Here is a 70731-nt window from a genome sequence, read left to right on the forward strand (position 1 = left end):
AAACTTTGTGATTATGCTCCTCCGTGCTATGTTGAGCGTGTCTTCCTACTCGAACGACCATGGCCCCTTATTTATAGGGTTGGGCATAGCTTAGCGTGCAAGCTACCGCTATGTGAGAAATATCCAGGATAAGGCCGAGTTACATGGTGATGGGAATCGAGGATGTCCTAAGAGGGTGGGTGAATTAGGACACTTAAAATTATTGGCTCCAAAACTTTCACAATATAAGCCTATATCAATTTCTATCTAAATGTGCTCTAGGATGGCTTGGATGTCTTCTTAGGTGTACAAGGGTTTCTCTGGACTCCAGCAACTCCAAATGAATGAGTGGAGGGGTATTTATAACCTCAACCCCACGGACTAGCCGTTATCCTAACGGCTCAAATATTTTATGAACACCAGATGATCCGGCGTTAACAGAGGTACAAGCACCGAACCATCCAGTATGTACATTCTCAGAAACTAGTCGTTGGAACTCCACTCAGAGTTCTTCTAAACACCATATTATCCGGTGTATACATCCTCTTCATCACCGGACTATCCGGTGAGTTATCCTGAGCCAGACCGCGCCAAACTTCTTATCTGCACACAATACTCCGGTGTGCACTGTCTTCATCACTGGACCTTTCGGTGTGTAGAACTTCTTCTTTTCTGGATTTTTCACAAACTCTGTTAATGCTCTAGTGAAGCCTCCGGTGTGCATCACTTCATCACCAGACTATCCGTTGAGTTATAGTCTTCTGCACCATGACACAAGTCACAAAATGCTCCGGTGTGATATCCATCTCATCACCGAATCATCCAGTGCCTTATAATCCATTTCCTCCAAAAATACCAAGCTTATGTTAAATAGTCCAGTGTATATTTCTTCTGATTGCCAGACCTTTCGGTGAGTGCAATCCACTCTGACTTCTTCTGACAGAATTGCTCCAACGTGTACATTCTTTATCACCGGTTCATCCGGTGAGGCAAATAGCCTCTGGACAGTGCAATTCTTCCCACGTTGAACCTTCCGGGGAGAACAATTTCTATGGGACTTTTTCCAATTCAATCAAACTTTATCCCGGTTGTGGTGGCTTCTTGATGTATTACATCCATGAGACATACTAACATATATTCTTGACAAACATGTTAGTCCCTTGACTATTTTGTCATTAATCACCAAAATCACAATCATGGCCTAATAGGACCATTTTCGCTACACATGGCCTTCTCCTGAATAGCTACTTTTTACCCTACATAAGAGATAGATATCTACCATGGTAATTGTTGGGGTGCCTGTACCCAGAGGGGTGAGCCGGTCGCCAATTATGGCCCGACGCGGTGATGTCAGGGGTGTCAGGATAACCTCCATTGTACTGAGGTGTCGGGACAGCACCCACTAGCCTAGTTAATTAATACCGGTCATTTCCTTGTAGGCAAAGGATGGCCGGCATTCCTCTCCTGGTAGAACTTTCTTGGGACCTGATGACCTACCCTGTAGCCTTCGAGAAACCTGCCTGAGCCCCGGAGACGAGGGCTCCGGGTGGAGGCGTGGCTACGAGAGATGGAGGCTTCGGGAGGCATGGCTCCGGGAGATGGAGGCTTCGGGAGGCATGGCTCTGGGAGGTAGTTACTCCAAATCCTGGAAGTCAGAAAGCGGCCTTTGGGAGGCGTGGGTCCATGGGTATGGGCCAGCAAAGCCATGGGGCCATCAGGGGTCCTTAACAATGACCCCCAATAGTAGCCTCTCGTGAGGGCGGCCAACGGAGCGGTCGGGCCCGTAATCCTTTAGAGCAGGGCCTCCTATGGTCCCTGGCTTGCTGTCGATAACTCTTGATCCCTAATATAGCTTGGCTTGCCTGGGAAGAGTTGACCCACTTGATCTGAATGGTCTGTCCGATGACACTGGTGACAAGGGGCATTGAATGTGCCCTGTGAGAAGGGCATGACTGTGCCTTGTCAGGTGGATGTGGGACGCGTGGCGTCCTGTGGTTAGGGTGCCACGGGGGGCGGTTCTGCTTCCCTATAATCGTGGCCTGTCAGGCCAAGGGATAGGGTATACGGTCGCTTTTCTAGGCAAGGGGGTGTAATCTCTCCCTTACCTTTATAAGGGGAGAGATCTCCCTGAGCGGCCTTTTCGCCTGCGTCGTGTTCTCGTCTGCCCTTGGCCTCCATCTGTCCTTGTTTTGCGCGTGTGTCTGTCGATTGCTGCTCTTCTTTCTTCTTTACCATCTAGCACCTTTCACCATCTTCCTGTGCTCCATATGGCTGGCTCGAGTGCCCCGAGTGTAGTAGGAACTCAGGCGGCGAGCGAATCCACCGATGCAGTCGCGACGGGGGGCCGTCAGGTGGCACCGGGTCACGTGTTGTTGATGGGGCCATCGCCTGGGGTGGAGCTCCACCGCACCAGTAGGAGTCATCCCTAGTAGACCACCGTGCTAGGGGTGTCTGCCATCGATGATGAGTAGCTTGACCAAATGGTCAGGGAGGGGAAGGTTCCCTTTAGAGCCGTCGTTTGACCTCCGCTGGACGAGGAGGTCCCGGAGTCTCTAGCCCATGAAGTCGTGTTGTTCGAGGCTTTCTTCGAAGTGGGCCTGAGCTTTTCGTCAGTGCCGCTGCTCGAGGAGGTGCTCCGCCACTACTATGTGGAGCTTCCGTAGCTCTATGCCAACACCATCGTCCACATGTCCACCTTCGAGTGGACCATGTGGGCAGAGGGGTGCGAAGGGAGGGCGGATTTCTTCATGGCCCTCCACTTCGCCAGCTGTCAGCTGAAGATGGTCAAGGGTGAGGGGACAAAGAGGCCCCTTAGCTTTGGCATTGTTAATTTTCAGATATGGCCATAATACCATGATGCCTTCCTGGCGAAGGCTATTAATGGTCGGTGGTATACCGGCTGGTTGCAATGGTGGTTCTACTACAATGTTGGCCTTGCATCCTCCTTCGCTCCTCCAACCGAGATATCGCATATGTCCCGGAGCCCGCGATGGGGATCACGGACGACCAGTTCGCTTTGCGGTTGGCCCTTCTCCGGAGGGTGGCTGAAATGATGAGCATGCATGATCTTATGGAGGAGTTCACCATGTTGCATATTCAGCCCCTTCAGATGGGTTGGGACTACGCCTTTGAGAAAGGTGCGGAAGAGTGGCCGAGGGTGTACTCTGGCCCCCCATCAGCTCTGGTGATCTTCTTTGTTGTTTAGTTTTTTGATTCACAGATGTTAGCTGCCTTTTCTTTAAGAGAGTTGTCTTCCATTGGAGCACGCAGCGGAGAGTGATGAGGTGATCCTGGGCCCACCTACTCATGTGGAGCGGGAGCGGTGGGTGGCTCTGGCGCAGAGCTGGGAGTGGTACAACCACGTCTGCTTTTATGTCGGGGTGGAGGCTCCAGCGTGGCGGGATCCGCTGGAGCCTAAGGCTACCAGGAAACGAGCGCGTGCCACTCTTGCAATCTGTGCAAAGCTGCTCCGAGCCCGACGGCCTTCTGTCTCTGGAGGTTCGCAGACTGGCTTGATGGCCAAGTCATCTGAGGTGTTGCTGCTCCATAGGAAGCGTCAGAGGCGGGCCGGGAGCAGCCGACCTATCTAGAGGTGAGGGTCAGCTTGGTGGTCGTGAGCAGGGAGGGGAAAGGCTTGGCCTCTCCGGACATTGCCGGCCATGGCTAGAGCTAGAGAGGAGGTGTGGCCTCTGTGGAATATGATTTTGGCTTTACTGGTTCGGACGCCGATGACGTCACGGACCCTTCTATGAGAGGGCTTGGGAGACTTGGTGAGACGTTGTTGCTTCGTTAGCTATATTGCTATTTGGGTCATGTACCGAGATCTTGACCTTGTGTCTCATGGTATTTCACAGTGGTCATCAAGGTGAATGTGTCTTTGACTCCCCTCTCGGAGGTTGGGGAGCTCCGGCAGGGTTCGAGGACTTCTCCGGGGGTGTCCCCGAAGGTTACCTTGGGGAACATGGCCTCGTCTCTGCGGAGCCCCGAGCCGGTTGGTGACTTGGCCCTGGCGGTCGGTGCTGGAGGCACCTTGCCCTCCGCCGGGGCTCCCTGCGCGATGGTCGAGGGGGGCCCCCAGCCTTGGGGTATTCACATTGGATGACTTCGCACTGCGCCTGGAGGCGTCAAGGGCCTTCGTGGTGGCCTCCTCTCTTCTCCGGAGTGGAGAGGTCGAGTGATCCTTGGCTCAGTGCCTATTGGAGGAAGTGGAGTCGCGTCTGGTAGCAGCGACTCTACAGGTTTAGTGGTTTAGTCACGATTTACCGAGTCTGATGCCTGATTTTGAGTAATTTATTTGGTTCTTTTCCTCCTTTTGTCGTGCCTTGTAGCAAGTAATTTTGACAAGGGCACTGGAAGATGGGGAGCGCTAGGCCCTTGCAGTGGCCTGTGACGAGGTCAACAGCCTTCGTCAAGCCTTGGAGGGGGCCTGGAAGCGGGCGGAGTCTTTGGTGGGTCGTCTTCGAGAGGAGGCTTTGAAGTGGAGCACGCGGAGGCTGAGGTGCGGAAGGCTGCTGAAGACCTTGAGGAGGCCAGGAAGTTTGTTGATGCGGCCAACACGGCCCGAGTGTTGGCCGAAGCTGATGCTGAGAACCTTCGAGCTGCGGTGGGTGAGGTGTGGCGAGAGCTGGAGGAGGCTCAGGCATCGAAGGGAGCACTGCGCTCAGAGTGCCATCGGTTAACTGCACTTGCGTTGAAGGTTGCTCGGATCACCTCCGATGCCCTGAGCAACCTTGGGGCCAGGTGTCCGCCACTTCCTTCTGATTCAGAGGTGTCAGTGATGCCGCTGTTCTGGCTTTGGTCTGCCGTGAAAGTAATGGTTAGGGTGCGGAGGCCTACGCAATGTCTAACGCGCGCGTGGCCGTGGCGCTCCAGCTAACCCTGCTGCACCAAGCGAGGGTTGGTCCTCTCAAAGTACTGGAGCAGCTGGTGCCAAACTCCGTGATCAAGGGTTTTCGACCCGAGGCACCTCTGGTGGAGATCTGCGCGGCTCTGGAGAACTTTCGACATAACTTGTGGGCAAGGCACGGCAGGGACGTGACCCTGCGCTACATGGCAGGTCAGGTGACTCCAGGTGCCCCAGGATGTCTTCGTCCGGGTTCTTTGTCGGGGGTTTCGGCCCCTCATCCAGAGCCGGTAGGCGCACCACAGCCCTCTGGAGGCCCTTCGCTTCGCATCGTTGCCCCGCAGGAGCAGTCTTCGTGTGTGGATGCCCCGGAGGTGTAGCTCTGTTGTAGGCTGTTCGTTTTTTGCTTTCTTTCTTTCCGAAGGGGGTCAAGGTCTTAGTATGTTGACTACCCCCTTCTGCATTATGTATTTGGGCTTTTCCTTATATAGAGAGTCATGTATGCCTTCTTGTGGTTTTTGCTTGTGTCGTTCTGGAGTGTTCATGGCTTCGAGGATAACTGGATTCTGATCTGTGTGTATAGGTGCGGCGACCCGAAGCTGGAGGGGGCTTCGCTAGGATCCAAGATGGCGCCTCCGGGGAGGGATCAAGTGTGTCTGGAGCGTCTGGGGCCACTTCGTTTGTCCAATGGCGGAGTCACTTTGTTATGCCCTGTGATTCCGAGGGGCGTGTGGATCCTATGGTGGCCGTTGATGTCTTGGTTAAGGTCGAGCCGAAGGACCCCCTTGTATCTAGCCCGAATGTATGTTTTGTTGTAAAGGGCGACTGGTGTACAGCTTGAACAGCCTGGGAGTTTGCCGGTTCACGCTTCTTCCACGCCTTGTCCTCCCTCAGAATGCTGATGGAAGGGTGTCTTTGGAACTTCTTGAGCCTATCCTGGTCGAGGTGAAGGTGGAGGAGGTGCAGGCTACGGAGTCCCCACCAGAAGAGTAGGAGGAGGATGAGCTGGATTTCTCAGCCTTCGACTCGTATCCCTTCCTAGTGGGCCATTCATCTTCCGAGGTCGAGGGGGATCTGCTTTAGGTAGTGGTTCCACCCTCCATGGAGGAGATTCGCATTGGCCCCCTGTGCACAGTTACCGTGCTCCATCCTCCAAGTCCCATGGCGTTTCTAGGAGGCATGGAGGTCGAGTGCCCTCGTCCTTCCGTAGTGTTCCGAGGAGGTCTAATAGGTTAGCGAGTTTGCTAGGCATAGATTCGATGTACAGTGGTCACCTGAGTGCAGGCTCTTTGTATGCCGTGTATGAATGAATTTGCATTGTGTTAGTTTTGTTTTTATAATTTTATCGTATCCAATGCTTTGCGTATCGATGTTTCGCTTATGCCCTCTATCCCAGCCCCTTCGTACTTTGTGGTTGTTAGCGGCCGCAGGGTGCGATATCTGAGGGTACAGTGTAGCGTTAGATGTGAGCAGGGAAGATATCGTAGGGGTGAGATGATTTTGGCACGGAGACTTTTAGTCTTCAAGGTGCCGGAGGATCAATACTTTGTACGAATCCTTTTTGGCACGGAGGTTAGGCCTTCAAGATGCCGGGGAGGTTATCCATTCGTCACGTAGGTCAGCCAGGCCTTAAAGATGACGGAGGGTCTTATGCCTGTCCGGCACGGAGGCAATGCATTCAAGATGCTAGAGTAGACTTTGCCTCTCTGCCACATAGGTTAGCTAGACCTTCAAGATGGCGGAGGGTTAAATGCCTATCTAGCATGAAGGCTTAAGCCTTCAAGATGCTGGAGCGGTCTTTGCCTCTTCGCCACGTAGGTCAGCTAGGTCTTAAAGATGGTGGAGGGATATACTTCTCTGACACGGAGGCACAACCTTCAATATGCCGGAGGGATTTAGTTTTCTTGGCACGGAGGCAGTGCCTTCAAGATGCTGGAGGGTCTTACCCCTTCAGCACGAAGGTAGTGCCTTCAAGATGCCGGAGGGTGTTAGCAGGCTCTGTGTGGGTTTATTTTTGTGAGGTAGGTATTTTCTGGGAGCTAATACCTCTAGGTAAGGTGGTTATTTGTGGGTGGGTAATCTATGGTTTTATTTGTTTTTTTTTTTTTGACCTTTGGAGAGGCGGAGCCTGGGGGCCCTTAACATAGTATTTGCAGAGCGTCTCTGCGTTCCAACTATGTGGTAGGGGGTTCCTTCTGTGTCAGCCAGGTGATTGGATCTGGGTCTGTTATACCTGAGGACCAGGTATTGGGTCTTGAGGACCACAAATGCCACTTGGCACTCCGAAGTCCACCTAAATGGTTTGGAGCCCCGTCGCAGATTTGGCGAGGAAGCGGCTAAGGGTTGTGAGGTGGCCGGCCAAGCGTTGTATTTCTTTTGGATTGGTGGGAGGTGACATTTCTGAGATGGCCCAGATCTTGATGGGGTTGGCCTCGATGCCTCTCTGGGAGACGAGATATTCCAATATTTTTCCTGCCTTAGTGTCGAAGACACATTTCTCTAGGTTCAGTCGTACGCCTGCAGTCCAGAGGCTATCAAACATTTCTTGCAGGTCGACGCCGTGGTTGGTTTTGGTCAGCTTTCACCATGATATCGTCTAAGTAGGCTTCGACATTACGGCCCAGTTGCTGTTGCAGTACCTTGTGTATTAGGCGAGAGAAGGTGGCCCCAGCATTTTGAAGGCCGAAAGGCATCTGGACGTAGCAGTATACCCCGAAGGGGGTAATGAAGCTGGTCTTGCTCTCATCCTTTATCACCATCCACACCTGGTGGTACCCGGAGGAGGCATCCAGGAAACTCGGCAGTTCACAGCCGGGGGTGGAATCTACTAGCTGGTCGATGCAGGGAATGGGGTATGGGTCCCGAGGGCACACCTTGTATAGTGATGTGAAATTGATACACATACGCCACTTCCCGCTAAGTTTTTTTTTACCAGGATGGCGTTGGAGAGCCAGTAGGAGTGGATTACCTCTTGGATAACGCTGGCATTCATGAGCTTCTGGACCTCCTCCTTTGCAACCTCTGCCAGCTCTGGGGAGAGTTTGTGAAGCCCTTGGCGTACGGGATGGGACTTCGGGTCGACCTAGAGAGAGTGTTTGATAATGCGGCGGTCGACTCCGGGGAGATCCTGTGGTGACCGTGCGAATGTGTCGAGGTTACCCTGTAGGACGGCCAAGAGCTGGGCTTCCTGCTCGGGGGTGAGGTCTGCCCCTATTTGGAAGGCCTGGTCGGGCTGTTCTGGGTGCATGGGGACACGCTTTATGTCTCCCTCTGGTTGTGGCCTCGGAGGGCCGTGGTTCCTGGGATATGCCGATGGAGGGTCCTTGGAGCCCTCCTGTGTTACTGCATGGATGTGGCGATCGGGGAGTGGAGCAGGGTGCCCATACTCGATGCGCCTAGCTAGGTCTTGACCGCCGTGGACAGCTATTAGTCCCTGGGGTCCAGGCATTTTCAAGAAGAGGTAATTGTGATGGGGCATGGCTCTGAATTTATTCACGGTTCCTCGTCCCAGGATGGCGGTGTAGGCGTAGGGTACGTCCACAGCGTCGAAGGTGACTATTTCTGTCCGTGCTAAGGGGCCTTCGTCGAAGATGATTGGGAGTTCTATCTGGCCTAGGGCGTCAAGGGGGGCCCATGGAACCCCTGGAGGGGTCTGTGGCCTGGCAAGAGCCGGCTTTGCGGGACTCGGAGCTGGTCGAAGGCATGTATGAATAGGAGGCCCCGAGGGGGAGTATCATAGGAAAACTTTATGATTATGCTCCTCCATGCTGTGTTGAGCGTGTCTTCCTGCTCGGACGGCCATGTCCCCTTATTTATAGGGTTGTCGTAGCTTAGCGTGCAAGTTACAGCTATGTGCGAAATATCCAGAATAAGGCTGAGTTACATGGCCTTATCCTGAATAGCTACTTTTTACCCTTAGATATCTACCATGGTAATTGTTGGGGTACTTGTACCCAGAGGGGTGAGCTGGTCTCCAATTGCGACCCGGCGTTGTGATGTCAGGGGTGTCAGGATAACCTCCATTGTACTGGGGTGCCGGGACGGTGCCCACTAGTTTAGTTAATTAATGCCGACCACTTCCTTGCAGGCAAAGGATGACCAGTGTTCCTCTCCTGGGAGATCTTTCTTGGGGCCTGATGGTCTACCCCATAGCCTTCGGGAAGCCTGCCTGAGCCCAGGAGACGGGTGCTCCGGGGGAGGCGTGGCTTCGGGAGATGGAGGCTTCAGGAGGCATGGCTCTGGGAGATAGAGGCTTCAGGAGGCATGACTCTGGGAGGTAGTTACTCCGAAGCCTGGAAGTCAAAAGCAGCCTTCGGGAGGCGTGGACCCATGGGCATGGGCCAACGAAGCCATGGGGCCGTCGGGGGTCCTTAACAACGACCCCCAACATCGTCAATCTCTACACATGTAACAACGAAGATAACATGTTATCACCAATAAAGTGTTACTTATGTAACAATTGATTATGCATGAAGGCAGTATCGTACCCGAGCTGAGTATGCAAGAAGTTGAAGGACCTGAGTCCATGCCGGAAAGCTACGTGGACCCACTGCCGACATAGAAGTGGTCATTGGCACTAGTGAAGATTGGCCTGGATGCTCTAACGTTGTAGCAGGGGTCACCGGTGCTAGAGAAAGAATGCCTAGCCCAGACACCACTGTAGTGCGGGTCAGTGGCCCTGAAGAAGGGCTACCTCCTTGAGGGGTCACTATAGTAGTGCTGATAAGTTGGGGTGGAAGATGGCCTTGACGGCTCAGCGGTGAAGGTCAGATATACTAATAGGTGCAGTGACTCGGCGAACATCATAGACGGGCGTGCCGAGAGAGGAGTGGATGCTTGTGCTCCCACCTCAACGTCTGAGGACGACCTACAGCTGAGTGCCCTAAACACCTTGTTCACATGCCAGATAATTCAACCTAACGTCACGCTCACCTCGTTCCTGGGGAGGCCACTGTTGATCCAGAGCTTGGTCATCCGTGCCATGATGTCAATCTGGTGCAGAGTGTCCCTCTGGAAATATAAGTTTCATTTCATTACTCATTTTTTTTAGCAACAAGGTGTAGTAAATGAGGAGTCACGTAGTGTTGTACGTACCTCAAGTAAACACGTCTAGTCCCTATGCGTCGGATACATGTTGTGAACGTTGAGGACATGCTGCGAAAGCTTAGTTGATGTGTACGTGACTTAGGTGCGTGTCCTAGCCACGAACTAGGACAAGTACTCGCGTACACCTCATCAGTGTGTGGTCGATCCTCGTCGAAATATTCTCGACAGCATGGTCCCATTGGTCAACCCACATCTACACACCATTCGCAAGCATGCTTGTGCTATGAGCCCCCTATGCGTCAACCTTAAAAAACATAAACAAATGAGTTAACGTGTTGCATTGTGTACAATGAAAAGATAAGTATATTGTGACGCACTTGTGTATGTTGGTAGGTACCGTCCTAGTCATTGGGAGTGGGAACGACTAGAACTTCCTAAACTACCACATCATGCGATGCAATGAGTACTCCTCGGCGTAGATTTTGTAGATAAGGGTGCATCATGTGAGCCAGTACTCCCGGTCCCGTAAACGCATCACCGAAAGTCCAAGCAGAGCACGTCGATGTACGTCCTCCTCCATGTACAACCTCTAGTGGACGATGTTCATCATCAACTCATCGAACTAGAGAATGAAGTTCAGGTACGCCCGATGTGTCTGCACACTAGACCAAGATGGTTGTACAACCAAACTAAGTTAGACAAACAAAGGAAGAAAGTAATTAACAAATACATGCAAAGTTCAGAGCTCTTACCCTCCGTCTGCATCACAACGATCCCATCGTTGGGTCGTTGACACTATCCATAGGGAACTGGTAGGCGCTATGGTCCATAACATGCCTGCTGATGGTGATGCGCTTGTAGGACCACATTTTAAGCAGTAGGGGACACCTAGTGAGAATGGCGTTATCGTCCGTCTTCGTGCATGCGTAGCATAGGCCGCAGTACGTCATAGCCAGCACCCGCCACGAGCAACCCTCCTTCGCATACTTGACATCATATACCTTTTTGCTTGACTTGATAACATAAAACTACCATCGAAGTGATGTTGTCCATTGAGTCATAACATCCTTCATAGCCTAACTGGTAGGATACCTAACACCCTAAGTCGCCTCATTCTGTGTATACTCTCAAGGCACCTGATTCCCCTCATTCACCACAAGGATGTTAAAGTTGAGATTGTTCTAATCCATGGGAACATGAGCATCGTCCTCATCATCCGAGATGTCATACTCAGAAGATTTGTCAGCCTCAAGATCATCCCGCTCCATCTATTCAATTGGAGAAGGGATTCATTCCCCCTCGTTTGCCTCACCGTCGGTTCAGTCGGATAATTCGATGAATTGCACCATCTGGATCAATATCTTCATTATACTCTTACTCATCACCCTCCTCTACATACCCCTCACCTTGCATCTTCCCAACTTCCTCCTTACTCTTTCATTGCACAAGCAGCATAGGAGGTCAACCTTTGCGCACAAGATCCTGAGCGGGTACACCTCCCAATACACACCATATCTCATACGGTTGCCCACAATGCTAATGGTCATCTTTTAAACCTCGGGTCTATTTTAAAACCCCGCATCAACTGAACGTACAAGTGTCCGACACTTTTGTGCATAGGTCTGAAGATACCCTTGTCCATTGACTGAAATACGAACAGTACTACCCTTTCCGAACCATATAACATTTCATTGTCCCCATAAAAAATCTAAAACTGCCACTAGTCAAACATATCTGATAATCATCGATAAAAATCCTAACATTATTACGATAGAACATAAAAAATTATGTAAAACAACATCTATAATAATGCAAAATTCATTACAGCCAACATATAATCTATACTGCAATAAAATATTCTCGGATCGCTACATCAAACACCTCTAAATCGTACATCTACTACCTCAATTTTACCTACACTATGTCTAAATCATACATCTAATACCTAAGCTATGTCTAAATACTACATATAATTGCTAAAGTATGCATACAAATATGATCTAATTGCTAAACTATGTCTAACCCTATTCTAAACCTAAATCTACATTATAACCTATGTCTAGTGACTATCTTATCAAGTTTGAAAAAAATAGAGAAAACAAACATACTTCTTTACTTCAGCAGGGCTTCGCTGCAAATTCTCCTCCCCTCCCCTCCCTCTCCTCCTCTCCTCCCTCTCTCGGCTGAGTTCGAAGCAAATGGGATGCTGATGTCGGCAGGACCGCGCTGACTAAATTATATAAAAAAGATCTCACTCGATAAACAGAGAACAATAGTCTATTCCTGCTATTTCTTGAAGCAGACGTGTAGTCTTACAAATATTAATATATATATATATATATTAATATATATAAGCGCAATTCCTATATGTCGCCCATGCGAAAGCAGCCGCAAATCACATGCTTTGTTATGCGTGTGGCCCAAAGTGTGTATGGCAGGTTGGGGTGGAATGAATGGATTAATTAAATGTCAAGCTTTTAAACTCATTAGTATAGTGCTCGGTTTATTGCAACGGTTAAAAGATCAAATGGTGCAAGAGGAAGGTGAATAGGAACTTAATTCAAACTATTTCAGTTAAACTCTAGAACAAGTAAACAACCTTATCCTAGATAAATAGTAAAGCAACTACAACGACCAAAAAATAGAATTCTAAACAAGAAAATATGCAAGCTATAACACAAAGTGAATTGCAGAATATTAAAAAAGCTTGCAAGAAAATATGCAAGCTACAACACAGAGCTTGAAAGAATGTAAATGTTCAAAGTAAATACATAAAAGTAAAGAAATGGGTAAGAAGACAACGGATTTTTTTTCTGAGTATCAAAAGTTGGTATTCCCCCTGATCCTCGTTGGAGCATCAACTAAGAATATCGCTCCCCTTGAGTCACTAAATCTCAAGTTCTCTCTAATGATAGCCACTTCTCCATCTCTAGATTCACAGACTTCAAACGAAGTACAAAGCTTTTTCTCGGGGCTCCTACAAGACCTCACCAAGACACCTCCAATTAACAAGACCGGCTAGATGTTGTCAACCACCAAGAGTAACAAGCCAATAGCTTTATTTGACTCAAATCAAACCTAGACTACAGCTAGATGCACACTTGCTACTCTTCTTTCACTAATGATATCCTTAATCCTCAATTAAGAACTTTACAAATCACTCTAGTGCACACTCTCTTTCCTCTTGGTCACACACTAAATATTTTAGCTCTTCTGACTCGCAAGAGATCTACTTAGACGAAATAAGGGGTATTTATAGGCTAAAGGTCTAAAACTAGCCATTCCTTAACCACCGATATTTTTCATAAACGCCAGATGATTCAGCGTGCATAGGCTCCAGACACCGGATCATCCGACGCTCCAACTAATTCTTCGATACATACGCTAGACCATCTGACGTCAACTAATTCTTCGATACATACGCCAGACTATCCGACGTGTGTAAGATCATCTTCCGCTAAATCGAAGGAAATCCCTTTGGACTTTACTCCGGCTATGCCTTTGATATATATGCTGGACCATCCGACGTGTACAACTTGAAATCCTTCTAAAAAATACTCCAGCACAGCCAACTTAATCTCGTCCGATCATCCGACGTGTACAAGCATTAGAGCCCGCTTCTGAACAAATAATCTAGCGTGTACATACTTCTTAGCGCCGGACCATCCGGCATATAGAGTTTTTCTAGAACTTGTCTAATTCATTTTTTTTTTAAGTTTTGTCTTCTTTTCAACTTATTCATAGGCTTCTCTGAGGTAGCTAGTGCTAGAATTTCACGAGTGTGTATCTCACCAAATATAGACTCAACTAGATCAAGGTACTACTCTTAGTCCCTTTTTATTGTACAGTTAAAGAATAAAAGAGAGTCTGTGCTATTCTAAGTGTGCTTCATCTTCTTATGACACTTAGAACTAGAATGTCCTTAATCTTGACGTTTACATCCTTTGGTTGGTCAACATTCAATTAAGGAACCAAGATCACCCAACAACATTGTAAACTAATCTTTCAATTCCTCTTCAAAATAAACTTGTTAGTCACAATGATATGTTGTCTTTAATCACCGAAACACTTACAACTTATCTAGGAACTTAGATACTATAATCTTTCCTTTTTTAATGATTGATGACAACGCAAATGAGCAGAGAAGTTTAAATAAAATTCACCCTATCATACTAGGCATACAACAACATAGAACAATAATTAAGAAAAGCCTAGCACTAAAATAACTTATCATGCTAGTTTGAAAGAAAATTAAACCAAGTATGAATTAAACCACAATAATATGACAAACAAAATACAATAAAAAAGATAAAAAAACTTGTCATTACATAAAAACGATAAGATCCAACATACTCCTAAGCCTTCCTGTCTCTGCTCTCACTACTCAAACAAATAAGACCTTAGTAATAAGATTTAGATGAAAAAATAAAGAAGAAAAGAAAAAAATTAATTGTGCTAGTGGGTCTTCCACTTCTCACACTGGCTCGCGAAATCGATTTCTAATCAAGAAATCTTACGGTTCGGGAGAACTCAATCTCTATATATAAAACACGAGTTGATTCTCGTGCCGTCTCTTTCGTTTGGTTCTCGTACCGTCTCTCTCTGCTCTACTCCTATCTAATAAAACTCCAAAATTTAAATAATTTATCTATTTTTATCATCTGTTCTCATTCTTCAGACTACTCACCTCATTACTAGCTACGAATATAGTACCGTTTTACTAATTAAAATAAATAAATTAATTAAGAGAAAATTTAACCGATAATCTTTTTTTAATCTATCTGAAATCAAACTAAATATTCTTCAACAACGCTCACATCCGCGTAAGATTATATTTTATATTAACATGTTTAATATTTATATATTTTTACAATAAAAGTACTTAACTAGTTCCTGTTTACTGCATAGTATCATTCTCAGTGCTTAGCCACGTTACGACGAACGGTGAGGGCACCACCTGTGACCAGGGTTAAAAAACCGTCGGTAACCGCCCAAAAAACGCGGTTACCGACCTTCCCGGTTCGATCCGGTTTTAAATACCAAACGGTAACTGAAATTTGAATTCAAAAAATTCGAAAAAATAAAAAAAATTCAAAAACAATTCAACAAAATCTTTAAAAAAAACTAGACACAATTCTAAGACCTTCTGTGAAATTTTTTTTCAAAAATAATGTCGTTTGCATCATATTCTATAGGGAGAAAGTTTGAAAAAAATGAAAAAAAGTTGAAGTGTGCGGCTCAATTATTAACTCATGTTAAGGAAAAGTGTAACATGCAAACACATATTTTTCTTGTATAAAAAGTATTTTAAGAGAATCTTTAAAATTGATTTCACTTTATTTAGAGTTTTATTAAATTCTCTATGATTTTTACAAAGTTCACAAGCATAAAGTGAATATGTTAAGAAACAGCACTGTAATTAACTTTTTCATGTCTACTATTATTTTTTTTATGTAAATCATAATATAAATAAGCTAATGAAAGTGGTTTCACTAATGTTTGAGGTGTGATGGGTTAGTTATGAATTAATCTAGTCGCAACATATTTACACAATCATGCATGTTACAATAACTAATTCATGAGTTCATATATTTTTAAAAGATATAGAATCATGTAAGAAGACTAACAAAATTAGTTTCATGATTTTTGGATTAGCAAAGAGTAAACTATGCATTTACCTTGGTTTAACAAATAAAATTTCTCACAGAAAATTTTGAACTTTTTTATGAGTATAAATACTTTTATCATGTAGATCATATTACAAGGAAGCCAACAAAATTTGTTTCACTTGATTTGAAGCTCAGATGAATTAGTTATTGATTTTACAAGATTGAACCCTTTTTTAGGTTTTTTGTTGAACTGCGCTGAAATTCGATAAAACCGCTCGATAAATCGAGAAAACCGAGCGGTTACCGACCCAAACCGCTCGGTAACCGACCAAATCAAAAATGCGAGAAAATCGCTCGGTAACCGACCCAAACCGCTCGGTAACCGACCAAAACCGAGCGGTTACCGAGAGGGCAAAAACACGATTTTCTCGCAAAAATTCAAAATTTACCGAATAAATTTTCTTCGAATTTTTTAAATTTTTAACCGATAATTGTAATTACCGTGGTTTTTCGATTACCGCCGGAAGTCGGTACCATGAACCATGCCTGTGACGGTTTGACCCTTAGGTCATTGACGGCGTCCCATCCCTCACCAGTAACTGCCGTTACCCCTCCATCGATGCCGTGCCGTCCCGTTCCGTTCGCGGTTGGCACCCCACCCCCCGGCTTTTACTACTACCTCCCTGCTACGGTCAATGTCAGTCAAAGCTACCCGTCCTCTTCCCCCACCCGCCTCTCCGACCCTCCGGCCCAGCAAACCCTAGCTTTCCCCACCTCCCTTCCGGAGCCTTCCATGGCCGACGGCGATCCGGAGCCGGCGCCGGCTGAGGAGAAGCGCCCAGACCCGGCGATTGCCGAGGTGGAGGAGACGCGCCTGCCGCCGGCGGAGGCCCCCGGGGTTCCGGCCGAGGAGAAGCGCCCGACACCAGAGGCGGCGGCGGCCGAGGCGGAGATGTGCCCGCCGCCGGAGCCACCCGGGGTGGCACCGTCCGTGGTGGACCCGGAGAAGGAGGCGCGTAAGAAGACGGAGTCGGAGGCGAAGAACGGGGAGAAGGTGGAGGCGAAGGAGAAGGGGAAGAAATATGATGAGGGGAAGATAGAGGGGAAGGCTGAGGCGGAAGCGGAGGGGAAGGGGAAGGTGCCTGTGGAGGGTAAGGAGAAGGAAGTCAGGGCGACCAGGCGGCCGGCTGGGGCCAGTGCGGAAACATCCATCCTCGCGGTGCCGGTGGTGGCCGTGCCATGCTTCATCGTGCCTCCGGGGTTCCCGGTGCGTCTGCCGTTCCTCTCTCTGTCTATCCTTCGCTCTCTTTCGATGGGCCCTGGATGAGGTTTTGATGGTTTAGGAGCATGCAGTTCATTTCGTGAAGGATTTTTTCCCTGATGCTCCATGCATATTATTTGAAAGCTCGCAGTTGTGAGTTGACTCATAAGTGGACAAAGTGATAGTTGATTTCACATCCTAGTTAGCCAATCAGAACTGATGCTAAATCATAGTATTAAGTTTCTTGTGATGGCCAGTGCTAGAAATGGTGCCAATTAGCACATCAGTATGTTAGGTCACATTTATGCAGTTTCTTGATATTGTGCTGGATTGGAATTACAATTTCTAGGTATACAATCCAGGGGAGGCTTGGCACTGGGGTAATGCTATTGGTGACATGCCGTAGCTCGTGTGTTAAGTGTAGCTGCATATTGCAACAGTTTTTTTTGCAGTTGTATTGCTTTGCCATCTTCAGAAATTTAGTGCTCCTGTGATTAGTAAGTTTCATGCCAGGGCTTTGGGCCTCTTAGTAATAAGGACTTGGACTTCCTTGGGATTAATTAACATGTAACCAAACTGATAGTTCATTTGTGTTGTAGCCTGGTACGGAAGCAGAACTATAATAAATGGCAACATGATTACTTATATGCGATAAAATAGAGCAATTTGGAGTTACGTAATATTCTGAGGTTTGTTCTTGTGCAGTTATTCTGGTAGAACTACAATAAATGGCAACATGATTACTTATATGCGATAAAATAGAGCAATTTGGAGTTCCGTAATATTCTGAGGTTTGTTCTTGTGCAGTTATTCTGGTAGAGCTTGCAATTATATCGTAGATCCATAGTTAATAGTTTATTGCTGACAGTTGAGTGGTTTTCTTGCAACATTTTTAGTTGTTATTTTGTCATCTTTTGTAATTTTACTGCCCCAGGGTAGTCGGGTTGGGCTTTGAACAATGGATTTTTTTGTTTTGAATTTTAAATCCAGGTGACGCATAAGATTTTTTCTGCATTTAGAAGTGTTAGTAAGAAACCCCTTTGTGTGTGTGTGTGTGTTTTCTTTTTCTTTTTTTGGGGGGGGGGGGGGTATGCTGGATGCTGGCAACATGTCACTGTCTGTTTGAACGAAAGTAACAAAACAAACTTGGCTACCTTTTAGCACACCCTGTAATGTGATTTTTTTTTCCCTTTAGAAGTATGCCATGTTTAGGCTGAAGCAAAACATACATAAACTTGTTTAAAAAAGTAACACATGATGTTGACGAAAAAATGATACAAACTTACAATATTTTAGAAGTTTGTAATTCCTTCATGTGTAACATAAAACAATCCAGGCAGTGTTCTAAAAACAGGTATACTCAGCTGTATACAAGGAACGGGTGCCTCTACTAGAATCAGCGTTTAGGCCAGATTATGCTTCGGCTTATACCTTATAATCACCATTTGGTGTGTGGTCGGTTCCATTATTGGTTACAAAGTTTTAGAACCTTGAATCCAGGCACTAATTTTATGGATATGAGTGTGCAACTTAATATTATAGATACCATTCTAAGTTCTTACACAATATAGTAGTACAAATGTTATGATAGGATGATATCTATGTGTCTTGATCCTAGTGGTTCTTGTTAAACATGAAGATAGTAGTTCTTAAATCGAGTCCAATACATGTCAGGTCACAGTGTCATCTTCTGTTTCATGTGGTAAATGGCTGGATTAATCTTGACGATAGGTAGTATAAAACTACAGTATATCAGTATCTTATATGTATCGATCCCATAGGGTTTCCTGTATTCTCGGGGCATAAGTTCGTATCTGGGAAAGGAATCCTTAGACGTTTGGAAACTACCCGCAGATACCAGGGTATCTTGTAAACAGAGAAGTTTATCTCTAAGGATAACAGAATCCTGCTTGGAAAGGAGTCCAGAGGCCACACGATGATCCCCATATAGATACGGAGCCAGGGGTCCTTGCGGGGGACAAGTCATTAGAAGCCGATTCTAGCCCACAAAAGCCTCAAGCGCACCACGAGCCCCAAGCCTTCTGTACTCGCAATCTACATCCATATCTTGCCGAGACTACACACAAGGAGCCCTCGACAAGGTTTAGATCTATCTAGGCTGGCCAAGACCCCCTCCCCCTTGTAATCTATCTCGAACATCAATACAAGATGACATGACGTAAGGCTATTATCTTTTGGGATGTCTGAACCTGTATAAATCTCTGTGTTTTGGCGTAAGATTCGGCTACAGGGAGTATCCCCTACATCCTTCACATATTCGTAAGATCGACGGTTCACAAAGCATCGACAAATCTTGTTCAACTTATCACAAATATCCTAGGTTCTTGTATTTTTTGGGTAGTACTTCACCTAAATTTGAGGTTGGAAGATCTTTCATTGGTGGGTATAAGTTATTAAGCTTTCTTGCCTATGGCTTGTCGCATAGGATCTTACTAGAAATGCACTGCTGTGCTACTTGGTTTTCATGTCAACAATGTACAGGCTATCATTTTTTTACAGTTCTATATAATGCTATCTTTTGTTGGATTACTTTGATTTGTAAAAATCTCTTTTTTGAAAATTAGGGCCACTTTACGATGAGTCATCAAGCAGCTTTGGCGAGTGTTACAGCTCAGGCACAAATGCAGCTGCAATCACCAACCTCATCTGCGTGTTCGGAAGCGCCATCAAGTCCATTTTATATAACACCTAAAGCCCTAGTGCCACTGCAGCAAGCTCTGCCAGTAACTGAAGGAAGTGTTTGTAGTCCAATGGCAGACAAGTCATTATCATCTGAGTCAAAATCGCATCACCATGTTGTTGTAAATATGGTGGCTGATGGCTTCAACTGGAGGAAATATGGTCAGAAGCAAGTGAAAAGTAGTGATAATTCCAGGAGTTACTATAGATGCACTAACTCAGGTTGTTTGGCTAAAAAGAAGGTTGAGCATTGCCCTGATGGCCGCGTTGTGGAAATTATATATAGAGGAGCACATGACCATGAACCCCCACAAAAGACCAGATTTGCTAAAGAAAGAGTGGTTCCTATTGGTGTTCCCTCTGGAGACGAAACCTTGCGACTTGTGAGCACAGATATTGTAGAATCCCGTACACCTACATATAAGTTAGACCAGAGTGCTGCCTCTGAAACTTCTGAGCAGCATCTCTTTTGCTCAAGTGACTGTGAAGGGGATGCTGGTAACAAATCCGAGGATGAACATCCTAGTGCAGAGCCCCAGCTGAAGCGAAGGTCATTTTACTGTTGGGATATTTGCTTCAATCATGTTTTCGTGATTAGTTGTTTTTAGTTCTTACCTTTTGTTTCGTTTATTTTGTTCTTCGAGCAGGACAGTCAAAACCACAACACATAACTTAACCCCGGTTCTCAGAACTGTTAGAGAGCAAAAGATTATGGTGCAGGCTGGAAAGATGAGTGATGGATACAGATGGCGTAAGTATGGACAAAAAATTGTGAAGGGTAATCCAAACCCCAGGTGGGTGCTGCTATATCTCATCCATAGTTACAGCAGTTACATGATTGCTACTTTTATTCTAGGTCAATTTTACGATGATGTGCACTTAAACATCAATGGATCACAGCACTGCAGAGCAATGTTACACTCTGCAGTTTTATAGTTATTTTTCTCCACCCTGTGGTGATATTTAGTATTTTTACTTGTATTTTGCTGCTAGAGGCTTTTCATCTCCTCATGCCTCATTATGCCTTTTCTTTTCCTGAGCTGGAGGTTTGGATTATTCTGATCTCAACTTCTGGGTAATGGGTTGTTCCATTGAGCCTTTCGGTAGTAGTGTTGGTTTGATAATTTAAAAGAACTATTTGTCCCTGATGCACATATTACATCTGATGGTGCTTTGTAGCAGAATATCTGATGCACGCCATCCGAAGTCACATCTTGCAATAATTTTTCTTTGTATCATATGTGTATGGAAACAATAAGATATTCAAAAAATATGGCAGCATTTTTTGTTGTTGATCACAAAGGTCACATTTTTTTGTATTACAATACAGTAGTAACACTTTCAAAACTACCCAGAAAGTTCCTTTGAAGTTTAAAAGACAAATCTATTGGCACACTGTTTATGTGATTGAATCAATATAATGATTAGCAGTCCTTGGTGAAAATTTGCAATCTTGGACGTAGAAGTGCATATTAGGCCTTATGATGAGATACTGGTGATTACTTTGTACACCACCTGTATGTGTGATCTAGTGTGCTGTTGTTCCTCCTCGTGTTGGGTTTGGGGCCAATACGGTGATACAAGGGTAGTACTGAGTGGTAATTTAAAGGGGTGATACGGTGATGTTGTAGCAATAGGATTGCGCTATGGAAATTGTTGTACTAGATGCGTAGGTGGACAGTGGAGGCACAATCGAAGCCTGGTGAGAAACTTCCATCATGCAGTCAATGTTCCTTATGACAACTTAACCCATAGTATTGTTGTTTTGTTGATTGGTGTCCCATTCTTGATTTGTGCTTAAGATGAACTTGATTTATTGCTTGTTCCAGTCTGCAATTTCTTTTCGGTAAAATCATGCCAATGTCCAAGGATCACAAGTTCCGCACACCTTTGTTGTTTGAGCTGTCTTTTATTAAAAAGCTATCAGATATTCAGAATATGCTACAACTTACAAATTTTCATTGACTACTGTAGATATGCTATAATAAATTCTCGCTGGCACCAGATACAAGTAGTTGCACATTTGAAACAAAAAGTTACACAAAGATTGAAGATACAGATTCATTAACGGTACAGCATATGACATCCAAAATTCAATTACCAGCATTTTAAGGTGCATAAACCCAATTCATTAACCTTTGCAGTATGCGTTCTTTCTTTAAACTTTGTTTATCATGCTGTGCCCATATGTCATGTTTTACTAGGTAGTGTTTTAATGAAGTTGCATTCTGAGTCAACCTTTGCAGGAGTTATTACCGCTGCACACATGGTGGATGTCCTGTCCGTAAGCATGTTGAGAAAGCACCAGATGATGTTAACAATATCGTAGTGACTTATGAAGGTAAACACAACCATGATGAACCATTTAGAAGCAGCAGGGAGTTGATAGACATACCACTTTCTGTGGTCACTCCACCAGCAACAACGACTGAGCAACCCAACACATCAACCTCATCATCAGTGATAACTTCATCAGCGACGGCCACTGATCAACCCAACACATCAACCTCAACACCAGATGAGAAACCTCCAACCGGCACACAGAAGGATGCCGCCTGTGAGTCCGTTAAGGACACCGCTTTTGAACTTGGAGGCAAGAAGGTGCTTGAATCGGCACAGACACTGCTCAGCATCAGAACTAATTCTGATGACATGAAGAATTCTGTCATGAAAGAGACTTCTGCTGCAGTTCCTGTCCAAAACAGTTGATTCTGTTGGGATAGGGTGATTGATATTTATTGGTTTCGTGATCTGTTATTGTGTTAGCATGTGTATGAGATGAGGGTTGGCATTCGGCATTATGTGGAGCTCTGGTGAGCATTTGACGAAGCATTAGGTTCTGGAAGCCATGACCAGTTTCCTCGTATAGATTTTCAATCCCTAGTGTGTATAGGTACTGTATTTCTTACGGAGGCTAAGCAACAAGGACCCCAGATGACGTGTAGGGGTGCTCTTTAGAACAATCTTTGTTGTACTGTTCTAGTTTGATTTATTGCTAAGCAACAAGGAATGGACATGATGTATGCTGTTTGCAGTTTATAATATCTGCACCATTTGCTAACACTGAAACTCCATACCTACATCCCGCAGTAGGCTTTATGGGTAGAAACTTCAGCTTGTTAGAACCATCAGTGCTTGCTGTTAAATTTGGCTTTTGTTTTGTGGGTTTCCCAGACGATTATCGGTTATCGGTTTGGAGGCATAGCTCCTGACGATTTTTCAAAAAACTTTAGAGATGCTTTTATAATCGGTGCCCAACTTAAAAGGAGGTTCAGACGGAGTTTCAGTAGTTCGTGGAAACTCAAGGCTTAGCGTAATAACCTGATCTCTTAGTGTTCTGTTTTCAGTATGAGTAGCTCAAATGTTCTGCTGATTTAGATGGATTCGGGCCAGCTTAGCGTGTTCTAAACATAACATCACTTCGTGATGACAAAAGTATAAGAGATTTGATTTTTTTAATAATATTATTTTATTAAATAATTGTGAAAGTATTATCCAAAATTCAATATTTGTAGAAATAGGTGCGTGTGTCGGCACACCTCGAGTCGACAATCCACGTGGAATGACGTGGCAGTGGGGCCTGTGCCTATTGGCATGCACGATAGACCGAAAGGGTCTATCGGCACACTGTGTGTCAATAGGTCCCGGGTACTGTGAACAGGTATGCCGACAGTGGTGTTGTAGTCGACAGGCGTGTCAGCAACGGTATGCCAACAAGCCTATTGGCACACTGAGTGCCGATAGGCCTGTCTGCGAACCGAGGGTTGACATGTATTTTTTAATTTACTTATATTTTTGTATTGGACTGTTTTTATATCCACCAATAATAATAATAATAATTTAATGGAAAATTGTAGTGGAATACGACGCAATGGTGTAATATTGAAATGTAAATTATCCGATAAGTGCAATTGAATATGAAAATTTTAATCGTGCAAACCACAGACGGGCTACACATAGCGACAATGGCATGTGCTATATAATTTTCATACCAACATAGGCACGAACCGACTATGAACCTAACATATCTTAGGGAATTTAAATAAGTCAATTACTACTGACGCAAACCACAGACAGGCCACATACAAACTCTAATAGTGACAATGGCATGTACGGTACAGATTTCATACTAACCTAGACATGTACTGACTCTAAATCTGATATGCCTTAGAGAATTGAAACTAGCTGATTGCTACTGACACTCTACTGAGTGTAATGGGGGTACTTTCCCTTCCTCAACAGCTTAGGTCCAGCTTCACGCACCCGACATACCATCTCACGCTTCTTCTCCCTATCTGCCTCACATGCCTCCTCCTTCAGATGATTCTCCTCCTCTCTCAGCTTTCGATGTTCCTCCTGTATGCGTTTGCTGGTAGCCTCTGTCATCTCATCCGCTTCCATTTTATGGAATCATCTCCATACTGCTTGGTGCTACGCATGCAGGAGGAACAAATCTGCTTGACTCTGCTCAGTATCCAACCACTGTATGAAGTCACATAGTGGTGGCGAAGACGCAGCAAAGAAGAACAAAATCATTAGTGGTAAATGACAGATAGTTGTGATATAGTTTTATAAGATATGAGTACATAACTACGGTAGCCACCATGGTTGCTGCCCTCCGGTAGGTCGTACTCGTAGTTGGAGCACATGAAGAACCTCCTGTCGTTGGTGTCTGAGAAGTCATTGGACTTCTTAACCCTATAAAGATCTCCACACTAGAACATCAGAACTTTGAACCCAACAGGGGTAGTAGCCGACATTGACGTCTTTGGGCGAGGAACAGAGGCCATTTTGGTATGAGTAGAAGTGTTTGGTTTGTTTGGACAAGGTACCCCATGGACTACTATTTATACTGAAAATCAGTGATGGTTCATGTACTAAGTATATGAAAAAAGTTGGGGGCAAAGGTACATCAGAAAAGGCTACGTCTAAAAACCCTAAACCTGAAAAGGCAACGTCTAAAAAGGCTATGTCTAAAAGGTTATGTTTGAAAAGCCTATATCTGAAAAGGCTACCTCTGAAAAGCCTATGCCTCAAAAGCCTACAAATGAAAAGGCTACGTCTGAAAAGCTTAGATCTTAAAACGTTAGAATTAGGGTTTAATGTTACGTTTAGCATTGTACCTAGGGTTTAAGGTTAGGTTTAGCTTACCTCCAGTCGCGGGCATGTATCTATAAAAGGGTTCGTAGACTTCCAACCGAAGCCACAAGAAACAATGGCTACTAGAGGTGGGAGAGGGAGAGGGCGAGGGTCAAGTGGCACGGGGAGGGCACCAGTGATCTGGTCATGTTTCTTTGATCCTAGTGCGTATGACGACACATTCGATAACTTCCCTTTGCAGCGGAAGAGTGAGTTTTAGCCACCACTTCATCTTAGGACTTACGACCACCCGAAAGTGTAGTGGCCGAAGTGTTCCCATGGATATGACTACATCGTGCAGATGTATGATGGTAGCATTAATGGAAGGTGTTGATTCTTCTACTATCCTCTCGGGAGGGTGAGAGCGCTAACAATTTCAAAATCATAATATAAGATATGTTGCTAATAAAATTGTATGTATTTGCAAGATTCCAACGACAATGACAACTAACGCTACACGAGATGGGTCGATCCTCCTGTTAAACAAAATATCCAAGATTACATCCATCACCTCCAAGACCGTATCTTTGACTTGCAGCGTGAGGTTGATGCTATTCCAACTCCTCCTAAGGAGGACACACCGGTCATCTACATCGATGATCCTACAATATGTCTTGATCCCTAGTGCCCCTGCCCATGTCACCAAAAGTATGCTCCTCCCCCTCCTCCAGCACCACCGATGCACTATGGTGATGGCAGGTGCTGGGAGTTTAGAGAGTCATCACAATTTATTCTAAGTCAGTATGACTAGAAGCACTATATCCTGATATGTTGCCTTAGGGTTATGATCTATTTCCTTGTATCGTGTTATTCCAATTTGAATAAATGTTTACCCCATCATGTAATGTCGTATTCTGGGTGCACACGTATTAGTACTAGAGTTCGAAGTGCGAATGGTTTTTATTTGCAAAGTTGGAAGTCCATGGGTTACAATAGATCCTATTGCGTGGAGTGGGATTTCCCCCCTTCTTTCACGTGCTGCTTCGTGCTCCGCTTCTTACTGGTGACATAGGAGAGCTTGACGCCTCTGTAGTAATTCCTCACGCCTTTGAAGTTCTGCCTCCTGCCTCTCAAAAGTCCTCTCAGAGATGATGATGCTCTTCTTGCCTTTGAAGATCCTCATCTTGTCACTTGCATTTTTGTTCTTGTAGCTGATGTACCTGTTGGCGCTCTTGACGTGCCTCCTGGAATTGTCATGCTTTCCCCATTCTTATCTCATACTCATGCTTGGTTTCAACCTCCCTGATGTACCTCCCATTGTAAGATGGGCACACCATGTTTATCAATTCCTTGAAGTGGCAAGGCTATGAATGAAAAATGTGATGTTATGAGAGTTGTTTGTAGTACAGACTTGGGAGGTGAGAACGAAGTGAACAAGATGAACACACCATAAAATCATCGTCAAGGTTAGGACACATGAAGAACCACCTACCAAAAGTCTTGACAACAAAAGAGGTAGACATCCGAGCTCGGTTGCCACACCTGCATAATAGATGTTCGTGCCATTGGGGCACTCCCATGGGGTTGTTCCTCCAGAAATCCATGATGCACTCCTCCTCCTCTTATCAGCTCCTCTCTTCTATCGAGCTTGCGGTTGTGCTATGTGCACTAGAAAGAGAAACAATGTAATGGGGCGAGTCCCCCAAGTGGGTTGCAGTCGTATTAATAGGGGGTTCCAGTTGGCACTCCAAGTGCTAATATGTGTTCCAGGAGACAGGCAGGACTACACATCAATGTTTTTAAGGCTGAAATACCATGACACTGGTACACTTTGAAGACGGAAAGTACCCCACACTGCTACACTTTTGTAAGGAACAAAATGATAGGAAATAGAAGCAAAAGCATAAGAATAGTGCATCGGATAACATGGGCATCAAAGAAGCATCATACATAATATGACATGCACATAACATAAATAACATAAAACATATGCAACAACTACCTAGTGCAGGAGCCAAGGGGCGTCGGCATGGACATGGGCACGCTTGCTAGGCATGCCTAAGGCCGTTTGGTGGCCTGCTGCTCAGTGATGGATGTGGTTGATGGAATACGATAGGGGGTCACGAGAGAGGGTGGCAAGATCATCGAGTGTCTGCAGGGGTGGCATGATCATTCTGAGAGGGCTGCATTGGAAGAGGTGCCCCTGCTGTCGGAGATAGGCCCTGCACATTGGGTGCCACCTCCATCCAGACATCAAGTAAGCTAGCTGACAAGCCGGATGGTGCGGCAAACAAGTCTGGTAAGGCTGCTACATGTGACCCACTTGCCACGCCATTTTAAATATCATGCAACAAATTAGCATGCAATTGTAATGTACAATTACGAGGAATGTATTAGAAATGGCACCGAAGTCCCCGTGGCCTAACCTGGAGTGGGCATGAAGGGTGACAATGGCCTAACCATGTTGTAATTTGCATCGAACTGGTGACAAGGGCGCGATGTCAAAACATGACATCATAGTCTCAATGCATGCTGGAGACCTCCTTAGTGTGCTAGGCTCAACGCGTGGCAACCTCTGGCATGAAGCGTATCAAACCCCCTCCATGCAACAACATCTGAAGTGACGAAGCATGCCGATAAGCTCGGCCTGATCAACTTAATGTGGGACCACTTCAAAACGATCGGCAAACTCGAAGAGCTCAGTGCCAACCTCCCTGCAGATATCCATCTACAATGCACAAGACAACACATTTAATATGGGAATGAAAGTGAGTATAGGACAAGAAGTAAAACATGCCATGGCATGATACGCCACCGTAGGCTTCAGGGCAAACATGTCTGTGATCTCCAGCTCATGCTGTGGTGGATCGGCAGGTACTGGGAAGCACCTAACATGTGTCGCCGTGTGGAACCAACACAAGTAGGAATCCTCGGTGGATGGGTCATAAGGTCCACTGGGGATGTGGATGTATGCAGATGCATGCTCTCACTGCTCGATCCAAGACTGCATCTTCGCACTCCATGTTGCATCATATACGATGCCCTGACACTTCCTCAACATCCTGGAAAACAAAGTTATGATTATGGAACTGAAAACATCATGAGTAATAAACATATAACAAAAAATATTTACATGTGAGTACTATTCGTTGGGTGACGCTGTAGGGGGAAGTGCTGAAGCACGGTGTGGGTAGTAAGGCTCCACGGTGATGTCGAAGACCCACTACCGCCTCATCAGCCAAAGCACCTGGGCCTGGTGGCACAAGCTAGAGAGGCCACCAAGGGCATGACTCATGATCGCCTCATGGTCGCAGGGTGTTCACCACACCCTGTCCGTCTATAGCTAGTCAAATACGATAATGAACTAGGGGTACTAAGTGCATGTCGTCCCCGTCGCCCACCTTGGCTACAAAAAAGTAATGTATCAGATAGTTAATCATAACAAACAAATAGTAGATAAAATGCTAGTTGTATTACTTACATCATGATTGCAACAGAGTGAACACATCACAGGGCTGTCCACTAGGTCTTGAAGGCCGAATTGGTCTGGGAAGTAGAGCGAAGCATTGTACAACTCGTACAAACTTAGCTATGGACGTCCTATGTCAAAATGCTCATACGACCATAGGTTCAGCGGTAGAAAACAACCTGTGATCGAACCCTCCACACTTGTCCTGGGGTGCACACATCGAACAATGCTCGATAGGTCTATGTAAGAACTATGGAGCCCTAACTGTACTGAGGGATCTGGTCAAGGGGGGTGTCCTTAATCTGCTACGAGAAGGAGACCAACTATTTGTCGATGGTGTCATGGTGTGTGCTGGTGAAGAGGACCCAACCAAAGAGCCAGAGGAGATATGGCTTGAGGTGCTGCCTCACTCTCCAGTCCTCCGAGTCTGCTATCAAGCAGTGGGCATGGAACTACTCGAGCCAGCCCTTCACTAACCCATGCTAAGAGGTGAAGATCGCCTAGGCTGACCCCTGACCTGGAGGGATGACAACCTCAAACCAAAGGAGCATCTCCATCCTCCATCTGGCGTGCACGTCCAGGGGGTACACAGCTGCCTCGGCTATGGGCAAGCCTAAGAGCATGGAGACATCATGCAGTGTTGGTGTCATCTCACCTACAGGAAGGTGAAAGATGTGCATCTCCGGCCTCCGCCACAAGCATTGTCAGCAAGGACCAGTCCAGGAAAATCTGGGGTGCGGTCCCTAGTCGGGTCGAGGAGGTACGTAAAGGGTAGGAGACTCGAGGCCCTCAACCTATCACAAATATATAAGGAGAGTTAGATACTGGGGGATTTACAAGAACAAAAATACAATGGGCGGTCATATTACCTTGGGATCCATTGGTGGTCAAGCCTGCAGTAGTGGTTCGGAGTCCGTAGTCACAAGGGTGGGTGGAGGTCAGAGCCCTGCAAGTGTGATCGATGTGTAGCATCGCTCACCAGGTTGATGAGATCCATACCTGCAAAAAAAGGATGTAGCAAATGAAACCATTGTGTCACAAATATAACATAATGAATATTACAACCATATAGAAATAAAATGTAAGAATTGGACAATAATAATCGAACTCACAGTAAATACAACAGAATGAATAGTACATAGTTTGAAAACAGATTACAAAATCAAAATGTTCCAACACATTGCATATTACAACATAGTCTGAATATTACAATAGTACGATACATATTAAAAAAGCTTGATACATATTGCAACATAGTGCAAATATTACAATAGTTCGATACAAATTACAACATGGTCTGAATATTTCACCAATTCGATACATCTCATAATATAGTATGAATATTACAACAGTTCAATACATATTATAACATGGTCTAAATATTACAATATATGAGATCATGTGATGAAAAATTAGTTTGATTGATGAAATTGGCAAAGTAAAGTCATAATGACATTTGGTTGATTGTCATGAGTTGCTAAGATATGCTTATGTTAGCATGTTGATTTTGCTTGGAGTTTGCGTGGTGTTGCATGAACTGATCTTGAGTCAAGTTAGGAAGGACTTGTGCTCGTACTCGATTGTTGTTTGATTCATATGCAGGTGTTGCTCTAAGGCGAACGTGGTCGATGATGGATCGATGAACTAAGTTCAAGAAGGAATTGAGGTTCGGCGACTAGGTTCAGGAGGAACTGAGGTCGTGGTGATCGAGGATGTCATGCAGGACGTTCGAGCTGAGAGAATAGTGCGTATGGAGACAAGGCTTCGCGATGGACGCAGGAGGCGATCTGATCGTGAGAAGACGTGAAGACTAATTCATGTTCAAGTCGGAGCAGGCACGAGGGAGTCGTGTGGTGGCTGGACTTGAGACAAGAGTTAGTGTCAGAGACAAACTCTGAGTTGGTTACGTATATGCATGTATACATGGGAGATGTGCATGCATGATTACGTAAGAGTTGTTGGCTAACTAGCTTAATTAGCGAAAGTTGTTTGTCCTCTTGTGATTAGGGGAGGATGGAGATCAGATTGAATATAACAGGGAGTTGTAGTTCGATTTAGTCATGTTTGTGCGTGTGGCTACCCTATAAATAGAGAGGTCTGTTGTATTGGGCAGAAAAGCACAGAACAGGGCAGCACAACGCAGTAGAGAGATAGAGAAACTCGAGAGAGAGTTGTTTGAGATTTCGTGGAAATTCTTGTTTGATGTTTTGAAGAGGCATCTTGTAAACTCATCTATGCAATGAAAATCAAGTTTTGTAAGTTGATGAGTTGCTGATTCAGAATTTTCTCTCTGTTCTATATTCTGCATGCTCGATTTTGGTTTTCAATTAACTTCATGTTTCTATGAAGTTTCATCTTATTTTAATCCATACAAAACCTTGCTAGAATATTTAGTGTTTGATCTCAGAAAATTTCGTGTGGATTTGGTTTGATCTTGAGTAGCTTTTTTTCAACTCGGCTAGGTTTTGATCTACTTGATTCTAGTTGATATAGTTTGCTTTTGACTAGGCATAATTCTTGATCCACATATCCGATTTACTTGATTCTTGTGGGGTTAGTTTTGTATTTGAATCTTGTTTCTTTTGACCAAAATTGAGAGCAATCTAACCAGCAGATCTTTATCTATAATATTTTTACTAGAGCTTATGCAATCTGTTTTGAGTGGAATACCGAGTATAAATCGAGTTACGATTTGGGTGAGTTAATCTTTGAATTTGATTTTTGCAATCATTCAACCCCTCTGATTGGGTATTTTGAGAATATTCGATTCTACAATTGGTATGAGAGCCTTAATCCTTTCTAATTGACTTAATTGGTAATTAGAAACATGGCTTCAGATAGGCATTCCACAAAACCTTATATTTTTGATGGAGTTAATTTTCAATTCTGAAAGGCCAAGATGGAGGCCTACATTCAAGTACAGGGTTTTGTAATTTGGAAAAAGGTCTATAAGCCATATGTGGTCCCTGAGAATAATAAAGTGACAGCACAAAATATGTCTCATGTCGAGGCGAACAGCAAGGCGAGGAACCTGATCATCCAAGGCTTGGGAAGGAGCGACTTTGATTGAATAATACATCTCAAATCGGTGTAAGAGGTATGGAAAGCACCCTATGATTATCATGAAGGTTCAACTACTATTAAAGAGGTACGTCAAGATTTATTTAAGAAATATTACATGTGTTTTGAGATAAAGCCTGGAGAGTCACTAGATGATTTCTTTGCTTGGTTTAATAAAATTCTTAGTGATTTGCGTGCTATTAATATTACATACACTGATGCTGAGAATGAACATCAATTACTAGGAGCTTTAGATATGTCAGCGTGGAAGATAAAAGTTACATCTATTAGAGAATCTACTGTCATAAGTTCACTTACATTAGATGTACTTTATTCTAAATTAAAAACTCATGAGCTAGATGTTTTTGCTAGGAAGAACGTTAATAAATCAATTGCTTTGGTCTCTCAACCTAGTATGTCTCATATTGAATCTTCTTTATCAAGTTTTTCATTATCTTCTATATCTTCACTAACTAATGATCAGCTTGAGTTGATTCCTGAAGAAGATTTAGCACTATTTTCTACTCGATTCTCTAAAGCATTCCAGAATGTGCGTATGAGGAAGAAAGGAAGTGGAGGTCCTCAAAGATGCTATGAATACGGTGATCTCAACCACATTCGTTCCAATTGTCCTAAGCTTGCAGATAAAGTATCAAAAGATGAGAAGGAGAAAAAGAAGTGATCATTCAACAAGAAGAAGAAAGAAAAGCTTTCTTAACCGCAAGGTTGTGCATCGAGTTCTTTCAGCGCTCGAACAAGTCAACTTGAGTGACGTTGATTCAGAGAGCAGCGAGGATGACACAACATCTAAGACCAAGATATTGCGTGATCTGACTGAATTGTGTCTCATGGCAAGCAACAAATAAAACTCAGTCAAAGATGAACTTGATAGTGACAAAGATGAGGTTGAGATGTGAGATTGAGGCGAGATGTGGGCGGTGTTAGGGGTATCTTCTGCCTAGGAGGAGTCCTCTGGGTAGATCGGGAAAGGAGCCCGGATGCCATAGACCGCTTGCATCGTTTAAGGTCGTCCGTCGGTACAGTTGGCTCTAGCACTTTCCGTACTCACTACATGCTGATCTAATGGTAAGGTAAACCAATTATCATATGTCGTGCCCGACACTTGCCTTGCGGCTCTATGACGTGTAAGAGAAAAAGAAAAGGAGAAGCAAGGTGGCAGGGAGCCGGAGGGGTCCGGGACACGCTTACGGTAACCCCGGTGCAATAATAGCATTGCAAGTGGGTGGTTCCGGGTATGAGAAAGGTTGACTCGAGTACCCCCTTGTGTGTACTTTCGTGAGTAGCACAAACCGAATGGTCCTCGAGTCGTAAGGGTAAAGTTGTACCTCCTCCAGAGTGTAAGAACAATTTGAATTGCCGCGGTCTCGGTCATGAGCATGCTATTATTTCATTTGTATCGGTTGTAGAGTTTACGAATGTGGGATAAGATTATGGTATGATGGAATTGGTTGGTAGTTTGTTGATGAGATACTATGGTTACTATACATACATGTTTAAGTTATGGTTTACAGCGTAGAAAGGTAGTTATTTTTGTGTTAAGTATAGATGCTCACACATATGTGTCTAGGTTTCTCACCGCATATGTTTTACTTAACCTTGTAGCCAACTCTTGCTAATAGCTCAATGCATAATCCTTGGAGTCGAGCTATGTATACGTGCTCTATATGGTTTAAGTCTTGCGAGTACTTTCGTACTCATGCCTGCATTTTCAGGTTCTGCTGGTGAGGATGAAGCGGTGTTTGGCTACTTCATGTCTGCCAATGCAGGTGGTGGGCAAGAGTAGTACATCCTACTCTAGTGAGGCGTAGCTTTTAGGGTGGAGCCTAAGGGCATTTGACTCCACTCTCCTTTCGTTGTCGTTAAGATAATCTTCCGCTGCGTAGTTTCTCTTTTGTAAACTATTGCAAATGATTGTATGCTTAAGAACTTGTAATATAACTTTAATTACTCGCTCTTTCTTAAGCTATGCTGTGATGTACATGTTGGAAAGGCACATGTTCTGATTTTGGGCACAAAACACGTGCCGGGACTACCAGGATTATATTCTGGTTATCCATTGAGGTTGTGATTATGAATAATGATCCTTCTAATGATTAATTAGAATACTGCTTGGATGATTCCTCATACAATATCACTCACTTCTACAAGGATGACATGAGAAAACCACCGTGTCAACCCAATTACCACAGATTATTGCCATTGTTTCAAAAAATTTAGCTCCCAAGGCTCCCATTGCCACCTGGTTTCACGACACCTAGGAATTAAAACTTGACCATCAACTGTTGTTGTGCCGGACTAACTTGCAGTAGATTATGCAGTCATCTAAACACTTTGGTCTGCTTCATCTCTCCTGGACAATTCAGTGTTGCGTCCACATAGTGAAAGTTACTCAAATCCACCCCGCTGTCACAATGCATGATATATCCATGACCTAAAAAACTCTGAAATCCACTACAGTCGACATCCCTGATTCAACAACCATACTAAATTCTGTCAGTTAAAATAATTCTAATGACCCTACAAAATCTACTGCAATTTAGTATTTTTGACCTCTACATTTCTATTCTACCTATCCATCAAATGTACTGTTAATTTCTAAGCAAAACTGACAATGTTACGTATTCTACATGTACCCAAAAATCTACTCTAAATATTCTAACAAGTGTATTTTAAATGTTCCAAACATTCTACTATAAATCTTTTAAATAGTATAGTATATATTTTTCTAAATATTCTAACCTACAAGTTCATTCCTAAATATATCATGGATTTCTATATATTCTCTAAATTTATTGTTTTGAAGTAGTTTTCTACCTAAAATTTCTAAGTTTTCTACTCTACATCTAGTCTTTAAGTATCTATGTCTCTACCCTAAATTTTCTAATCTAGTTATAGTCTCTATCTAAATTTTTCTAGAATTAGTTTTCTACATCGAAGTAGTAAAACAAGGAAAAAAAACTTACCTTCCAAAGCCTCTATGGAATCCTCATTGCCACTTCGCGCCTCACCTCACCGCCACCTCTAGTCGCCACACCGCGCCTTTCCCCATCACTACTTCTATCTCTCTCTCGATCTCGCCTGTCGTATGTGAGAGAAAGACGAAACGGGAAAGAAATCGGTGGCAGCTAGTTATTAAACGCATGTCAATATTCTACATGCCGATAGGCCTCGTGTCACATGTCAGGCCTCCGTGGTGCGCCGAGTACTAATGTGGCACCGCGCTAGCACCGAGCCCACCACCTATCGGCCCACCATGTGCTGACATGCTTCAGGCCCACTGTCCACATAGATTGTTGGCACGGGGAACGCCGACAGGTCCCTAGTCGACACTTTACGTGCTGACATGCACCTATTTCTGCAAAATTTAGATGTTGGATAACATTTTTGCAATTTTCCAATAAAAACAATATCATTTAAAAAAACTCACAGATGTGATATGTGTACATGGGCTGCCCTACATTGAGGCTAGGCTATAAACGAATTTTGGATGGGAGTGTTAGGGTCTGTTTGGTATAGTTCTAGTTCTAAGAATTTTTGGAGCTAGCTATTATTAGCTTTACGATTCATCGAGTTAAAACTGTGGATACACTGATGGTGTTTAGGTGAACTATTTTATCTCTATTTTAATATAAAATAGAGATTTAAACTACTTTATCTTTACCTACAAATTAAAGATTTGACGTGGAGCTGAGAGCTAGAGCCCTATTTGAGAATCCACTATTATAGTCTATCAGGTTTAACAAATCATCACACATCCTGGCACCTGCCCTAGCTCAAAAATCATGTTCCGCGGTCATTGGAATCCAAGTCACGGACGACTTTAGTGTGGGGCTCACGTAAATTTTTTTGAAATTTTTTCGAGAAAACTTTTCTTGTTAACTTTTTTTCTCAAAACTTTTTGAGTAAAATTTTTCTTGTGCAATTTTTTTAAAAACAAACTTTTCGAGCCAAATTTTTCTTGTGCAAACTTTTCCTAAAAATACGGAGGGAGAAAAAGATTCCAAAAATGGAAAGGTGGAGGCTATCGGGGGGTGGTTCGCGCGTTGTGCTGCGAAAGCGCGCGCGAATTAGGTGCGACCGCCCCATGTGGTCTTGCCTTTCTTTTTTGTTCATCCTCTGTCCCCTCTGATTTCTTACCAATCGAGTAAAGCATGCATTGTGAATTGAAATACCACTGAGAGCTCTTGAGCTATAAATTCTCAGTAAATCTATATCCAAAGCAATGGAGACGATCTTGTCTTCTACTTCTGCGCCAGTGCAAAGCTGGGAGCCGGCTCGAAGTTCTTTACCGCCTTCTTCACGGCCTCGATGTCGACGTCGATCAGCTTCCCCGTCGCCGACGCGACGACGGTGAAGTTGCTCTTGTCCTCCACGTACGGCAGGAATAGCCTCACCTTCTCCGTCGAGGAGAACAACGCCACACTGGCAAAAGAACAGAACGCGTACGGCATGGAATGAGTAAAACAACTACGAATCGAACACACTGATTGATTACTTACCATGGCTTGTCGCGTGCGTTGGCGAGCTGCACGGCGGCGGTGTTGGTTGCGACGACACCGGCGGAGTCGTTGATGAGGCAGGTGAGCTTGAAGTTCAGAGAATGCACGGTAAGAACTTGAGTCATCTCTGGAATGTTCCAAGCTGCAATGTATGAAGATTCATGGAGGACAGAAGAGATCATGCATCAATGGCCTACCTGGCCTGGGGTGGTGATGAACAGGATGTTGGTGTCCTCCCCCACTATCTCCTCAATCTCTTCTCTGTGCTTCTCGTGAGGGATCACGAACAGAGGCTTCAGCCCCTTGTCATCAGAGCTGCTGAGAGACGAAGAGATCACTCACTGTTTATCACATTGCCAGGAGCCCCGGATAGAATTGTCGCTGTGTAGTAGGAGTGACTAGTAAGTGAACCTGATCTCCTTGGCTATCTGTGCCCAGTGTTCGAGCGGGAGGAGGCAGTCGTCGTCGCCCCTGGACTTCATGTTAGCGACGGAGTCCGAGGCGATGCCGTGGACGACGACGTACTTGCCCTTCTGGACGCCCGCGCGGTTGTACTTGTCCTCCACGTATGCCCGCAGCTTCTTGGAAATGGACACCCGCAGAGGCGGTGTCGGCTGCCGGGGCACGTCCTTCGCCGGCCGGGCGATCCACTCCAGCATGTCATTGTACCTGACAAAATCTTCCTAGAACTTGTAAAAAGTTTGAAACTTGGCTTATTTGATATGTTGCCATCTCAACATTCATGGAACTGGATATTAGACTCGTGGAGACGGAAATGGTGTTTGCGCTGCGAATAATCTTACATGTTGTACCCGCCGTCGGCGAGGTTGGTGGTCGGCGGCTTGAACATCTCGTTGAGGAACAGCCCTGCGCCGGCACTGTTGACGTTGGGGTACACGTAGCCCACCTTGTCGCGTGCCGACGACATGAAGAGGAAGAGCGCGTGCCCGATCCCGGCCAGCCTCGTTGACAAGATCAGATCGTAGTACCTATTCTGGCAACCGCAAGAGCATCATGAGATTCATCGCAGTCGATAGGGTGTGCTACTACATAGTTTGGACTTTGGCGAAAACCAATTAAAATGCAGGGGATGAGCCGCAGGCGCAAAATGACCAAGTTTAGCAAACTAAGTAGCACAAATGTGACTTCTAGATAACTCCCTCTTCAAATTTTTTGGACGTTGGATGCACATTCATCATCAAATTTTGCTAGCAGCTCATGCAACAGATGATCGTTAGTTCAACCATCCGATTCCAATCGAACGGGCAGGAAATCGGCCATTAGCACAAAACCCATGTCATGGCAGAGGATCCGATTCCAAGTCCAAGAAATGCAGGTTACCTTGAGCACGCCGAGCTGGTGGGTGTACTCCGCGGGCTCCGGCCAGTCGTCGTCGGGGTCGTAGACGTTGGCGTACCTCACATTCTTGCACATCTCGTAGACCTGCTTGCCCCTCGCCGACGCCACCACGTCCACCAGCACGCCAGGGTACCGGTCCTTGAGCAGCTGCACGACGGGGAAGAAGAGCACGTTCTCGTACACTCCCCCGGACACGACGCAGCACGCGCGCCGCACGTCGCCGCGGACCTTGGAGGCGAGGCTGTCCAGCTCCGGGTTGTAACCCTGCGGGAACCGAAGGAACCCGTACGGGTTCGCCGGGTTCTCCGGAGGCCGCGGGTCCTCCTCCTGCTTCCCGCCGGAGAACACGCCCTGGTAGTCGAACTCCTCGTCGGGCCCATCGTCGAACGGGTCCAGCCACGGGTTCTTCTTCTTCGCCGACGCCACGCTGACGCGGCGGCCGGGGTTGGTGGAAAGGAGGTAGCAGCATTGCCGTGCCGCGGCGGGGGCCTTTGCCGGCTCCGGCGCCATGGCCTTCGTCGTCGTGGGCGTGAACATGGACGTCGACATGGTTGGTGTCTGGATGGCAAGCCTCCTTATTGCTCAGTTGCTCTTGCTCTAGAGTTTGTTGATGAGCTGCTAGCTTTGGATATCGTTGCTGCTGCTATGTGTGTGTGACTGCTTCTTTTCCTTTCTTTTCTTCTTTTTTTTTCTGTTGAGAAGGTAAGGGAAGAGAGGAGGGAGAAGGGATTTGGATTGGGGCCTAGATGTGTGGATGAGCAGGGATAAAGTACGTGCATCTTGGGTTTTGTTTTCTTGTGCTCTTTTTTTTTCCTTGCTTCTTTTGATGTAGCAACCCATATAAACTACATATGGTTTTGATGTCCAACAGGGTGATAGGATATTGGGTCCCACTATTGCAGAATCGACTAAAATCAAACAAACTTACACTTGACACAGCACGTGTACTTAAACCTGTAGACACGCCCGTAAACTTGATAAGTACACGAATCTTGAAACCCATCGCACGTCACATAATGTTGAGCGAAGGAAGCAACCTTTTCAAATGATCGAACAATAGCAAAACTCTGTGGTGTTTGGTCTGTCTGGAGATTTGGACACTTGGAGGGACACATTGAGAGTAATATGATGTGCAAAGTGAGAGTGTGATGTAATGGACTCATAAGAAGTGCAGGCAATGTTAGGAGATTTATTCTGAGTGGATCAATCCATCGCTTCCCCAAAATTTTTAGATATTCGAGTTATGACATTTAACTTTTACATACAATTTCTAAAATGCAATTCATGTTTTGACGCTAAATAGATGGGAAGTACACTGAAATAGTAGTTTTGCCTTCTTCATTCTGATCATCACGTCCTCTTCTTTCTACAGCATGACCTTTTCAACGTTACCTTCACCGTTCCACGGCAGCTTGTTACTGGTGGAGGTATCATAAGGTTGAGGTTACCGAAGACAACGTGATTGCTGAGGGCCGGCGTTCACTTTACTGTAAATAAAGTTTACCATTGGTTACTGGCAAACACAACTACTATAAATTAAATTTTGAAGGAATGTTTTGAAACAAAATTCTAATAAAAATATACTACTACAGAACATCACATATATAACGCATTATCAATACCGATTCAACAGTAATCGACACTAAAAACATATCAATGCTAGTTATTAAACTCCCGCGCGTAAACAATAACTAAGGAGCAAAGAACCGGCACTGATAGTCAGTTTCAATGCCGGTTCTACCTACCAACCGGCACTGAAGATTTCTATTCTTACAGTTTATCTTTAAAAAATTCATAACTTTTTTAATCGAAGTCGGATGGGGAAAAAATTTATATGAAAACTATAGCTCTCGATGAGACATACAACTTTGTAGTTGAAAACTTTTTAATTTGAGGTCATTTAAATACTCAAATAATTATAATAAAGTTGCAGCAGTGGTCGATGACAACTCACATTAAAAAATTCATAACTTTTTTACACGAAGTCGGATGGGGAAAAACTGTATATAAAAATTGTAGAACTCGACAAGATGTATAACTATTTCATTTGAGGTCACTTAGATATCCAAATAGCCATTCAAACGTTCGATCATAAGATGTCAGAAAGGTTTATTGTGCTACTATACTCACAAACGGATGATAGCTGAGATGGTTAGAGGGGTCACGTGTGCGCACAGGCTATGAGGTCTTGAGATCGAGTCTCGGTTGTTGTCACACCCTGATTTTCATATTTCTTAAATTTCTAAAAATTTCCAAGATTAGACTATAGATTAAATAATTAGAATAGGAAAATTCATATTTTCTAAATTCAAATTCAAATTTGAATTAAGGATATTAATTGTTTGAATGCATTCATGTTGAAAATATGCATATAGGTTTTCTTTGGATTTTGTTGGGTTTTATTTGAGCTCACTTGGAGTTTTATTTGAATTTTTTTGAGTTAAATTATATTTTCAAAATACTAAAACATTTTCATAAGATCAAAATATTTTATTGGCTTTTAAATGTTTTCAAAAAGCTTTCTGAAGTTATTCTAGGGAATTTTTTAGGCTTTATTTGGTATTTTGTTTGAAATTTTATTTGTTTTTCCTCTTTTATGAAAATTCAAGATAAAAGAAAACCTAATCTATCTATTCTAGTCAAAGCCAGTCCGGTCCAGCCTTACCTCTCCCTCCCGGGCGGCCTGTCATTCTTCCCCTCTCTTCCTCTCCAGCATGCCCCAGCTTGCCTCTCCTTGGGTCGTGCTAGCGCAAGCCGGCATGTCCCTTTCCTCTCCTCTCTCCGCCTGGGCCCAGCCGCCCTGGCCCAGCGCGCCTGTTGTCACTTCTCTCTGGGCCTCGCCAGCCAGCACCGCACCGCAGCTGCCGCTAGCCAAAGGCGCCCGCACCCATGCCGCCTTCACCATGCGTCACCGTCGCATGGGGCCACCTTGCTGTCGTCTCTGCCTCAGTCTCGCCCGTCTCCGCCGAGTTCGAGTAGAACTCGACTCCCGCCATCGCCTTTGGGGTCCCGAACTGCCCCGCGTCCCCGAGCCCACCTACATAAGCCCCTGCACCCTCCTCGATCTCTCCCCGTCCCAAAGTCATCCAGATCCTGAGCGAACTCACCGAGTTTCGAGCTCACCGCCGTCATATCCGCCTCCTCCATCGACCTCACCACCGAGCCGCCCTAACGCCGCCTTGCCTCCACCGTCCCGATCGTCACCAACCGTCTTCCCAAGGTGAGATACCCGAGGTAAGCGCCAAAACGGAGTCCTCGTGTCCTCCTCTCTATGTGCCGCCACTCGTCGGTGCAAGACGTCCACCGGAGCTCCATTCCAGCCATCTTCCGGCAATTCATCGCCGTGTCAATCCCTCCACTGCCATCTTCTTTTTGTGCCGCCAGCCAAAAACCATCGGAGATAACCACAGCCATCGGATTCATCATCAAGAGCCTAGATTAGATCAGGCATATACCTCTTCACTAGCCAATAAAAGACTGACACGTGTCATCTCTTAATCCAGTCAGCGCATGTACCACATCGGCTGCCACCTCGCCTTGCCACATCAGCCAATCTGCATATGTGTCAATCCATGTCATCTGTCATGTCACCAAATCCAGCCTAGTCATCTGTCCAGTCATTAAATCATCTTTTACTGTACAAAAATAATTCCAAGAATTCCATAAAATAGCTCTTTTGCAACCTAGCCCTTGAAATTTTCTATTTTTATATAAAAGCCCTATCTTTTTACACAATAGTCCCTAAACTTGTCTAAAATTACAAATATGTCCCCTATTTTTACAAAAAGACCCCTAATACAAGACTAAACAAAGAGGAACAAAGTGTGTATCGGTAAGGCAATGCTTGGATCAGGAATTTTGTTGCGATCACACATTGAACAAAGAATCAATCTCTGACTTGAATAAACAGCAACAACTCATGCAGAAGTTTCTTTAAAGCTCTATCTAGCCTGACATTGAAGGGCGTCGAGTGCCAGTTCACCCTTTTGTCCTACAACAATCCACTAAAGGGTAAGTACATCATTAATATGTCACAAGAAATTTTCCTGGCGTGTTTTGTGTACCTCTCTGGCTTGTTGTATTGGGGATTCCATTAGTTCCTGAATCGGATTTGGAAGAATAGTACTCATTGTCCTGCTTTGTGCAACTCCAGTAACTTCTCGCTGTACCCAAGATCGTAACACCCTCATGGTTATGGATTGGAGACCTTCATGGAGATGATGCATCTGACAATTGCTTAAGGTCACCAATAGTCAAAGCACCCAGGACACCCTTCTGCTCACTCAACTCTCTGTGCACAAATGAAGAGTAAGAACCATGGCAGCACAAGAAAATAACAGCAAAAAAATGAAAAGCATGAGAATAAGGCATTAGCATCTGTAGGCAGGTAGCTGGCATGGGCATCAGCAAGCAGCAACTGCCGACAGTGTGAGGCTTTGCAGCAACGAATTGATGAATATCGTAGCTCTAGTTCTTCTCTTATAATCTATGGCATTCTAACAAAAATCTGGAAGCACGGGCATTGGCATCTATAGGCAGACAGTTGGTTGCCAAGCAGTAGCACCCATGGACAACAACAATTGTGGACAATGTGAGGCTTGTATTCATGAATTGCTAAACATCACAGCTCACGAGTTCTCTATGGCACTTTAGCAAACACGTGAGCCGCACCTATTTCACTAGAATGAGAAAGTGTGTCGCATACATGTAAACATGAGAGCACACTCACCTCAGCTCCTTGCCAGGGCTTGCGTCGGTGACCACCTCATCCGCGACCTTCACAGCCAGCAGTGGTGTCGAAACCTTCGCCCCGTGCAACGGCGGAGACGCCTCGTTCAGCACAACATCGGAGCTGGTGCCAGCGCAGGACTGGATTCCCAAAGCCAGAGCCCTCACAAGATTAGGCCGCGGTAGGGACCTCGCTGGTGACTGCCTTTGCGACTTCCACCAACGGAGCAGCCGGTCGCCGTCACCACCGAAGCAAGCGAGGAAGCAGCCCATGGATCCAGAGATGAGGGGCAAGGGCGCAAGGCAGGGTATTTTTGTCCAATAGAATTGTTATCTCAATCGCAAACCTAACTTATCCAAATGTGATATAAGTATAATTTTCATATCCCTATCCTTAACCAACTACTTCATATCCCATCTCATATCCATATCCCAAACCCACCACCTATTCAAACAACACCAAGGTGTATACAGATGGCATGGTCAGGTATGGACTTCTAACAGCAATAGGTGGACCTTGTGATTTACAAGAAGCCTTGACTGATAGCAACTGAAAACAAGCAATGGACAGTGAATATACGGCTCTCATCAGCAATAAAACTTGGTAGTTAATTCCACCAAAAAAGGGTAGAAATATCATTGATTGTAAATAGGTGTATAAAATAAATCACAAATCGAATGGTACTATAGAAAGATACAAGGCGAGACTAGTTGCAAAAAGGTTTAAGCAAAGATATGGCATTGATTATGAGGATATCTTCAGTTCGGTAGTCAAGGCTGCTACTGTTAGTCAAGGCTACTATTGTTGTATCCAAGGGAAGGAGCCGTCATCAACTAGATGTGCAGAATGTGTTTCTTCATGGTGTTCTAAAAGAGGATGTTTATATGAGGCAACCACTAGGTTATAAAGACAAAAATAGGTCGCACTATGTTTGCAAATTGGACAAAGCTTTATATGGTTTAAAACAGGAACTTAGAGCATGGTATTCTCGTCTTAGTGTCAAGCTTCAAGAATTAGGCTTCTGTCCATCTAAGGCTAACACTTCCTTGTGCTTCTATGCAAAAGGTGGAGTTACTATATTTATGCTCATATATGTTGATGATATAATTGTTGCAAGCTCTTCACAAGAAGCAACTATGGCATTGCTTCCGTACCTTAAGTCAAAAGTTGCTATCAAGGATTTGGGTGATCTCCACTACTTTATGAGAATAGAAGTTAAAAAGGTACGTGAAAGCATTCTACTAACACAAGAGAATATACTGCAGATTTTGTTGAAACGTGTGGGGATGATGAACTGTAAAATAGTTGCTACACCTCTTTCCATCTCAAAAAAATTATCAGCACATATAGAAAAACATTGGAACCTAAAGATGCAACATAATATAGAAGTATTGTTGGTGTCTTACAATATTTGACTCTAACATGTCCAGATATTGCCTTCCTAGTCAATAAGGTATGCCAATGTCTGCACTCTTCCACTACTCAGCATTGGACAACAGTTAAGAGAATTTTGAGATATCTGAGATATACTCTGGATGTAGGACTAAAAATTAGTAAGTCAGTTTTTTGCTTGTCAGTGCCTATTTTTATATAGATTGGCTGGATATTCTGATGACAAATGGTCTACTAGAGGTTTTGCAGTGTTCTTAGGAACAAATCTTATAACCTAGAGTGCAAAAAAGCAAGCAACAGTGTCCAGGTCTAGTACACAAGCTGAGTACAAAGCTTTAGCTAATGCAACAACATAAATTATGTGGGTGAAAATGTTGCTTGAAGAATTAGGTATTGCTTATCCTCGAGTTGTAAGGTTATGGTGTGATAATATTGGTGCAATCTACCTTTCAGCGAATTAGTTTTTCATGCTAGAACAAATTATATTGAGATTGATTATCACTTTGTTAGGGAGTGTGTTGCTCAGAAATTGTTAGACGTTCAATTTGCGCCAACTGTAGATCAAGTAGTAGGTGGCTTCACCAAACCTTTGTCAGTGCGGAATCTAGAAGAATTTAAACACAATCTAAACGTATACAAGTATGATTGAGGAGGAGTGTTAAAGATCAAGATGTATATGTGGCGTGCGGTGTAGATAGAAGTGGTTTGAATTGTAACTGAATCAATCTATTGGAGATAGAGTCAGACTCAAATGCATAACCGGCTATCACATGTGATATGGTTGCCGTTTGAAACCGAGTAGGACTTGTAATCTCTTCCGCGTTTTGCCGGATATAAATACATCACACGGTCTCAGAAAGAGGTGACAACACTTCGCATAGGTTATTTTCTTATCATAAGGCAGCTGGACCACATGGTTGATTCGATTCCAAAGAACGAGTAGCGATCGATGTGCCAAGATCGACCAATGCACGACGTTTTTACGTGCTCCAATTTTAAAATGACGTAGAGCCATGGTGCTATGCACATTTCTTCATCTATGCATGCTTGTGCAGTGTCGAGTGATCCGATAAAAAATCGTGCGGCACGTTCGACCGGCTTCACGGGGACGTGGATCGATCGTGCTTGCCGATGTTCTTGCAGAGCTTCATGACATCAACCGACAAACATACAGACAGAGGAGCTCTGTTTTGGGCATTGTCCACTAGATTTCCCATTGGAGAAGCACTAGTTCCCCTAAATATAAGTGTCTTTTCCCTTAGGCCATGTTCAGATAGCGGGGATTGAGATTCAAATCCTAAAGATTTAGCCTAAATTTAAACTGAGTCCTAAGAGTCTCTAGTGCAAGCCCTTCTAAACAAGGATAAGTCATCGTATCCCCTTTAAATTTCTTGTTGTCACGGACAAAAATATCATTTATTTTAACACATTCGTTAGTGCATATAACTATCGGGAGTTGAGATCCCAAATCAACATTACCTATGAGGCAGCTAATAATTCATATGTTCCTTGTAGCTCATTAAATGAACTAGTTTCATATATTGTAATCTAATATGAAAAATATTTCCATGTACATGTGTCGGTCATCCTATTCAAACAAGTCCTTGCTTTGATTGTCTCTTTAAATTCATGTTTTATTTTGGACAATTGTCTCTTTAAAATCTGAAGTTTTGATTGTCGCTTTAAATTCATGTTTTATTCAAACAAGTCATAGGATAATGAAACTTATTGGAACTCCGACCGCACGACAATGCCTCCATGGCACAATCATATTTGTAAGACCTGGTAGCACCCCTGTAGCTTTAACGTCCCTATGGCTACTTGACTAACATCCCACTTTGGCGGCCCCTTTCGAGTTATTTATGAATCAGTTGATTGCCATGCTTTCTCAAGATAGCACTAATACTTCTGCTAATAGTATTAATACTTTTACTAATAGTATTAAGTTGCTCATATATGCTTCAGATTTTTTACCTATAAGTTGCAACCATAGGAGCAAAACAAAAACATATCAGAGCTATTTCCATTTTCCCCAACAGGTCTTAAAGCTAATGCAATGCCAAGGACGATTGACCTACACTTAAGTCTTAAAAAAACAAGAAAGTTACTAATAGAAAAACCAAAGTTATGAGTAGCAAAACGAAAGAAAGCTTTGGAGTAACTCTGAAGTTGTTCAAAATCTTGAACCTTACTTGTAGCACTACCACAGTACCATGTATGTATGTACCCGGAATCAATTTGAGAATCCAAGTCAATGCATCGGGTAATGGATTATGGATGGAGCTGCAGCACTTGAGCAGCCAGCTCTGACAGGTAAACTCTGACGCAGTGGAGCGGCGCCAGTTGCCACCGACAAATCCACCTCGCATGTCTACCGTGCACATGATCTCCGCAACTTCGTCTGACCTACAGGTGGGCCAGCAACACCTCGGCCCCGCATGTCATTGCGCCGTGTTGCGTTTCTTTACCAGCAGTTCCCGTCGGCCGCCCCCGGCTCGTGCGTGCTCCCCCCACCACCCAAACCCGCAAGGCCGCACCAAACCAAACCTGCTTTTCCGTGGCGCACGCTTACCTAATACACCCACTGACATTTGGGGCCAGCTTGACTCGCTGGGGTGTTCGCGGGCCCACCTGCCTGAATCGTTTGGCACGAACGCAAGCAAAGCTTCTCCCAACGTGGTTGAAACGTTCCCTTTGGTCCTCGGGTAGTGCCTGCCCGCCTACACCCACCGATAGCGTTGCCACATAAATTTAGTAGTCCGTCACTGGAAGGTGGGCCTGACGTGCTACCTGTCACCTGACCTAAACGCCCAAAGTCAGTGAAGCATTGCTCATACAAGCTTCACGAGTTTGTACGACACTGATAGGTGGGCCCAAGCATGTCATGGTTCCTAGCTTATCATTTATCACAAAGTAGAATTTCACTGGTAAAAGAAGCAAAGCAATACCTCTGGATCTTTTTTGAGAGGGATAATAATAATGAAAAAGGGCAAAAACCAAGGGTTGCATTGCGCACACGACAGATCGAGAAACAAAGCTCGGCCTGATTGCTCACCGACATATGGGACCCGTACTTGGCGTAGAGGCCTACGGGTCCCACTGTCGGTGAGGAAAAAGGGCTCTGGAGGAGACATCTCGGACGCGCTCACGCGCAGCGCCTTGCGCCTGTGCCTGTGCCTGTGCCCACCTTCATTAAACCACCACCTCTTCTCGTCGGGAGCGCAACGCAACGTAAAAGCGCAGTATCATTCTTCTCTCCCCGTCTCCCGGCACCCGAGCGAACCGCGAGCGTCGCCACCTCCACCTCCACGACCTAACGCCAGACATGGCGGTCTCGCCGGCGGCGGCGCTGGCCGTCGCCCTCGCCGCTCTCTACCTCGTCGCGCTCGCGCTGCCCGCCGCCGGGTTCTACCTCCCCGGCGTCGCGCCCAACGACTTCGACAAGGTCCGTCCGCTTTGCTCCCCGTGCCTCACATCACCTTCCTTCCTCCATCGTCGCTCGAGATCTCCTCCCTCTCGCGCTGCACTGTTTCGTTGGGGATCGTTTTCGCTTCGGATCTGGCGTCGGCGTCGCCAGATCTGCGAGCTCGTGGGCCGGCCGCCGCGAGATCTGGCTGCTCGGGTTTCGGATTAGATACGGGTTCCGCGCAATGCTGATGGCGTAGGGAATGTTTGGACCCTGTGAGCCGAGCGAAAAGCATGTCTTTCCCTTCACGATCTCCGCGTGAGCTTCGCATTACGGACGCGTGGTGTCGAGGGTGACGAGCTTTAGTGGCGATGGAGATGCGAGCTTTGGGTGATGGAATCACAACAGGGGCTTGTTGCGTTTAGAATTATATTTTCAGTAGTTGTAGTTTTCGGTATTGATTCGTTATGACAGTTTTGTTTAGAAATGAAGATTTGGTTTATTGTAGTGTAGGCTTTAAATCTCAATAGGTATGAGCAACCTAGTTTTTGGCTCCGGAGGTCATTACAGTAGCAGCAAAAAATAAGAAAATAAAAACGTTTTGATTGTACCGTTTGTCTGGTCTTTATCTGGTTCATATATTTAATCATATTTTATGTTGTTCCTTTGTACTATCTTTCTGCATATGTCTGAAATTTGCCGTATGTGTTATCAATATTTGTCTTCAGTTGATATGTTTATCGTATGGGTCCTTTGTTTTTCTTTAAATGTACACCTGGAAACACTTTGCATTGTTTTGTGCTGTCCTAATCCTCGAAAGTGCATGTGTCATGCTCACAGCTCGCTATTAAATTATCTTGCAGTATAGTTGGCTAGGACTACGAACTTAACACTTGACATTTCTAATTATTACCTCGGATCTATGTGCGCAGAAAGATCTGCTTCCCGTGAAAGTCAACAAACTGACCTCAATCAAGACACAGCTTCCCTACTCCTTCTATTCTCTCCCATTCTGCAAGCCGGATACTATTGTTGACAGTGCTGAAAATCTTGGTGAAGTTCTTCGTGGTGATCGCATAGAGAACTCTCCATATACGGTTTGTTCTTCCACTCTGCATTGATTTCTTGGATCAGTGCTTGATGCCTTAGGCTTTAGTTAACTTTTTCTGCATATATGTCTTTCAGTTTGAAATGAGGGAGCCTCAGATGTGTCAAATAGTCTGCAAGATTTCGGTTGGGGAGAAAGAAGCAAAGCTTCTCAAGGAAAAGATTGAAGATGAGTACCGGGTCAACATGTACGTCAGTAATTTAGCTTCTTAATTCATGGCCAGTTATTCATGGCTGTCAGTTGGTGTAAACATAAATCCTCTAAATCGACAGGATTCTTGACAACCTACCTCTAGTTGTTCCTATTCAAAGAGTGGATCAAGAAGGTGCTTATTTCTATCAACATGGATTCCATGTTGGAGCCAAAGGAAAATATTCAGGGGTAAGTAAATGTGATGTATTGATCAAACGTTGTATAAATGCAAAGTCTTATCAGATGCACATCTAAATTTTCATTTATTTGGCAGAGCAAGGATGAAAAATACTTCATCCACAACCATTTGTCTTTTACGGTGAAATATCACAGGGATGAACAAAGGGATGTTTCTAGGATTGTAGCCTTTGAAGTTAAACCATACAGGTACATTTCACCTTGTGATGTTTTAAACAACTATGTTTTGAAGTATTTGAATGTTAGCATCCTTCCAGTTGTTATTTGTAACCATAAAACCATGCCATATGCTGCAGTGTTAAGCATGAGCATGAAGGGCAGTGGAATGATAAGAAGACTCGCCTGACCACTTGTGATCCTCATGCACAACGTGTAATTACATCATCTGATTCTCCCCAGGAAGTTGAAGTTGGCAAGGATATAATATTTACTTATGATGTGGATTTTAAGGTCAGAATTTATGCAAAAATTACTGAGTTTCTTGTACTCTAAATACGTGATCGGAGTAGCTGTAGTACTACTAAGTGTGCACTAAGTGGAGCGTGAATATCTTGCGTTACTATTTGTTCATTTCTGAACTACTCATCAATTTACAGGAGAGTGATATCAAGTGGGCATCTCGGTGGGACAGCTATCTACTGATGACAGATGATCAAATCCACTGGTTCTCCATTGTGAATTCTCTCATGATCGTTCTCTTCCTTTCTGGAATGGTTGCAATGATCATGCTCCGTACCCTTTACCGGGATATCTCCAAGTACAACCAGCTTGAGACTCAGGAAGAAGCCCAAGAAGAGACAGGATGGAAGCTTGTCCACGGTGATGCTTTCAGACCTCCATCAAACTCCGACTGGCTCTGTGTTTATGTTGGCACTGGTGTCCAGTTTTTCGGCATGCTGCTTGTCACTATGGTATTTGCAGTTCTTGGCTTCCTGTCTCCATCAAACAGGGGTGGATTGATGACAGCTATGCTCCTGCTTTGGGTATTCATGGGGCTGCTTGCTGGCTACTCTTCTTCACGTTTATACAAGTTGTTCAAGGGCTCTGAATGGAAGAACATTGCCTTGAGGACAGCCTTCACTTTCCCTGGCAGTGTGTTTGCTATTTTCTTCTTCTTGAATGCTCTTATCTGGGGGCAGAAGTCCTCTGGTGCTGTTCCATTCACCACAATGTTTGCCCTTGTCCTCCTCTGGTTTGGTATTTCAGTGCCCTTAGTTTTTGTTGGAAGTTTCCTTGGCTTCAAGAAATCTGCCATTGAAGATCCTGTGAAGACAAACAAGATACCAAGGCAGATACCTGAGCAGGCCTGGTACATGAACCCAATCTTCTCGATTCTGATTGGAGGCATCCTTCCATTTGGAGCTGTGTTCATTGAGCTCTTCTTTATCCTTACCTCCATCTGGCTGCACCAATTCTACTACATCTTCGGGTTCCTCTTCCTTGTCTTCCTGATCCTCATCGTTACATGTGCTGAGATCTCAATTGTGCTCTGCTACTTCCAGTTGTGCAGCGAGGATTACCTGTGGTGGTGGAGGTCATACTTGACATCAGGGTCATCTGCTATCTACCTTTTCTTGTATGCGACCTTCTACTTCTTCACAAAGCTGGAGATCACAAAGTTTGTCTCAGCTGTTCTGTACTTCGGCTACATGCTCATCGCCTCCTACGCCTTTTTTGCCTTGACTGGTACAATTGGATTCTACGCGTGCTTCCTGTTCACAAGGTTGATTTACTCGTCTGTCAAGATTGAGTAAATAGCCCTTTTGCCTAATTCTTTGTTGCCACAACAAATGACGGATTCTACAGGTGCTCCAGTTTTAGCAGCATGTGGCCTCAGTTCTGAGTTTTCAAAGCTGGTAGTTATGATGAAATGGCGATTCATTGTCGTACGATTCAGGTATTATAGCTAGCTCAGTGATTTTTGTTTTTCTATTTTGTTTTCTATTTTTTGGTTGTGCCGTCGGACCACGAGGATATGCTTATCAAGCGCTCATTGCAGAGCGAATTGTATACGGTTGCTGAGTAATCTATTTCTTGTTCTTGTCAAATTTATGTACTTGCTGACGTACATAAATACTTTCATAGTTCTAAAGCTGGAGAATTGTATACCATTGCAGTAAATCTTTATTGACTTGCTTATGTTTCTTGAGCCTGTTTAAGAGCAGTTTTGCTTCTCTCATCCACTTTTACCATCCGTATCTCGAATTCTCTATTCGACGTGCCATTGCTGTCTAGTTTCCGTTGGGTCAAGCTCCGTTGACCGGCCTTGGCTCTCGAAATCGGACCAAAATGCCCTCCCGTACGCCGCCAGCAGGTCGAGAAGGCGCCGGAGATCAACAAGGACCTCCATGGCCGCAAGCTCACCGTCTATGGTCGCAAGATAATATTCTTTTCTTTTGAACCGAATAAAGGCACCCGGCCATCACTGCATGACACCTCCTTCACCGTTGTCATGTCTCGGACCAATCTCGCCAAATCCGCTCAAATCGCGGCTCCTCTCCCACAATGGAGTCTGCACTAGCTCCACTTACAGGAGATCATGCCGATCCGGAGCGTGGGATTCTCGCCGGCGTATGGCAACCCCGCGCCACGGACCACCTTTAGCCCCGCTGAGGGCATAAGAGCGCGGCCTCTGCTGGATGATGCGGAGACGTATGTGTTTGGCTTTTTAAACGACAGTTTGCAGTTTTTAATTTTTAAAGGTGATTCTACGAAATAAATTAGATACCGACGGCTAAAAAACCTAGTTTTTATAATTTATTCAAAATCACTTATTTTAGAATTTATCTTAAGAATTACTATCAGCTACAGAATCACTTTTTTTAAAAAAATATTATTTATAAAAAATTTAAGTCAAAAAAATTCTATCAAACAGATCCTTCCTTCCTCCGTTCTGTGCATCGGGTCTCATGTTGGAGGCATGTGCCCCTGTCCACTCGTACTTGCCACTAGCACCGCGTACCTCGCGTTAGTCGTGTCGCCAGCCAAAACCAAGGTTTAACTTATCGACTGACTGTCGATTACCGAGCTCGGGCTGTTATCGAAATTTTTCGATTATCGCGATAACCGCTCAAAATTCGGCTAAAATTCAAACAAAATTTATTTGCTAACATTTGAAATTTGGTCAAAAATTTGTTAGAATCATCTCTCGGTAACTGGTCGAATCGGACCGGTTACCGAGCAATTTTCTTGATTTATCGAGCGGTTTTATCGAATTTTCTATATTGTCGGTAACCGCTCAGTTTTCTCGATTTATCGAGCGGTTTTCTCGATTTTCAGTGAAGTTCAACAAAAAAACCCAAAAATTGACTCAATCTTGTAAAATCAATAACTAATTCATCTGAGCTTCAAATCAAATGAAACAAATTTTGTTGATTTCCTTGTAACATGTTCTACATGATAAAAATATTTATACTCATAAAAAGTTGAAAATGTTACGTGAGAAAATGTATTTGTTAAACCAAGTTAAATGATAAAAGTATTTATACTCTTTGGTAATCCAAAAATCATGAAACTAATTTTGTTAGTCTTCTTACATGATCCTATATCTTTTAAAAATACATGAACTCATGAATTAGTTATTGTAACATGCAGGATTGTGTAAATATGTTGCAACTAGATTAATTCATAACTGATCCATCACACCTCTAAAATTAGCGAAACCACTTTTATTAGTTATTTATACTATGATTTATATAGAAAAAATAATAGTAGACATAAAAAAGTTAATTACAGTATTATTTCTTAACTTACTCACTTTATACTTGTGAACTTTATAAAAATTATAGAGAAATTAATAAAACTCTAAATAAAGTGAAATCAATTTTAAAGATCCTCTTAAGATACGCCCTGCACAAGAAAAATATGTGTTTACATATTAAGTCTTTCCTTAACATGAGTTAATAACTGAGCCACACGCTTTAATTTTTTTTAATTTTTTAAAACTTCATCCCTATATAATATAATGCAAACGATATTATTTTTGAAATTTTTTTCACATACGATCTTAAATTGTGTATAGTTTTTTTTAGATTTTTTTAATGTTTTTGAATTTTTGAATTTTTTAAATTCAAATTTGGTTACCGTTCGGTTTCTAAAACCGGATTGAAACAGTAAGATCCGTAACCACGAATTTTGACCGATTACCATCGATAAATTGAACCCTGCCAGAACCGTAGTCGCCGGTGCCCTCCGCGCTGCCTCTGCGTGCTTGCTTAGCTCCACAGCCATATTTGCGGTCGGAACAGCCTCCGCGCTACCTCCACTGCATAGTGGCCGATAGCCGTCAGCGTCCACCGACGACCCAGTCCCAGGCGAAAGCAGCCAATTACGGCAAGAACATAACGGTGTTTTCAAGCTTTTAACAGGCATATTACCGATGGAAATTAACGACAGTGGCAATAAAAAAGGTACAACGAACAGCAAACTTAATGGCAAAACACGAAAGATGATAAGCAGGGGAGTTCTATTAGTTTCTTATGTTGCCTTCAGCTCAGGAAACACTCTCAAACCAGTACTTAGAGACGGGAGATTGCCAAACATTGTCCATTTATGTACGGATGTAAGAAGAGAATCCGGGTTGTTTGACATAGATCCAATGGACGTGGAAAGTGACTGAAATTTAACGGTAAAAACAAACATCTGACAAATGATGGACCCGGTTCAAATGTACCCCCTTTGACATAAACTCTGGAACATGGTCGAAATACGCACAAACGCACCCACGCACCCTCGACGCCACCAAAGACACTCCAAAGTTTGAGAGTTAACGAGCAAAAGAATTACAACCCCACTTACAATTGAGGGACCCTATGCATCGGCTGACCGAGCTTAATCACCAGGCCGGTCAGCCCATGAGTGGCCCACAAAGCTATATTTCCTTTTTCTTTTTGATTTTTTATTTTAAGTACTATAGTATAGTTTAATCTCTATGATTTATGTTTGTAAGGTTTAGTCTTTCACATGCACACAACAATTTAAAAGATCAAATTCAACAACCTGTGAAACTTTATTTTAACAATTTTAAAAGACATATTCAACAATTTGTAAGACATATTTCAATATTTTTAAAAGTCATATTCAACATTCTATGAGACCATGTCAAAAATCATCTTCAACAATTTTTAAGATCTATTTCAATATTTTTTTTTGTAACATGTTCAAAATTTTGTTGATAATTTGTTGAAGCAATGTATTTAAATTGTTGAAAAAGTACACCCGAATTGTTGACTTTTAAAAAAATTCAAAATATATGCATATTAGATCTTGTATTATTGAAGTAATTATGAACGACACCACAGTCCAAACAGTTTTTGAAATAGACTCCAGGTTTGGGAGAAAATGTGTTTAAAATTTCAAAGATCCTAATATTCCATCTCACCGGCTGACAGGGATATATAATTAGTATTATATATTCCATGTATTATGTATATCTATAATCTATAAAAGGTATATAAGGATTGAATACATCTTACTCGATACAGAGCTAGTCGTGGCCACCACAGAGTAAGATGTGAAAACAATACACTTGGAAGCTACTCATCTCGGATACAGAAGCTATCCCCTATTTGAGAAGGATTTTTAGATATACAAGAGCTTAACAATCCGAGTAGGATTACTCCCTGCGTTCCCATGAGTATATAAGGCAGGGAGAGGGGGTACGTCCAGGCATCAGATCAAACACTCCCAATTCAATCTAAGCACAAACAAGCTGCACCTTCATATCTTTGAAGTCGTGAAACCCTCGAGACTAGTCGAGTAGAAGACCAACAACTATCGAAGATCCATGGCAGAAGCAATCCCTAGTCGACTAGATCTTTAAGCCTTAGACACACCAAAATCCACTTAGTTCTTAGGCTTAGATCCATACATATTGTCGATGATTGGTGATCCACCGATCTTACGAACTTGTAGAAAAGATGGATACTTTGAGTATACAAATTAAAGAAACACAGAGAGTGGTTTTTATACAAGTTTAGGCCTTCCTTAGGATAATAACTTTATGTCCTATTTGTCATGTATTGATCCCTAAGACTGTTACAAGGGGTGCGTGGCTAGCCTAGATAGATCTAACCTAGTCAAACGGCTTCCTCGCGTGTAGTCGAAGAAGAACTAGCTGCGAAAGGCTTGGTGGATGCAGAGCTTCCGCAGACATGTAATAGCTTCTAATGACTTGTAATGACTTGTCCTCCTAGGGCCCCCAGGCTACATATATATAGGGGGCGTTGTACGCCCTATGGAGTCTTTCTTACGGTTCTTGGAGATAAACTTTCCTGTTACGAGATATCTTGGGTGCGTACAGGTACTTTCCGTTCATCTAGAGATCCCCTTCCTAGAGATAGAGATATACCATGAGAATAATAGGAAACTCTAGGGTATCCGGATATGGTAGTTACCCACTAGTCATCGTCAAGCCACCCACCAATACGTGAAATGAGGCTTCGATGGGTTAAACACTTGGTCAGCAAAAATAAGCATTTTAACTGACCGCATCATCGAGTAGAATTCGGGTCCCCGATTAGGATGATGCGTCCAACTTGGTTCTCAGGGTCCTCAGATCATCTATTTGGGGTTCTGAATTCCTCCGAATTCTCAAGCGAGTCATCAATAATGTATTTCATCCGAGCAGGATTTCTGATTTTCCCAAAAAATATCATCCCATTCTTGTGAAAGGACGGGTAGATAGGATTTGTTGATGGCCAGGTTCAAAAGTTGGACCATCGCAGCAGAGATTTTATGTGGTGGTGAAGAGATTCTCTGTCAAAAAGAACTACACAAGTACAGTGAAGCAATGTCCCGTCCCCTCAACTACCCCACCCGCTTTGAAAAAATGGCAGGTAAGGGAGTGTAAAATCGAGAAGCCGCCTCTTTGTCCATGTAGGTCAGCCAAAAAGACGCGATATTGATGGTCGTCTGGCGCTTGGTTGCCTATGAACCATTATGAAGCTGCATCCGGCATTTAACACCCGAAGACGGAGAGAGTCTCCTTGACCCGGTAGCCTTTAAAAGCCCCCGAGCGATGAGGCTTTGCTACACGAAACCAACATTCAGCCATGGAGCCTCCACCTTCGCCAAAGTATTCTCCATCTTCGCTGGAGTACTCTCCGTCTTCCCCAAAATATTCTCCTCTAACACCATCGCCATCTCCCTATGAATCTGGCTCTATGGTAGATGATATCGACATCTCCTCCTTGGTATGTGGCATCAGCATTGTTTATCCTGAAGGGCATCTTGACATAGCAATAGACTCCGAATAGAGTAATAAAGGAGGTTTTCTCCTCATCTTCTAGATGCTTGCTAATCTCGTAATAACCAGAATAGGCATCTTGAAGGCTTAGATAGTCACATCTAAAGGTGGAGTCGACTATCTGATCTATTTGTGGCAGAGGGAAAGCATCCTTAGGGCAGACTTTACTAAGATCGATGAAGTGAACGCACATTCGCCACTTGTCATTTGATTTTTTGACCATGACGTGGTTGGTGAGCCACTTGAGATAATCTACCTCTTGGATGAATCATACTTTGGTGAGCCTTTCGATTTGCTCTTTGATGGCTTCCTTCCGGTTGGGTGTGAACCACTGAAGTTTCTACTTGACCAGTTTTGGGGGAAAATAGACCAACCTGAGAATAATGGTTGACGATCGCTATCAAAGGTCCCTCCAGAGCCTTCAGCCTCCTGACTCAGCAGGAGGCCCTATCCCCAGAGGCTGCGAACCCCTTCGGGCTGCCCCTCCGGTGCCCAGGCGGCCTTCCAAAGCCTAAAGGCGCGACTGGCCTCCGGAGATAATATCAGGAAAGAAAGGACACCCCCTCTGTCGGTGCAAGTGGTGCTTATCCTGACACCCTCGGTAGAGCGACGCCAGGCCGTAATTGGCAACCGGCGCACCCCTCAGGGGATAGGCACCAAAATAGTTACCGCAGTAGATATTTATCTTCTATGTAGGGTAAAAGGTGGTTATCCAGGATAAGGCCTAGTAATTCAGCTATGTCCTAGATATTTATGCATCGTGATAACTTGTACACTAAGCTACGTACTACCTTATAAATAGGGGGTCGTGGTCACCTAGAAAAAGGAGGTCGGAAAGAGACCGCTCAACACATCACGGAGGAGCATAATCACAAAGTCTTCCTGTGATAATCCCCCTAGCTCAGTCCATATTTTTACTATCAATACATTCGTGGTGTTCCCTCCTCTCAAACTTCGGCTCCAAGCTTGAGTCTCCTCCTTAAAAGAAATTCTCACCGTACTTGCTGTGACAAGAAGAACTCTTATTCCAACAGTGGCGCCGTCCGTGGGGAATGAACACAAAAATGCCAAAGAGAGGTAGGAATCCACTAGAAAAAGCACCAAAGCGCTAGCCGCCATATCCACAGTTACAACCATGCAACCATATGTGTGGCTGTCTCAGCTATGCAAATCACGTATACCCTCCAGCCCCGCTGCCATATGGGACGGTGTTCCTTCGGCCTTAACCGACCCAAAACCTTTGGTCGGTACGGAAACTCCAGATGGCACGGAGCCCTTCCAGCCTCTACATGGTGAGGTCGCAACCAAGCAGGCTGCCTTCCAGTGGTTTTGGGCGGTTGAACCCCAGAATCTTCCCGCCTGGACTTGGTCCCAAGGTATCTCCTTTGACAGCACCTGGGACGCCCTGGGCGAGCCAACACCTTCGGAGAATCTATCCACCCAGCGTCCTCCTCGGGCCACCCCGACGAAAGAAGGTTTCGAAGAGGCACAATGCTCCGGAGTGCGCAGACCCCGCCAGCGCCTCCGACGCAGCCCTCGTGACGCCAACCGCACGTGGGGAACCCCAAGTCCACCTCATCCAGTGAGGTGCAATCGGAGCCACCCGGCTCCAAAAACCGGTTCACCAGACGACTACGATGTTCTCCCCAAAGGAAAGGAGGTCCTGGGGAAACCACAGGCTCCGGGGCACGCGACCCCCGGCAGCCACCTCAACGTCGACCACAAGCACCAGTACCCCCGGAGGCATACAGGTGTATCCTGCACGGACCAGGGTGCGGCCACAACCCCAACGACTACCGAACCCTCACGACCTTATGAGAGGAGTACCTCGAAAGACAAGCAGGATACCTGGCCACAACGGGAACTGGTGAAGGATGGCACAGGGGTCGGAAGCCTAAGGCAAACTCCTGGGCAGATCCCTGGCCCTTCGACACCGCTCCACTGCCACCAACTCCGCTACCGATGGTGCAATATCCCAGCGACGAGGATTGAGTCAAGAACGCCATCGCCAGGCTTTGGGAAGATTACCTCATAAGCTGGGCAATGGCTAAGGGCCTAGGGGGTCGAGGACCACCTCTTCAGACTAGCCTTTGGCTCCAGCTCTAACAAACACCGTCGCCAGGCTCTGGGCGGATTACCTCCGGAGCCAAGCAACGGCTAAGGGCCGAGGGGGTCGAGGACCACCTCTCCCAACTAGTCTTCAGCTCCACCTCCGACAAACGTCATCGCCAGGCTCCGAGCAGATTGCCTCCAGAGCCGGGCAGTGGCTAAGGGCCGAGGGGGTTGAGGACCACCTCTCCCGACTTGCCTTCGGCTCCACCTCCAACAAACGCCGTCTCCAGGCTTCGGACAGATTACCTCCATAGCTGTGAAATGGCTAAGGGCCGAGGGGGTTGAGGAGCACCTCTCCCGATTAGCCTTTGGCTTCGCCTTCGACACACACCATCGCTAGGCTCCGGGCGGGTTACCCCCGGAGTCGGGCAATGGCTAAGGGCCGACGGGGTCAAGGACCATCTCTCCCGGCCAATCCGTAGGCTTCAAGGCCTTCAAGACTCATAATAGAGGCTTTATTTTGGCAAATGTATGCCCACTATTACCTATAGATAGTTTACCCAGCTGGTCTATCTTTTGTACAGTACGATAAAAATATGTTGAAGGCCTCCAACCTTATTGCTAGAAGTTTTTACAGTAGATCGCTATTAGGTAGAAATGGTAAATCTAGATTATGTCCTTGTTTAGCAGTAAGCAGTAGAACTTAAGTTACATCTTCATCTGACATGAGTTATGAATAGTCATCTGACCTAGCTATGTCTTATACTGCAATTAGCTGCTTATTGCTAACAGTAGACTGGAAAACTTAACTAGTAACGTAACCATGTAAAACCCACGCCTGCAGTTGCGCTGCATGCCTAGGTCACCCAGAGGGCAGAATTTGCCAGGGTGTCCTGGAAGGCATTGCATAGCCTCGGCAGTGTCGAAGCCACGCCCCGGGGGGATGTCCTCGGGGGCGGTGCTCTGAGGAATGCTATCGCAAGGAATCCTTGTTGCACGACATGCATGCACACCACGGGCACAACAGGCCTAGGTCACTGCAGAGGCATCAAGACTAGGTTTCCTGGAAGGCGTTGCATAGCCTCGATAGTATGTAGATGTTAGTTATCAAGGGACTTCCTTGGTAATGTAGTTGCAGCGCCCCCAACGGATTTCTTCGGGAGGCGTGACATGCCTAGGCACCTATAGGCATGGCTTGCCTAAACCTAAAGTCATCTGAAAAAAGTTTCCCGGAGGGTAGGCTTTGCCCTGGTAGGCAGTGGAGCCCACACACCTACAGCAGCACAGCATGCCTGGGTCACCCAGAGGGCAGATTATGCCAGGGTGTCCTGGAAGGCATTGCATAGCCTCGGCGATGATCTATGCAAAGGCTCGGTACGTCAGTCATCCGAAAAACTAGCCATCACCTACGAAGGGGACAAAGAAGCATGACTCGAAGGCACGAAGGCACACAGATATGCGGTCCCCTGCTCGAAGGATCCCCTTACACTTTGGCCCAAAAAGAGATACAATCGCCCCCAAAGGTACAAATTATATTATTAAATAAATCGTGCATCTGGAGGACTCGTACAAAGAAGCAAATAGTACAAAAGCCACTGCAGAGGAAACAAACCCCCAGAGTGCAAACCAGGGGGAAAAAGAGTACAAGGTGACAAAAGACAACTATGGCCCGCGGCAGGGCCATAGTTGAATAGCCAAATAGGGATGTCCACGAAGCACCCCCGAAGGCCACCTTCGCCTCCTACAGATCCTGGTAGGGGCCACGCATGGAGCGGCATATGCACCTCATCTGCGGCCTGTCACCACGGAAGCTGATGCAGTAGCCAGCCCCGAGCTGTCAGAAGACAAAGAAGAAACCGAAGGGGCCACCGTTGGGGCCTCCTCACACTTCTTCCCAGCCCTCGCCGTTGAAGTGCACTCCTCCTAATCACTCTCCCTCCGTAGGAGATCCCAGTCGATCTCTGCATCGTCGTCAGAAATATCGATGATCTTGACAGGCATGGTCTCCCGAACCGGGGATTGGGCAGGGGCGACAGACAGCTGTCCACCCCATAGGGATGGAAGCTAGATGGCCATCGGCACCACCATCGGTGGCCGAAATAGCCCAGTCCCAGTAGAAGCAGTCGAGATCATCGATGTTTCCGAAGAGGATGGGGAGGAAGATGATGCCATATTCAAAGTCAAGTTAAGTGCTCGCTCGTGGGGTGGTGATAGATCCAACAGGATAACCTCCGCTTTATACCCGGGCTGAGCAGCCACGTACGCCCAGGAAAGGAAGCAGAACCAACGCGGCGTCCCTCCACGGCATCCCTCATTAATCTCTGGGGGGCCCGTGGCCATATCCGGGTCGTTCCACTGACACATGGCAACATCCCACGGTGACACCTCGTTTTCTTGCACGAACGTCCCATCACATTAATGACCTAGACTCCTTTCGGCGCCTACTAGGGGTGTGGGCACAAGGCCCTAAACGAACCCACGCATTATCCAGTCAGAAACGCGCCACTGACACATCCCATCCTACCGTCCTCAAACTGGCAAATGTGGGGATTCCCCAACCCTACACGTAATCCCCTACTCTGACAAACTCAAATGGCAAAAAGACCCATCACCAAAAAAGTCCAAAGAATCTAAATCGGCCTCAGCACGGACCCCAGAGCACATCACCTCCATCGATGCCCCTCCGACCTTGAGTCCCAATACCGCATACTCCAACTCCAACAGGCTCTGGAACGTACCTCCTCTGCTGATACGTCTTCGATCTTCGACTCCGACTTTGACGCCGGCTGCACCTCCGACCTCAGCATAACCCCAGGGTGTGTCGTCGTCACCAATGCACTGTCAACCTTGAGCTTCACCATCAACGCCCACAGTTCCCACCAAAAAACCCATTAGGGACATGGAATGGCATTCGGGCATTCTTGTTACAAACCCAGGATGGAGTTAGTTTTCCTCTACATCCTCACACCCCTCCAAACGTCGAGGTTAGAGAATGAGGGGGTATTGTTGGGGGAAAATAGACCAGCCTGAGGATAATGGTTGATAATCTCTATCAAAGGTCCCTCCAGAGCCTTCGGCCTCCGGACTCGGCAGGAGGCCCTATCCCTAGAGGCTAGGAACCCCTTCGGGCCACCCCTCCAGTGCCCATGCAGCCTTCCAAAGCCTGAAGGCGTGACCGGCCTCCAGAGATAATATCAGAGAAGAAAGGACACCCCCTCTGCAGCCGATCTAACGTGAGGTCATGGGCGATTAATGCCGGTGCAAGTAGTGCTTATCCTGACACTCCAACACAATGTGAAACTCCTTTCTTCTTGGTTTATAGAGCGGAAGCGGTGCTCCCGACTAAGTTGCAGTTCGGATCACCTCGAGTGAAAAGTTACTCTGAAGAAGGGCAGGAGCACTTACGAGCAGATGACATAAATTTACTTGAGGAGTACCAAGATCAAGCGTCTATTCGAGTGGCTAAGTATCATCAGGCGTTGCGTAGATATCAAAACCAGAAAATTCAACCTAGGTAACTCGCTACTGGGGACCTTGTCCGACGAAAGGTGCAGAAACAGGCCCAGCGCCACAAGTTATAGCCTAAGTGGGAAGGACCTTACATAGTAGTCGAAGTCACTCGACCTGGGTCGGTACGGCTATCTACTCCAAATGGCGAGATACTCGAGCACTTGAGGAACATCGATCAACTCCGAAAGTCATATTCATAGAAAAGATAGGTTACAGGTAAGTCAATTACATTCGATTCAGTTGGCTACTCGATTACATAGTTTTTTTTTCACTCTGATCCTGTGGCTAGTGCAAAATTGACAGAAAGGATCGGTTTAGATCTTTCAAAAAACCTTATTCTCCCTTGAACGAGTTGAGGAACCTTTTGTACTCCTCCCTCGACTGGTAGCTCATCATTCCAAGGACCGGCCGTTGACCAGCATAAGGACCAAGGAATGTGGCTGAGGCGAAAACCCTGCTAGAGCTGTTGGCCGGTGCCGGTGATGCCGAGTGGTCTTTTGCATGGTGCGAAGGTGATCTAGCTGTTGTCGATGGAGAAGATGACCGCGCCTCCTTAGCCGGTGATGACCTGAAGGCTCCACCACTGAAGACCTTGATGGTGGCTTGGTCGATGATCCGGTCGAGATCACCACCATCCTCAATCCTCCCTTGTGTGGAGCGCTGCGTCGTTTGGCTTGAAGCTTAGGTCTTGATGTAATGGCGAATGCGCTGAATGAGGGGAAGACGATTATCTGCGGTGGGCACTTCTTCTCTCTCTTTATTAGGCCTACCACTCGAGTCCTCCTCATCGTCGGAGTAAACGATGATGATTTCAGGAGAGACCATGGCGAGAGGTCTAGGGGAAAGGACTTCTAGGATTAGTTCACGAGGTGGAGATGGAGTGGAGGCCATGGCTTCAAGCTCTATAAATCCTAGAAGGCAATGGGCAAAGGAAACAAAGGGGGGCAATATGAAAGATAGACGGCTTCAAGTCACCTCTATTTATAGCGGGGGAATAGGTCTTACTGTATAAACATAGTCATCAAGATCCGAAACGATGGCATCGCCTCGAGCGCGTAGCGCGTTCGACGAAATCAAGATGTCATGATGGCATTATGGCTTGTCTCATCTCTGCAAAGAGGGATGGGTAGTCATTATGACACGTCAAATCAAGATTGTGGTGAAAACGAGCACAAACAGGAGTGGGTTTTTAATGCCCACCTGCCCGACGGTTCGAGCTCACTCGGTATTCACATCACAGTTAGAACAATAATGCTTGGGGGCTTGCACTCTCGAGTATTTAGCCGCGGATGGTGTGTTGATGCATATGCTCTACTCTCTGTCTTGATTGCCACATCAAACAGAGAGTCGGGGGCAACATCGCATACCTTCGATGCTGGAACTTCACTCTTTGTTCAACTACATTATCGACCAATGGTATAGGTATGTCTTTTTTTACTCTCCGATCGAGTAATTACTTCCTCGACCATAGATTCGGGGGCTACATCATAATACCATATTTTTTGTAAAATTTTATCTGGCTCTGCGTCGATCACATTGAATAGAACCAACGGAGACATTTGTTGGGTCGATAACGAACAATTATACCTCAGGAGGCATAACGGCACAGAGATTGTTAGACATCTCACGTCTAACGGCCAAAAGGGTTCTGAAGTCCTAGTTTGTCTCGCGTGTACACTCTATCGAGTTCATGTTTATGTGCTGATTGAATACGCAAGTTGATAAAAATTCGCAGAAATACTGATATGCTCTAAGCTCTGTATTAGTCTTTTTCCTTACTATTACGGTCTTCTCAAATACTCGAGGGCCGCACATCTAATTGCTTATCTAGTTAAAATTTCAGGTTGACAGATGCATAATCGTATGGTCTTGAGAATGATAACAACATGTATCTATCAGGTTTTGTATCTACTTATGCTAATCATATTTCATCGACAAGGAAATAGCAGACAAAAGCATAATAGACTGGCAAAGTATAACATTGTTGCGGGTATTCTCAGATCATAAAATATATCTTACAAGTGCCAGAACAGGCTGGACCATCAGTCTGAGGCACTCTCCTCGCTATCATCATTAGGCAAACTCAGCCTCAAAGACTCGACAAAGGCTGGAACTACCGACTGGACGCTTTCTCGCTAGTACAATTGAACCCGACTGTCACCAATGAGGTATCGAGCGCGGGGTTATAGCTCTTGAGAATACCTAGCAATGTGGTAGCACTTGTAGAGGCTCCTTGTGGCATGAGGTCGAGTGTCTGCTCTTTCAGCTCTTGAAGAGCCAGAACAGTAGCATCCCTTTCAACCATCATCGCCTTCCTTTCAGCTCGAGTGATGTTCGCTTGATTCCTGAGTCTCTCCCGAAACTTGACATCGTTGTTAACCTTCTTCATTGCATCAGGAAGAAGCTTTTGCTTGTTGTTGCAGGAGGACTCAAGGCCTAAAAAAGGTAAACCAAACAATAATTCTTTGCTAGTAACCCAATAATCGAATCACGCACTTGTGATCAAGAACAGACTTACGTTCAATTTTCTTCCTCTTGGTTTCGAACTTTTTGTGGTTCTTGGCCTCGGCGGCAGCTACCTGAGCGCTTGTAGCCTGGAGAAGAGCTTTTATCACCAGTCAGATCATCAGTCAGAATTGGTATTGAAGTTTCGCTTCCCCTGACCTGTGGGTCTTCTTCGGGGGCGCTCGAGGCAGGATCTCTGATTGGAGTTGAGGCCAAGTCAACTGGGGAAGTTGGCACCAGATGACTGGTCGAGGTGCTGGCAGCCTTGGTTTGCACCTCAGTCGATAGTCTGCAATCAACAGAATAAAAGAAGAGGAAAAGAAAGGATTGCTAATCGGCCAGTCGAGATCAGAATCCAAGACAAACATCTTTGAAATCGGAAAATGTGAAATGATGCTTGACTTTTGCCTTTTTGTGGTCACCTTCTTAACTTCTTTGTTCTTGGTCCGGTAGGTGGAGCTGGTGGAGGAGTTACATATGGACCAGGCAAAGTCAAGTCATCAGTAACCTACAAAGAACCAAATAATATGAGTGCATTATTGAGTGAAAGTATGACCAACTAAAGAGAGATAATTTAACTGAAATTACCTCTCTAGTAGAGTCATCAGGCATGACGGTCCCTCGAGTTGGCGATTGCGAGGATGCACCAGACGTCCCCTAAAAAAGAGAGCCATCCATGCAAATCGTTATCAATAGAATGACTGAAAGGAAATCGATGACTCGATAAGAGTTACCTTTTCGACCGGGTCATCGAGAGCAGCGGTTGCTCGAGGAGGCGATTGAGCTGGTACACTCGCCGTTCCCTAACAAGACGCCACTCATCCAAATTGAATGCATTCAGGTATCTACTTAATAATTTGAAAGGAAATAAAAAGATAATAAGAACTTCAATCAGTATACCCGGGGACTCTTTCGCTTGCGCTTGAGAGGGCTCAGATCAAGCAGCAGTTGAGAAGACGAGGACAATCTCTTCGATCGAGGAGACCCCTCAGCCTCCTCATTGGCTGATCCCTTCCCTTTTGTCGATAGCATCAGCAGAAAAGGTGCCGTCGAGATCAAAGACCTCGCTCGAAAGGATATGTTCTTGGTGGAAGACTGGAGCCTACAGTCATACAAACAAGTCAGATCAAATGGACGATAACTAATCCTACTTTTCCATTAAAACCCTTCCATCTGGTCGAGGATTCTCAAAGGAGTAAGGCAGAATATCACACTCTGGTGCGCCAGAAGAGAAATGCTTGATCAATCGGGTAGTGATATCCTGAGCAGGCAGAGCTGAAAAAGAGAAGAAAGGTTTACTCGACAAAGCTCTAAATTCATAGCAAAATGTTAATTAAGCCTTACATCTTGCTACATTCCTGGAAGCATCCTCATCCCCACTGTATCCTCAAGCCAGGCATGTGCACACCTTCAAGGGACTGAATCTCTTACTAATAAAGTCTCTGTCCACATGCCACCCGGTTAGGCCAAATTGCCTCAACATGCCAATCCTGTTCGCGAAATAGGTGGTGTGGCCGGACTCTCATTTATCTTGTGTCCAAGAAGGATTTTGGACGGGAAAAAGACCTCTATACACTAATGAAAAAACCAATCAGGTCAGGATTGGAGACGTAAAACCAAACTTTTTTCCAATCTTTCGACCAAGAAGAGGTTAGGGGAATCAAGATATAGGAGTTCTTTATTCCACTCCTCAATTGGAAACCACACCCCCTTACACATTTGTTCTCAGTAATCCTTTTCAATTTATAGAAGTACTGAAAAAGATTCAAACTTGGCTCGATACTAAGGAAAGCCTCACAAAGATGAACGAAAACACTCAACATGGTGACGGAGTTGGGGTTCATATGGTGAAGTTCAATTTGATGTCGATCGAGTACATTAAGGAGAAAGATGAAGGAGGAATGTTAAAACCACAACGGAAGAAGGACTCGAAAACTACAAATTCGTGCTCAATCTTGCAGAAAGGGAATCTCTCACTGGATGCTGTCCTCTATTCAACCAGGCTGCGCGGCGGCACCACTCCTTCTGCTTCAAGTTCCTCCATCCTAGATTCCTGCATTGTCGAGGGTGTCCAGGCCTCAATCATAAACCTCGCCTCATCGTACTGATCGGGCGAGGTGCCAGCAGCTATTGCGTCTGACTGCTTCTCCGACGAGGAGAAAGTTGGGATCTTTGAGGAAGAGTTGGGATCAATGGATCTAGAAGTTCTTTCTGGCGGTAGTGCATGCTGGGGCGGAGAAAGTTGAAAGACTTGGGCAGGAAGACTGGTGGCAATGACGAGGAATGGCCACCACAAGTCCGGGTCATACGGGAAAATTTACCGTCTCTTTGACAACCATGCCCATTTTTACCATGCTTCGACTGGTGTGAAAAGCAGTATGATGACGACATATGAATCTTTGCATGCCCTTCTACCCACTTTAAATGCGCCTACACCCGTCGTTTCAAATTTCAAAAGGTTTTTTAACTCTACTCTGAGTCGGGTGTCGACCAGTTGAGTTCTTTAGTCTTTTCCTTTAAGTCTCGAGTGCGGTTAGCCGCAGGGCGCTCGACCCGACTGAGCTTCCACTTGATACTCGAGGAAGGACACGCCTATGCTCAATTCTTTCGACTATGAGATTGATCCACTTTACTCGACCAAACTGAAACTTGGCGGCACTCGAGTGTGTGCTTATGGAAACCTTTCCTCCTGAGTAGAGTTAGGAGCCTACTATCGAATATCTAACTATGTGGTATATGCACATAAGGAGTATATCATATATGGACAGAGTATGTACAACACATATTAAGAAGCTTTAGATATCACGGAACCGAATTGCGGTACTTGATACACTCGGAATCAAGGAAATACATATCAGGAAAGTTTCGATTGGTTACAAAAGTTTCGATTGGTTACCTAACTCGATACGATTAGTACTCAAAACAAATTTATCTACTTGGACATCAAGGAAGACAACTCCCTATCGACCATGGTTGGATAGGAGTCGGTACCTCACCCCTATATACAACAGCATCAAGACCCTAGCAAAGAAGATATTTGGCGACTTTAGCTTTAGGTTAGATCAGATCTGATATACTCTCTGCAATAGATTTAGCCACATTGCTTGTACTTGAGATCATCAATATACGGCAGCAACACCCTCACAGGACGTAGGGTATTACTCTAATCGGAGATCCGAACTTGTATATATCGATTGTCTGGTTTTGTGATTAATCCCTGCACTCGAAGGTACCCAGTTAAGAAGAAAGACAATTGATAAGCAAATCTTCTTCGCTTGAAAAGCAAGTTGGACATAAATTTGAGAACAAATTAGAATAACATTATAGGCAATATTGGTGAAAGTAGACTAAACAAGTGGGAAAAAATAGATAAAATGAAGTAAAAATCAAAAGAGCGATTATGTAAAGCACATGTGGTGGTGATTCTACGGATAGAGAAGAAAGATAATTGATAAGCAAATCTTCGTCACTTGAAAAGCAAGTGGGATATAAATATGAGAGCAAATTAGAATAGACTTATAGGAAATACTGACGAAAGTAGATTAAACTAGTGGGAAGATAGTGAAAATAATGAATATTTGCTTCAAGAGGCGGCATCTTCTGCACCTCCATGATCGCTGCCCACCCCGAGCAGCCCGCAGTCCTCCGTGACAAGCTCCTCATCCTTCGATTGAGTCGAATCTAGTCAAGCCATGGACAAAATGAATGGGATTAGTATGATACCGACACAAGAAACAAATTGGAAGTCTCAATTTGATTACTCTCAATCATAGTAAAGAAGAGTAGAGTTTCACTTGAACAAAAATCGAACGAACAAATGCATCCAAGTAAGGGTACTCACCAACTAACCAAGAAATCATTCTGTTATTCGGCCAAGGCAGGCGAAGGGCTCTGGCTGTGGTTATTTAGCCACAAAGATGCAGAGGCAGTGGAACTTCAACCAAGGCTAATGGCGGTGAAGACAGATCCAGCCTACACGTCATTGGCTCCCTTACAAACGACTCCGCCAGTGGACGTGATAGCCACAGGCAGGTAACGATAGCTTCCTGGCTTGATGTTGCTTGTGTGGCTTCATAGTTTGGGGAGGGAGAGTGTACTACAAGCTTGCTACTACGTGTGGGGGTGAGGAACAGATATTGAGAGAGGGACGCTATTGTCATGTGAACACCAATAGTGTTGAATCGTCATGTGAACACGTGAGGGTTGGCGGATACCCATGAACGATCGAGCGTGCATACCGCGCGACATGTCGCGTATGCATTCTCAAAATTTAGAATTTACCTAAAAAAATTCACTAAAAGTGTGTTTAGTTAAAGTAATATTTTTGAATAGAATGTCCACCTAAAGGTAATATTTTTCTTAGAAACTAGATGAGTCTATCCATCAAAAACCGTTGAACATAACTATCTATGTTCGGGTTAAGTTTTATTCTTGCTAATATGACATATGATGATTGGTTAGAGTAAATATATTTTTTGGTAGCACGCTTTAAATAATATTATCTTCTAAACCGTTTATCTGATTTGTGATTTGATTGTACCATTATATTCATTACAATTAAACAAACAAAACAAGATCTTGTTTCATTATATTTTGCTAAGAAACTAAATATATAACAAGTAGATCTACGAAATATTAAATAACTCTATCTAAATTTCACCTGCCTAATAAAAAAAATCGCACTATCTATATTATAAAATAAAAAGTTAAATCCTCCTATCTAATAAAACATAGATAATCAACCGACGGACCCGATTCACAAATCACAAGCCACACACCCACCCGCCTACCCCTACCCATCGATGCTGCGCCGCAACCCCACCCGCATCGAGCTCCGCTCCTCCGACCGCGACGAGCTCGAAGAACACCTCGCCGCCGCCGCTAGCACCCCCACCGCCAGCACCCCAACCGGCTACTCCACTCCGCCCCCAGCCCTGGGCCCGCCGACTTCCAACTCCCTCCTCCACCTCCTGCACCCGCCGCCCGGCGCAGCGCCCTCCAAGGCCCAACGCATCGGCCTCTCCACCCCCACCGCCAACCCCAAACCTTAGCCCCCCAGCCCAATCCCCCATGGAGGTCGAGATCAAGCTCCGCCTCCCCGACGCCGCGGCCCACCGCCGCCTCTCCTCCTTCCTCGCTCCCCGCCTCCGCCGCACCCACGACCAGCGGAACCTCTTCTTCGACGGCGCGGCGCGCACCCTCGCCGCCGGCACCGCCGCGCTCCGCATCCGCTTCTTCGGCCCTGACGACCGCGCCCCCTCTCGCGCCGTCCTCGCCCTCAAGCGCCGGCCGCGCATCGACGCCGGCGTCAGCCGCGTCGAGGAGGTCGAGGAGCCCCTCGACCCCGCGCTCGCCCTCGCGTGCGCTGACGACCCCGCGCGCCTTGGCGGGGTCAACTCCCCTATCATTCGGCTCGTCGCCAGCGAGTACGGCGTAGGCGGGAACGCCGCCCCGTTCGTCTGCCTCGGCGGGTTCCGGAACACTCGTGCCGTCTACGAGCTTGAGGATGACGACGAGGGGCTCGGGCTCGTGTTGGAGCTTGACGAGATGCGGTTCGACTTTGGGACAGGCTACGAGCTCGAGTGCGAGACGGCGGAGCCTAACCGGGCCAAGCAGGTGCTGGAGAGGTTGCTCACGGTGGCTGGCGTGCCGTATCAGTACTCTCGGAGCAATAAGTTCGCGTGCTTCATGGCTGGGGAGTTGCTTCCTTGACTAGGCATATTTGCGTGGCTTGCTCTTGGTACGATTAAACTGTGGTAAACAACTTGTGTGACAATAACTCTTTGGTTAAGCAAAATAAGTATGGTTTCTTGATTTGGTATATGATTTAGTTTTGTGGCATATGAACTCAAGTCTGGGCGGCATCAGATTCTGTTCTAGCTGAATTGTGGTAGGTGGTAACTGTATCAAGCATACTAACTTGGCTAGCATTTCAGTAGAACGTACATCCCTGCTTAACAGATTCTGTGTTCTTCAATCATGTGAAACCTCGTTCAGCACACGACACACACACACACCACACTTTGATTTCTAAGAGAATTTTACTCTGCAAGGGCTGCCATTTTTTAATGAGAACCAAATTTGGTTGACCAATTATGAAATTCAACCTGCCATTTCTGTCTTTGACTGTCATATTGTCACCAATCTACCTGAAACCTGATGATGCTCTGGTGCCTGCCTTGTGCAACTGGTTTAGCTTCAGGAAAACCTCCTTATTGATGCTGCTGCCTTGATCTGATCGAGATTTTTGTGCCTGGTGCCTATGGTTCACCGGTGGCGTTGTGTTACTTGCATTTGATGCCAGGCCTGTTAAGTTGTCGTTTGACTTCTACCTCGTCATCTGTAATTTTTCCATATTCATTCTTCTGGTTATCTTGCTGTTATCCTTGACTAACAAATGATCTGATTTGGAGTTGTACTAGTTTGGGAGATAAGTGGGCCATGAAGTCTCAAGTCACTGAGGATATCCTGTGGTGCTAGCTTTGCATTTCTGAATATGCTTATAGAAAAACTTGTTTAACCCACATAGCAGGGGCGTTGCTCCTATTCTACGAATAAGTATGTTACCTTCGTCTTGCATTTTTTCCAGGAAAGATCTGATAGTGATATCAATAGTCGTGCCGTGTGCTTGGATTGATGAATTTGATTTAATTTAGGCGGGAGGCAGACCTAAGTCAAGGTAATCCTCCTTCGAAACACTTTGGTCTTGCACCTAAGTAGATAGTCGTGTGAAGTAGGTAGGTGATTTGGCCTTCAGTGTTCAGTATACGCTGAACCTACATAATGATGCTAGGATACTGCATCATGGTTGAAATTACTGGCGTTTGTGCATTTAGTGCCTTTGTTTGCACATAGTACCGGTCATTGCCATTCATCGACAAATTCGATGATAATGTTTGTCGGTTAAATTCTATATACACTGATATCTGCATTTATGGGCACTCTTATCCATACATTACGTTCAAGATCTGTGTTAAATGTCTGAGTATCCTACACTTAAATATACACTGATTATGTTCACTTTGAGTATTCTATATACACTGATATCTGCGTTAAATATCCTATTACTCACTTTGAGAATGAGGTCGATTGATTGCCGATCAACTGATATAGCATGTTTAATGTTGATGGAGTCTGTTTCTCTCCTGACTATGATTTGTGTAGTCTTCTGTGGTGCACCCACCATTTGTTTAGAGTCTGAAGTGTTGGTCATGAGCTCTTGTAATTTTGAATGGCGGCATAGGTGTATTAAGAGTTTGTGTTCCCTCCCACATATGGCACCCACGACTTTGTGTTCTCTCCCACATAATGGCAGGAATTTCCACCACTTTCAGTTTAAGAAAATTAAGAGTTTTGACCGAGATGGATCAGGAAACAAAGGGAGGCAGTTATTTTATTACAGAATAGACAACTGTACTTACTGGGGCAAGATAAAGTCTTGCTTTAACAATCGCTATTTTTATCTTTA

The 70731-nt window shown here is 45.0% G+C and overlaps 4 protein-coding genes and 1 long non-coding RNA gene across 9 annotated transcripts; 3 read left to right on the forward strand and 2 right to left on the reverse strand.

The window, feature by feature from the left end:
* The first annotated feature begins 16161 nt into the window (after nt 1-16161).
* Nucleotides 16162-22499, forward strand: LOC133895264 (probable WRKY transcription factor 4). 3 transcript variants are annotated; one of them, XM_062335430.1, is made up of 5 exons: nt 16162-16744; nt 19324-19988; nt 20086-20232; nt 21413-21508; nt 21685-21823. In XM_062335430.1, exons 1-4 carry the CDS (start codon nt 16271-16273, stop codon nt 21504-21506), a joined length of 1380 nt encoding a protein of 459 aa, XP_062191414.1. In that variant the 5' UTR covers nt 16162-16270; the 3' UTR covers nt 21507-21508; nt 21685-21823. The 3 variants fall into 3 exon arrangements, with proteins under 3 accessions (XP_062191414.1, XP_062191413.1, XP_062191411.1); XM_062335429.1 differs by having other exon boundaries at nt 21413-21551; nt 21685-21822; XM_062335427.1 differs by lacking the exon at nt 21413-21508 and having other exon boundaries at nt 16164-16744; nt 21685-22499.
* Nucleotides 22500-35206: 12707 nt separating this feature from the next.
* On the reverse strand, nt 35207-37625 carry LOC133896288 (photosynthetic NDH subunit of subcomplex B 1, chloroplastic-like). 2 transcript variants are annotated; one of them, XM_062336864.1, is made up of 6 exons: nt 36908-37625; nt 36370-36560; nt 35978-36235; nt 35764-35881; nt 35567-35652; nt 35207-35489 (listed from the first exon to the last, which is right to left on the reverse strand). In XM_062336864.1, exons 1-6 carry the CDS (start codon nt 37472-37474, stop codon nt 35309-35311), a joined length of 1401 nt encoding a protein of 466 aa, XP_062192848.1. In that variant the 5' UTR covers nt 37475-37625; the 3' UTR covers nt 35207-35308. The 2 variants fall into 2 exon arrangements, with proteins under 2 accessions (XP_062192848.1, XP_062192847.1); XM_062336863.1 differs by having other exon boundaries at nt 35764-35884.
* An 8582-nt stretch (nt 37626-46207) lies between these two features.
* On the forward strand, nt 46208-50094 carry LOC133895595 (transmembrane 9 superfamily member 9-like). The gene is made up of 7 exons (XM_062336026.1): nt 46208-46491; nt 47385-47549; nt 47638-47747; nt 47833-47941; nt 48027-48139; nt 48247-48400; nt 48547-50094. The coding sequence occupies exons 1-7, from the start codon at nt 46372-46374 to the stop codon at nt 49702-49704; spliced, it is 1929 nt and encodes a 642-aa protein (XP_062192010.1). The 5' UTR covers nt 46208-46371; the 3' UTR covers nt 49705-50094.
* A 13599-nt stretch (nt 50095-63693) lies between these two features.
* On the reverse strand, nt 63694-67446 carry LOC133895742 (uncharacterized). 2 transcript variants are annotated; one of them, XR_009905643.1, is made up of 6 exons: nt 67105-67446; nt 66870-66944; nt 64164-64365; nt 63998-64066; nt 63852-63920; nt 63694-63771 (listed from the first exon to the last, which is right to left on the reverse strand). It is a non-coding gene; the product is annotated as an uncharacterized LOC133895742 (long non-coding RNA). The 2 variants fall into 2 exon arrangements; XR_009905642.1 differs by having other exon boundaries at nt 63998-64365; nt 67105-67440.
* An 887-nt stretch (nt 67447-68333) lies between these two features.
* Nucleotides 68334-69084, forward strand: LOC133895915 (triphosphate tunnel metalloenzyme 3-like). The gene has a single exon (XM_062336442.1). The coding sequence runs from the start codon at nt 68334-68336 to the stop codon at nt 68973-68975; it is 642 nt and encodes a 213-aa protein (XP_062192426.1). The 3' UTR covers nt 68976-69084.
* The last annotated feature ends 1647 nt before the right edge of the window (nt 69085-70731 follow it).

The sequence above is a fragment of the Phragmites australis genome, chromosome 16 (assembly GCF_958298935.1).
Source record: "Phragmites australis chromosome 16, lpPhrAust1.1, whole genome shotgun sequence".
Classification (NCBI taxonomy): domain Eukaryota; kingdom Viridiplantae; phylum Streptophyta; class Magnoliopsida; order Poales; family Poaceae; genus Phragmites; species Phragmites australis.

Coding starts and splice junctions, on each gene's coding strand:
- LOC133895264 (XM_062335427.1), top strand. CDS start 16,271: ATGGCCGACGGCGATCCGGAGCCGGCGCCGGCTGAGGAGAAGCGCCCA. Junction 16,745..19,323: donor TCGTGCCTCCGGGGTTCCCG/GTGCGTCTGCCG, acceptor TTTGAAAATTAG/GGCCACTTTACGATGAGTCA. Junction 20,233..21,684: donor AAGGGTAATCCAAACCCCAG/GTGGGTGCTGCT, acceptor CAACCTTTGCAG/GAGTTATTACCGCTGCACAC.
- LOC133895595 (XM_062336026.1), top strand. CDS start 46,372: ATGGCGGTCTCGCCGGCGGCGGCGCTGGCCGTCGCCCTCGCCGCTCTC. Junction 47,550..47,637: donor TAGAGAACTCTCCATATACG/GTTTGTTCTTCC, acceptor TATGTCTTTCAG/TTTGAAATGAGGGAGCCTCA. Junction 48,140..48,246: donor TTTGAAGTTAAACCATACAG/GTACATTTCACC, acceptor CATATGCTGCAG/TGTTAAGCATGAGCATGAAG.
- LOC133895915 (XM_062336442.1), top strand. CDS start 68,334: ATGGAGGTCGAGATCAAGCTCCGCCTCCCCGACGCCGCGGCCCACCGC.
- LOC133896288 (XM_062336863.1), bottom strand. CDS start 37,474: ATGTCGACGTCCATGTTCACGCCCACGACGACGAAGGCCATGGCGCCG. Junction 35,885..35,977: donor CAGATAGCCAAGGAGATCAG/GTTCACTTACTA, acceptor TTCGTCTCTCAG/CAGCTCTGATGACAAGGGGC. Junction 35,653..35,763: donor TCATCACCACCCCAGGCCAG/GTAGGCCATTGA, acceptor CTGAACTTCAAG/CTCACCTGCCTCATCAACGA.